The sequence below is a fragment of the Miscanthus floridulus genome, chromosome 5 (assembly GCF_019320115.1).
Source record: "Miscanthus floridulus cultivar M001 chromosome 5, ASM1932011v1, whole genome shotgun sequence".
Classification (NCBI taxonomy): Eukaryota; Viridiplantae; Streptophyta; class Magnoliopsida; order Poales; family Poaceae; genus Miscanthus; species Miscanthus floridulus.
This window is the reverse complement of record NC_089584.1, coordinates 112250840-112311787: the sequence shown is the minus strand read 5'-3', so window position 1 is coordinate 112311787 and position 60948 is coordinate 112250840. Positions and strand designations below refer to the sequence as shown.

The 60948-nt window shown below is 44.9% G+C and overlaps 4 protein-coding genes across 4 annotated transcripts; 2 read left to right on the top strand and 2 right to left on the bottom strand.

Annotated features, from left to right (window-relative positions):
• The first annotated feature begins 10894 nt into the window (after positions 1 to 10894).
• Positions 10895 to 16647, top strand: LOC136450493 (uncharacterized). The gene is made up of 9 exons (XM_066450947.1): positions 10895 to 11611; positions 11898 to 12036; positions 12135 to 12347; positions 12455 to 12599; positions 13318 to 13468; positions 13573 to 13682; positions 13776 to 13873; positions 16131 to 16200; positions 16331 to 16647. The coding sequence occupies exons 1-9, from the start codon at positions 11380 to 11382 to the stop codon at positions 16418 to 16420; spliced, it is 1248 nt and encodes a 415-aa protein (XP_066307044.1). The 5' UTR covers positions 10895 to 11379; the 3' UTR covers positions 16421 to 16647.
• Positions 16648 to 22243: 5596 nt separating this feature from the next.
• On the bottom strand, positions 22244 to 25606 carry LOC136453068 (uncharacterized). Its single transcript, XM_066453646.1, has 8 exons — positions 25333 to 25606; positions 25111 to 25227; positions 24721 to 24849; positions 24445 to 24621; positions 23889 to 24029; positions 23199 to 23384; positions 22938 to 23009; positions 22244 to 22853 (listed from the first exon to the last, which is right to left on the bottom strand). Exons 1-8 carry the CDS (start codon positions 25588 to 25590, stop codon positions 22641 to 22643), a joined length of 1293 nt encoding a protein of 430 aa, XP_066309743.1. The 5' UTR covers positions 25591 to 25606; the 3' UTR covers positions 22244 to 22640.
• Positions 25607 to 25800: 194 nt separating this feature from the next.
• On the top strand, positions 25801 to 29636 carry LOC136453067 (protein ABCI7, chloroplastic-like). The gene is made up of 3 exons (XM_066453645.1): positions 25801 to 26700; positions 27086 to 27345; positions 28809 to 29636. Exons 1-3 carry the CDS (start codon positions 25855 to 25857, stop codon positions 29143 to 29145), a joined length of 1443 nt encoding a protein of 480 aa, XP_066309742.1. The 5' UTR covers positions 25801 to 25854; the 3' UTR covers positions 29146 to 29636.
• Positions 29637 to 31715: 2079 nt separating this feature from the next.
• On the bottom strand, positions 31716 to 33504 carry LOC136453066 (uncharacterized). The gene is made up of 5 exons (XM_066453644.1): positions 33195 to 33504; positions 33019 to 33124; positions 32617 to 32931; positions 32018 to 32511; positions 31716 to 31926 (listed from the first exon to the last, which is right to left on the bottom strand). The coding sequence occupies exons 1-5, from the start codon at positions 33420 to 33422 to the stop codon at positions 31924 to 31926; spliced, it is 1146 nt and encodes a 381-aa protein (XP_066309741.1). The 5' UTR covers positions 33423 to 33504; the 3' UTR covers positions 31716 to 31923.
• Positions 33505 to 60948: the final 27444 nt, after the last annotated feature.

Here is a 60948-nt window from a genome sequence, read left to right as displayed (position 1 = left end):
AGGCCTATCAACTGATAACCTGGGATAACCCTGCAACCATGAAGAACGGAAAATTAATTAATATACAGCTTATACAAATAACGTCAGTAGACAATATTCAATATTATAAATAAAAATGGTTAACATCTAAAGATTAAACAGATTATAAGAATTTCTTGCTGCATTGGTACAGTTCCATTATTTCAGTAGACAAGTTTCTGTAGCGAATTCAAGTGTATGGAGTCAATAAAGCAAAAGAAATCTGTCTTCAGTCTTCACTAGTCAGTCAAGTTTATGGGTCAAGACAATCAATATGATAGCCATCAGCAAGTCCATTATCCAAGGTCCTCTAGCATTTATACTTCCCATGTAAAAGCCATGACAGAAGATCCATTTTATGTACTTTTATTAGGTATGCTAATTGAGTGTAGCGTATACCAGTTTCGTGTATCCCCATTTTCCTTTGTTTTGAAACCAGGATTCCTTGTATAATTTCACCCATCTCTTAGTTTTTTTCGAACCATTGACTACATTATTTGACATAGTCTAGCAGCTCATCTCTATTTGAGATACCCCACTCACTTATTGCAATTCATAATTAAATTGACTCTATTGTTGATATATTTGCAATGAACATATCCAAAAGTTTTTCTCTCCAGCCTCCCTCCTCCCTTTATTAGAGTAATCAAAATCATACCATAACACTTATATTCATTCCTTTTTCCTTCTAATCTGAATTAGAAATTTCATTTTCTATGATTTTATCTTCTCCTTTGTAAACTATTTATCATTTAAATTATTATCAAATAAAGAAAAAAATCATACTAGATAAATAATCAAACAGATATATAATCTTATGAACTATGCATCATGCACCTATATATATGTAAAACAAGATACAGCTAGCAGTGAGGTTAAATCATTCCACCGAACATTAACACTGCTACAACTTAGTGATACTCCAGTGATAGAGCAAATAATCGCTGTTAAACCATATGTGAAATGAGTGCATATTGGAACTACGAGCAATTTTATCCTGGAATGATAAGATTAACCTCACTCATAGGATGGTGACCACACAACAGATGAGTAGTAGTGTGCCTCTAGCTCCTTGAGGCTTGCTGCTGCCTCCTGCCCAATCCTCTCCAGCATTCTCTCAGTTCCCTCAGCTTGCTGATCCTCCTATCCACATTCTCATTCAATGAAGCAAGCCCAGAAAAGATAGCTGTCCTCTTAAGTTCCGACACTAATTTCAACAGAGAGTCTGCTGAATGTACCTAAACAGAATAAAGACACAAGGGAATATCAGAAATTTTTAAGTTCAAGAGTTGATACATGATTCTTCTTGCCATTTTCATCATATTCTAGAGTTGTGCTTTAGGTAAATAACTGACTGCGTATGTCAGAGACAATTAAGCAAAACATCACTTTCCTCTATAGCATATGGAAGAGGGGGGGCATGGTTATTCACCTGTCTTCAATGACCACTTTGTCTATAGTGACATAAGTAGGGTCAATTCTAAGGTAAACTTCTCCTCTTGTCATGTCCATAAGCTGTGTCTACTGTCTATCATGGAACATCGGCTCTAAATGCATGGCTTTAAATGAAATCCAGGTTCTCATGCCCCAACCTAGGTTTATCTTTCTGAGATAGTGCTATGTACATCTACACTTCTCCAGTTATACATAATCAGATCTTGCTTCTACCCAACCGGTCCCTGTTTCAATAATGGCTCCAGGGTGCGTCAATATTTTGATGCACCATGGGGGTGCTTTTTCAAAGGAAGGTGCGCTGACCTATGAAGGAGGTGAAGTCTCCCTTTTTCGAAACATTGAGAAGCAAGCAATGTCCTACTTCAATGTAGTACAACTGGCTGCTAGCTTAGGATTCAAGGATGGGGACAATCTGTTCTATGTCATTCCTGGTCGCACCCTTGATGAAGCTGGTATAGACCACCTGAAAGATGACACTTCCGTTTCTGAAATGTTGAAGTTCGCAAATCAAACCAACTTTCTAGAGGTCTACATTCAGCATAATGAACACAGTGGCAGCGGCTATCCAACAGCTGGTTACTGCATCCAACAAGACAACGTTGCCAAGGTAAATTTGCAACTTTATTCCTACGGAGTAAATTTGTATGTTTTCAAACTTATCAAATTTTATTCACACAGAATATTGGCTGGTCGCTTGCAAGGAGAAACATTCTAGTACTGAGCCAACACATGAGACACTGTAGGCTTAAACTATTAATGGCTGTTAATTTTGTTTTCCTTTACTATCTGCTTGTTCTTAGAAATCAGCGACAAAGGTTGATTAGAGAACCCTGTAGGTTTGACCCATCAAACCAACAAAGAATTTGAATGATATTATCTATGAAAGTGATATCTATTGTGTTGAGCAACTTCGGATGGATAGGCGTTGTTTTTGGAAGTTATGTTCATTGGTTAGAGACATTGGAGAGCTAAGGGGTACTAGGAACGTCAAAGTTGAGGAAATGGTTGCAATGTTTCTACATACCCATGGCTCGGCTGCCGCTGCCCCGCCTCGCGGAGCCACCGCAGCTGCTGCGCCTGCCCCGTCCCCCGCAGCGCTGCCGTCGCGTCCGGCACTGCTGCCTCGCATTGCGCCGCTGCCGCTGCCGTCGAGTCGCTCCAGTACACGCGCTGCATCACGCTGCCCCTCCCTAGCCTGGTTGGGTGTTGTCCGCACACGACCGTGCACGCCGCCATCGCTATGTCATTTATGACACTACGGCCGCGCGGGCCACGCCGATCGGACGCGCACACGCCCGTCGGCTAGCGCCGGCGTGGGCCTCCCGGTCCCTCTGCTCGCGTCCCGCCAAGGCAAGGACGAGCCGAGCCCACTGCCGCGCTCCATTTCTCTCTTTCCCTCTTCTCTCTTTGCTTTCTGTCGCCGTCGTGTCGCGTCACGGTGAAGCCAGAGAGCGAGCACCTCTCATCAATTCCTCGTGCTCGTGTCTCCTCCTTCACGTCCCCTCTCCAGCTGACCCCACCCCGCCTTGACTCGCGTCACGCCGAGCTCCAATTATGGAGCTTTGCCCATGGCCGTGCAGATAAGGCCCGCCACCGTCCGCGTCGTGGCCAGTCTCCACCACTTGATCATGTGCCAATTCCTCTGCACCACTAGCTCGCCTTGGCTCCCTCTTCGTCATGCGCATTCTAGTCGTAGCTCTAGTGCTGCCTCCTCGCCGTTGACGTGGCCGTGTCTTTACGGTCCGTCGTTCACCTCGCAGCGCGCACATGGATAGACTCGCTCGGGTCGTCTTCGGCCAAGCTGGCTTCTCGATAAGGTCACTGGTGAGCTGTCATTGCTCACCCGCTACCCTAAAAGCTCTAGTTTGGTTTTGGTGAATTGATGAAACCCTAAGTGCTAACCTAGTTTATCAAGTGATCATGATATAGGTAGCACACTCCAAGTGGTGAAGCAAATAAAGATCATAACATGATGACGGTGATGCCATGGTGATGATCAAGTGCTTAGACTTGAAAAGGAGAAAGAGAAAAATAAAAAGCTCAAGGTAAATGTATAATTTATAGGAGCTATTTTGTTTTGGTGATCAAGACACTTAGAGAGTGTGATCACATTTAGGTTTGATAGCCGTACTATTAAGAGGGGTGAAACTCGTATCGGAATGCGGTTATCAAAGTGCCACTAGATGCTCTAACTCATTGCATATGCATTTAGGATCTAGTGGAATGCTAACACCCTTGAAAATGTTTGTGAAAATATGCTAACACATGTGCACAAGGTGATACACTTAATGGTTGGCACATTTGATCAAGGGTGGTGAAGTTTAGATGCAAGGGTAAGAAACTCCACCGGCGGAGTGTCCGCCCGTAGAGTGCGGACAGTCCGACGGTGCTATCGGCACCCTAGACAGAAAAGACGGAGGTCACTATAAGTGACCGGACGCTGGCCTCGGTTGGACCGGAGCGTCCGGTCAGTGGCAGCAGAGGACGTGTGTTTCGGTCTCATGACCGGACGCTGGGTCGCTCAGCGACCGAACGCTGGCAGGGTGCGTCCGGTCAGTGCTGACGTACGCTGATGTAAGCGTACAGAGGAGACGTTGTGTGACCGGACGCTGTCTGTGTCCTGTCAAGCATGACCGGACGTGTCCGGTCGGGAAAAATCGGATTTGGACCCTTACTGGAAACAACCGGACGCTGAGGGTCCAGCGTCCGGTCAACTCTGTCGGAGCGTCCGGTCAACATTTTGACCGTTGGAATCTGACGAACACTGTTGAACACAGATGACACGTGGCCGCCATCGGGCGACCGGACACTGAGGAGCAGCGTCCGGTCAGTAGGACTGGAGCGTCTGGTCACCCCAATCAATGCCTAGTGAAGGGGTACAACGGCTCTATTTCATGGGGGCTTCTATTTAAGCCCTATGGCCGGTTCAAGCTCACCCTCTTGGCCATTTACACTGACACAGCAACCTTGTGAGCTTAGCCAAAGTTCTCCTAGCCATCTCCATCATTGATTCATCATCTTTATGAGATTGGGAGAGAATCCAAGTGCATTGCTTGAGTGTTAGTATCTAGAGGCACTTGGTGTTCGTGTTTCGCTGCGGATTTCGCTTGTTACTCTTGGTGGTTGCCGCCACCTAGACGGCTTAGAGCAGCGAGGATCATTGAGCGGAGGGTGGTGATTATCTCTGGCTCTGATCGTGGTGATTGTGAGGGGTTCTTGACCTTTCTCTGGCGGAGCGCCAAAAGGTACTCTAGTGGATTGCTCGTGGCTTATGTGATCCTCATCTTATGTTGGTTGTGCGACACCCTATTGAGGGTTTGGCGTGTGAAGCCAAATAGCGCGTGAACCTCCAAGTGAGTGAATCGCCATAATGAGGACTAGCTTGCCGGCAAGCAAGTGAACCTCGGTAAAAAATCATTGTGTTCATCATTGATTCCGAGGTGATTGGTCTTCATTGTTATTCATCTTTGTGATTGATTGGTTTCTTCATCTACATGGCGGTATAACCTTCTTGATCACTCTCTTTACTTTACCGCAAACTAGTTGACAAGCTCTTTAGTGTAGCTAGTTGTGAGAGCTTGCTTGCTTGCTTGGTGTGGCTCTTTAGTTAGCCGTTGAGAGCACACAAACATAAGGTAGTGTCATAGTTCTTGTGTGAATCGACATTATCTAAACTAGAATTATGGTAGGTGGCTTGTATTTTGAGTAGGCTAGCGTAACACTTGCTTTACCTCATAATTGTCTAACTATTTTGTTAAATGTTGTTGTAGAAATTTTATTAAGTTATTCACCCCTCTCTAGCCATTAGGACCTTTTATACCCCTATCGTCTTGTTGTTGCTGCGGCTCGCCTAAACGCCGTCACCATTGCCGCAGGGTGCCCGCCGTCGTGGAGAGGTCCTTCTACGGCATCCCGGCTCATGCAACAGCCGCCCATTGTCTTGCGTCGAACCATAGGTGAGCGTCGACCTCGTAAATAGATCAGCGTGGGTCCTGTGTGGTCAGCGTAAGCGCCAATGCCACCGCTCATCGCGCTGGAGCGCGCAGGGATGGTCTAGGGCCTTGCCTTTGTAAAGAGGAGAAGATACGAGGGTTCTGTTGCAAAGTCGTTGTCTATAGAAACAGTACGTGTATTGTTCGTGTTATTTTCTGATAACGCGAGGGCATTTTTGCAAGAGTGCCAGCGCTCGGGCTTCCTCGCCGTGGGCCACCTTCGCGCATGGGCCTCGCCTCGTTTGTGGGCCACCGCGCGCTCACGCGCGCGCGTTGCGCCGCGTGGGCCGCGTTGGGCCGAAATCAGTTTAGTTTTTTCATGGAGAATAGAAATAGCTTTTTATTTGTATTTCTGAGTTGAACTTTGGTAAATCATATAAAATCATGTATGTATCCAAAAATTGTGAAACCAATTTTGTTGAGTTTCTAAAATTGTGCTCTATCTGTTAGTGTATTTAGTTCATATATGTGCTTGTTGACACCAGTAGCTATTAAATCATTTGAGAGTGCTTAATATGATTAGGTTCAATATTGTAGGAATTTTTATGGTAAATTGGTGATTGCAAAAATTCTAAAATTTTTACATTAGGTTCATTGTATTATTATGTGCTCATTGTAATTTTTGTAGCTTTAGAATAGACTTAATATAAGGGTAGTTAAATGCTCTTTGTTTTAAATTTACATTAAATCATTAGTAGAAATAGAGATGCATCCTTCATTTGTAAAGCTAGGTGTTTATTAGTTGAACCCAATACTTTACTTGATAAAGATGATAGTTAGCTTAATATTTTAGTCAATAGAGCTAGTTTAGTAGTTTACTATGTTGAAAGGTCCTAATGGCTAGAGGGGGCGAATAGCCTATTAAAAATTTTTATAACAACACTTAATAAACTGATTAGACAATTATAAGGCGAAACAAGTGTTACGCTAGCCTACTAAAATAGCAAGTCATCTACCACAATTCTACTTTATATAGTTTCTATCCACACAATAGCTATGACACTACACTAAGTTAATATGCTCTCGAAAGCTAACTAAAGAGCCATACTAACCAAACTAACAAGCTCTTACAATTAGCTACACTAAAAAACTTGATAACTAGTTTACGGTAATGTAAAGAGAATGAGCAATTTGTTTATACCACCGTGTCAAAGAAAAAGCCAATTAATCACACGAATAAATACCAATGAAGACCAATCATCTCGGAATCAAATGATGAATATAATGATTTTTATCGAGGTTCACTTGCTTGTCGGCAAACTACTCCTCGCTGTGGCGATTCACTCATTTGGAGGTTCACGAGCTAATTGGCATCACATGCCAAACCCTCAATAGAGTGCCTCACAACCAACACAAGATGAGAATCACACAAGCCACGAGCAATCCACTAGGTCAAGAACCCCTCATAATCACCACGATTGGAGCTGGAGACAATCACCACCATCCGCGCGACGATCCTCGCTGCTCCAAGCCGTCTAGGTGGCGGCAATCACCAAGAGTAATAAACGAATCCTATAGCGAAATACGAACACCAAGTGCCTCTAGATGCAAACACTTAAGCAATGCACTTGAATTCTCTTCCAATCCCACAAAAATGATGAATCAATGATGGAGATGAGTGGGAGGGCTTTGGCTAAGCTTACAAGGTTGCTATGTCAATGCAAATAGCCAAGAGAGTGAGCTTGAGCCGGCCACGGGGCTTAAACAGAAGTCCCCACGAAATAGAGTCGTTGTACCCTTTCACTGGGCACAACATGGGGTGACCGGACGCTCCGGTCATATTGATCGGACGCTGGACCTCAGCGTCCGGTCACGCGATGCGTGCCACATGTCCCCTCTCTTCAAATGTTGATCGCTCGATCTCAACAGTCAAGTGATGACCAGACGCAGTAGCTCAAAGTGATCGGACGCTAAACCCCAGCGTCCGGTCGTTTTCAGTAAGCATCCAGAGATGACTTTTTACGACCGGATGCGTCCGATCATGCTTGATCGGACACACCCAGCATCCGGTCACACGATGACTCCCCTGTGTGCTACCACGTCAGTAGGACCGGACGCAGCCTGTCAGCATCCGGTCAGTTTGTGACCCAGCATCTGATCAGAGACCGACGCTGCGCGTCTTTATATCTTCTACTGACCGGACATGTCGGTCCAACTAAGGCCAGCGTCTGGTCACTGCATGACCAACTCCTTTTTAATTCTATCTCCTTCACCCTTGCTCAAATGTGCCAACCACCAAGTGCATCACCTTGTGCACATGTGTTAGCATATTTTCACAAATATTTTCAAGGGTGTTAGCACTCCACTAGATCCTAAATGCATAAGCAATGAGTTAGAGCATCTAGTGGCACTTTAATAACAGCATTTCAATACGAGTTTCACCCTTCTTAATAGTACGGCTATCAATCCTAAATATAATCACACTCGCTAAGTGTCTCGATCACCAAAACAAAATGGCTCCTACCATTTATACCTTTACCTTGAGCCTTTTATTTTTCTTTTTCTTCTTTTCAAGTCCAAGCACTTGATCATCACCATGGCATCGCCATCTTCATGTCATGATCTTCATTCGCTTCATCACTTGGAATGCGCTACCTATGTCATGATCACTTGATAAACTAGGTTAGCACTTAGGGTTTCATCAATTCACCAAAACCAAACTGGAGCTTTCACATGTGTATTCTTATTTTAAGAGTTACTGTTGCCGAAATGCTAAGTATTACATCATCATCACATGCTCTGTAGTTACGGGGTCTGGTTCCTGAATCCGTGGTGGCCTTTGGCACCTTGTACACAATCTCTCACTGTTCCACTTTTTGTCACGTAAGGAACAAGGTAGGGGCCGCAGATTGAGTGGTTGAATGCCAAATGATTCAACAGATAAGTTTTGGAGACCATCTGGATGTAACAAAAGTAAGCAAGACTTGTATTTTTCTTAGATAATTCTAGCTCGGTTGGCTCGCGGTCGTGATCATCTACTTCGGCTTAGTCAATAAGTTGGGCTCAGCCTTAGCCTAAATTGAGGGTAAGTTTTTTTAAAGACAGACGCATGCAAATGTTCATGCAGCGGCTCTCGTTTTCTTTCTCGTTTTGTTGAGTTCTAGTAGTGGTCATGGTCATACATAAAAGTTGTTCCAGCTATTGATAAACCAAGATACCGATCAAGAAAGAATGATATTGCCACAAATGTTCTTGGTGCTTGTACTCCAAACATGCAATTTAGCTATGTTCTAGCTGGTTGGGAAGGGTCTACAGCTGATGCTAGGGTACTTCGAGATGCTTTGTCAATGCAAAATGGTTTGCGGGTTCCTCATGATAAGAAATGTTAGCTAACAACGAGGTGTTATTTGCATACACAGATTTTATTATATAAAAATATAACGTGCTTTGTAAAACGTAGGTTGTTATTATCTTGTGGATGCTGGGTACAAGAACTGTGATGGATTTCTGTCTCCATTTAGAGGACAACAGTACCATCTAAAGTAATGGAGTAATCCACCAACAAGAAAGGAGGAACTATTTAACATGAAGCATTCGTCAACAAGAAATATAATAGAAAGGACATTTGGTTTATTGAAGCTACGTTGGGGTATAATTAGGAATGGATCTTATTACCCGATTGATACCCAAATTGCTATAATTCTAGCGTGCTGCTATATCCATAATCTCATTCGACAACAAATAAGTTTTGATCCACTTGAGCCACAACTGGATGCTTTTTTTGCAACATGATGCCAGCAACGTAGGTGTAATTAATCGTACCGAATCATCAACTGAGTGGACTGAATTTAGAGATGTTCTAGCAACCCATATGTGGAATGCTTGGAAAGAAGGAATCAACGGTAATGTAATGTACCTCGGCACTCATCCATGTGTGTTATGCTTTTTCATTATTTAGTGTGCAATTGCCGTGTTTATGATATAGTTATAGTTATTTTATTAGGGGCTTACATAATTATCTTTGACCATCTGGTTGACGTGATAATTTGTATGACAGGTTAGGAAGGGAACTAAAACTATAAAGCTAAATAAGATGAGAGACAAGAGGGTCTGGATTGTAGAAGATGAGAACATACTTGTTGATATTTTGTATGAAATGAATGACTCGGGTTGGAAAGTGGGCACTGGACATAAAAAGTGGTTACATGATATACATTGAGAAGGAGCTTTCTGAAAGACTTCCTAATACTCACATTAAAGCTGACCCTCATGTTCAATCTAAGGCGAAGACAATGAAGAAGTTGTTGACTTATGTCTTGGATGTTCAGCAGAATGGAAGTGGCTTTAGCTGGGATGATGAGAGGAAAATGGTTGTTGGGGACACAGACTGTTCGTGTGGTGGGCAAAGGTATATCGGCTGATGCACTGACACTTCAATTTGTTATGTGTGTTATCATTTTTTTCTCATTCATAAATAAATGTGCTGTAGAGTCGTCCAGGAGCTACGGCTTTGTATATAAAGCCTTGTGTGCACTATGATAAACTTTGTGAGATTTTATGTCAGTGATTTAGTGAAAGGAAGCAAGGCTAAAGGCCCAGGAGATAAATTCGAATTAAATGAAGATCACTCTTATGTAAATGTGAGACAAGCAACACACCAACCTGAAAATTCTATCAACTCTCATTCCGAACAGCCATGCCATTCTAACAAACTATCATCTAGAAGCTAATCTACAGCTGGCCGCAAGAGGATATTTGCTGATGATGATGTCGTTGCTTTGGTATTTGCTGCTGATGGTGTATTTTGCTGTGATGTGGGCTTTTGGCATGGACGAACTAGTTCCTAGTAATTTGTGGGCACATTGCTTATTTTGGTGTAAATATGGATCCATCTATATATTAATGTATGCCTTCATGAATCACTGGTTGTAAACATTGTTCTTTCGAACGCTTAACTTATTTCGAACATTGCATTGTCATATTAGATTTCCGGTAAGTAGCAATGTAGAATTTGTTTTTTTTTTCTGAGATTGCTTCATGAACAAGGGTATTTTTGTCAATGAAAGTTTGATTCCCTATCCCTATCCCTATCCCATTGTGTACCAAACAAGGGAATATGTGTGAAACCATATATATCCATATCCCATACCCACCTGTTCTTATTCCAATCTATTTCCTTTTCCCTATCCCCACCTGCATCCAAACGCCACCTTGGAGTATATATGGACATGCAGCCCGAGCCCATCAACCCAGCCCGATGGCCGGTTTTTTTGGCCTGGCCCAAGCACGTCTCACCCCGGTGGCCAGAGGGTCCGGGCTCGCATGGCCCGGAGAAGCAGGCCGTGTCTGGGCCTCACCCCAGACAAGTGGGCCGGCATGGCACGGCCCGCTAAATCGCTTAGGCCTGGTACCAGGCCCGACAACAAGTTAAAAGGGCTAAAATTCATACAGCCCAACGCCTAACCCTAAGTTCACTGACTCCATAGACTAGTCGGCCATCCTCGATTCTCCGTTCCCAGCCGCGCCGCCATTCGACATCTCGCGCACCCCGCGCCTTCACCCGCGTCGCCTCGGCGCCTCCCACTCTGCCCGCTCGCGCATCCCATCCTCCGTCCTCCTCGCGTCTCAGTCTTGCGGCCGCCGCGCCGCCGCCGCTGGGCGCTGGCTGCTCGTCATCTTCTCCTCGGCTCCCTGTCTGTCCGCCTCTTCGTCCGAGCGCCGCGAAAGCGGACGCCGCCGCCTCTCCATCCGAGCGCAGCTGAAGGCGGACGCCGCCACCTCTCCATCAACGCTCGCTGCGAGGCACTCGCCACTCGCCACTGCTTGGAGTTTGTAAGGGTTGCGGCACAAGGCGTCGTGCGCGGTGTTAAGCTGCATCTGCATCGGGTTTAGGGTTTTCTCCTCCCGCCGCCACTTCTGCCCCACGCGCCCAATCCCCTCCTCCCTTCAACATCTCCGGCGGCCGCGGCGCAAGATGGCGACCATAGTGAACACGACGGAGGAGGAGCCGATGCTGGCCGTGGTCCGCTTCACCGCCGAGCTCGCCTGGGCCGACGCGGGCCCGGAGGTCGCGGACCCCGAGGTTACCCGCCTTTGCCTCGAGGCGCAGGAGCACATCCTCGCGGGGCGCTGGCTCGACATGGCCTCCCTCATGCTCGCCTCCGCCGACCTGCTCCTCACCTCCCCGTCGCGCGTCGCGGACAAAGGTAACGTCGCTGTGATGGAGTCGATGTGAAGCATCTCAGTTGCTTGGGTTTTGTCAGCTCAGATTTCGTTCTTTTCGTCTTAGTTTTTTTACCCCTTTATCTCGGTTGCTCGTATGTGGTGTATGTTCCCCGACTCTGGCGTGTGCTGGGTGAGGTGGATTTCGTTTACAAACTCTGTGCTGTAATGGTTTGCATGGTCTTTTATATGCTAATAAAAGGCCGGGGCATCTGCCCTTGAACTCTAAAAAAATGTTATTTGCTTGAGCCTTTAACTCTGCTTCTGCAGATCTGGAGTGCGTTCTCTCCGTCATCTGCAGCCTCGTCACCAAGGCCGGATCCGAGGACCAGGCACTGCAGATCACCAACCACATCTGCGGCAAGCTCACCCAGCAGCCCGGCGACAAGCCAGCGTTGCGCCTCAAAGTGTAAGCAACAACCGTTAGCAGAGAATTCAATTGTTTGTTTGTGGCATCCAAGGGGGTTTGCTTACAGACCTGTTCCCAATGTCTGTGTATCTATGTAGTCTTTTCAGCTTGTACAATCTTCTTCCGAGCCCCTACGGCAAGGCATTTGTTTACAAGAAGGCTCTTGAGCTCGCCACGGCTGGAAAAGCTGCCGAGTACATCATTCCATCTTTCAAGAACATCGACAGCTTTGTCAGTGAGTGGGGTATTGGCAATTTGGAGCAGAGGGAGCTATACCTTGCTATCACCAGCATCCTCAAAGACCAAAAGGGGTGCGACATGCGTGACTTTTTAAGGCTTGTCATCAAGTTCCTGTCTTTTGCTACCTGGCTTGGTTTTGCACTGATACAATTCAACCATTTTCTCTTATGATTGACAGCATGGCTAAGGAGTACTTCAACTTTCTCAACAAGTACCTTGCCACATTCAAAGGGTCAGATGATGAATCAGCTACAATTGGTGATGCAAAGGAAGAGGCCATTGCGGCGATCATTGAGTTTGTCAAATCGTCTAATCTCTTTCAGGTGCTTGTTTACTCCTGTCCGTGCATCTGTAATATTGATTCTATGAGAAAAAAATTCATGATATATAATCCTCAGAAGGATAATTTTTCCCCTTAGCTGTTCATTAGTGCCTTCTTGCAATATAGGATGCTATTCTTACATCATTTATCCGAATGTGTTTACTGTTGTATGTTATTAATTCTAGCATTAGTTTCATGGACAAAAGATGCTCTAATGCCATCAGCTTACATGTAACCAGTGTTGGTGCTCTCAGTATCTTCTCGGGCCTGAGCTTGTGTGATTATAAGTTGGCAGAGTTGACATGGGGGTGTCCTTCTTAGTTCCATTTTTTTTTTCTTTTTATTGTCTTGCTTAGATAGATGTGACCGGAAGGTCCCGGGTTCGAGTCGTGGTCTCCTCGCATTGCACAGGCGAGGGTAAGGCTTGCCACTGACACCCTTCCCCAGACCCCGCACAGAGCGGGAGTTCTCTGCACTGGGTACGCGCTTAGATAGATGATCATGTATGTTTCCAACTCAACCAACTACTCTTCCATAATGTCAATCTCTTGTATGTATGCCAACAATAACTGTGAATAGTGAATATATTGAGTTGTTTCAAATTTTGATCTTGACAATCCATGAATGTGGTCTAGGCACATCGTAAAATCCTTTAGTAGCTTTTTAGTTTGTACTTCCAATCAGCATGCTTGATTGATGAAACTTTTTTGTAATTGCAGTGTGATTTGCTCAATATGCCAGCTGTTTCACAGCTTGAGAAGGACGAAAAGTATCAGTTGGTTTATGAGCTTCTAAAGATATTCCTTACTAAGAGGCTTGATTCCTACTTGGAGTTTCAGACTGCAAACTCTGCCTTGCTGAAAGATTATGGTATCTTCTCTGCCAGACCAGTGCCTATGTTTTTTCCCCTTGCGAACTCAAATATCTTGTACATCTTGGCTTCATTTCTTTGACTTTTGATGAACAATCGACAGGACTCGTCCATGAGGAGTGCGTAACCAAGATGCGCCTCATGTCTTTGCTCGATCTGAGCAGCCGTTGCTCTGGCGAAATCCCCTATTCTGCAATCACTGTTGAACTTAGGGTAAATTGTCCATTTTTACTTGCTGTTCATTCAATCAAATAGCTTTTATTAACCTTTCTGGAATTTTTATTAACTTTTGTAATGCCTTATTAGATCAATGATGACGAGGTGGAGCAATGGATTGTAAAGGCAATTGCATCCAAGATATTGGATTGCAAGGTTGACCAGCTTAACCAGACTGTCATTGTCAGGTATTCATGTCACTAAGACTTAGCAGACTATCTTTGTCTTCTAGCAGTGGATCAAGTTTCTTTGTTGCTTCGATGTTATGTTGTTATTTTGGTTAATTTATGTTGTGCCATGTAAATTTTAGTTGGCATACGGGAGCATCAACGGGTCCTTGACAGTTAAATAAAGCAGTAACAGAACCGGCCAACTGAACAGATTAAGTTGTGGTATCAGAGGTCAAATCATAAGAGGTCAAATCATAAAAGTTCAAACAGAAACATGGGGCATAGAGGTGTTGAAACACATTACATCATAACTAGGGCCATTCCAAATCATCGTGTACAGAAAAAAAGTAAGATCCTTAACTCACAATGATAATTTAAACTATCATTTTGCTTCATCCAGAGGCTAATTCTTTTCATGCTAAGAACCAAAGCAATATGCTGCACCCCCCCCCCCCCCCCCCCCCCCCCCCCCCCCCTCTCACTCTCTTTGAGGTGGATAATAGCAACTGTAGCTGTACAAATAAGTGAATTCAACCATCAATATCAACCCAAATGGGTTACCCAGTTAACTATTTGTCCATAGGATGGCGACCATACAAATAGAGAATATATCAACATCTTATCTTTACACGCTCTACTTGACATGTTGGGTGTTCAATTTAGCTAACTCCACATATGACTTTTTTAAAAGTAAATTCTCACACTGAATAAGGTAGTGCAAAACTAATTCGCAATATGATATTCCTTACTTACAAAACTAATCAATAATATCCTTGCCTTCTGTTTCTTAATTGATTCTAATATATTCAAATTTTATTTCCACCATACTATAGTTGAACCATCTATGACATTTCCATATATTACCAAGAAATTGAGTCAAAGGGATCAATCCAGATGCATGCAGAACTGGAATATGATATGGCTCCCTCCGTTTTACTATGTTTGTCCATAGCATTCGAGAGAAAAATATTCCATATTGTTTGTCATAGAAGATATCGTTATTAGAATGCTTCCACATGGTTTGGTCTATGGTATGGTGTGGTGTGCTATGGACAAATATAGCAAACATAGGGAGTACCAGAGAGAGAGAGGGAGAATGTCATACCGGGAACATAAGATGTTTAATTTTCATTGTCCTCATAAGTGCATTAACTTCAACGGATGGAACCTGAAAATAGAATAAAAGTTACCAAAAGATGTAAGCATTGCTGTTTAGGAAACTCTGTATATGAGATGACACCGTGTATGCAATTAGAACAGTTTATGGTACCTGGCACATTAGATGAAACTCTCCATCCTCAGGATTTAGTCCCAGATCTCCAGAAGCTTCAACTGGAGCGTCACCAAACCACCCACTTGCATTGTGCAGAAATACCCTTTGACCACGAAATGATAACTTTGCCACTATATCCTGAATATATTCAGGCTTATTATTAAAGGGTGGTAACTACACTCTTGCAATGTTTCCAGCACTAACATTTCCAAAGACTTTATTCCATCGAATACATGGGTTTAAATGTAAACGTACAGAAAATGATGATGGGGCATCCAATATCTGAAAAGACCTTTCACATCAAGCTGACCATGAGTGCTTGGAAAACTGTCACCCTTTGACATGCAAATATGCACCTGTAATAAGCATACCAAATGGTCAAGCCTGGTATAAGAAGGCTTCATGAGAGGTTGGTGTCTTGGCGTGGCTAACAGTAAACCCTATTAAGTTCAGCCACTCATCCAGAGCATGTGAGAAGTCACATCTCCACTTGTTTTAAAAAATAAGAACATGTAACAATGCAAGCAGTGGAAAAAGGACATGTAAGAGATCATGCTTAGCAAAGTACCCCACCAGTAGCTCTTCCTTTGTGCCAAACAATAGGTATTTCTAAAATTGTTTCAAACAGCTGCACATGAAAACTCCTTTTCAACACGGAAACTAAGCTTTCAATATCATTTGCTGTGAAGCAGAGATAATTCGATAATAAAACTATGGTAAAACAGAAATCATAAAAGCAGTATCATTCCCGGAGCAAATGCATCGACTACATTGAGATTAGCATGCCATGTTTCCTCAGCTATGTCAACAAATACATCTGTAGAAAGATACCCCCCTCCTTGAGAAGATTGGTCTTGCCTCCACTCCATGCAATTCCCAGTTACATGCACGTGTACACGATTATAATACATCTTTGTCTTTTAGCAGTGGATCAAGTTTCTTTGTTGATTCGATGTTATGTTGTCATTTTGGTTAATTTATGTTGTGCCATGTAAATTTTAGTCGGCATACGGAGAGGATCTTCGGGATGGCACAGTGGCATGGTCTGCGCACAAAGCTTGGAGTTTGGAGGGTAACCTCTTGATTCACATCGAGTTTGCTACTTGATTTAAGCACGTTATCTAGAGAGCCTACTATGGTGCTTTGGACTGTTAATGTTTACTGTGCTTCTGATTGAGATTTCTTGGAAAACTATGATCCAGGGAAACATTGCCAGTGCTATCAACACAATACAAGCTAACAAAGTCACTGAAGAGGGGACACAAGGGATGCAAGGCTTGGTGATCCGCTGATTTGAGGCGGGTCTGTGAATTGAGATTATAGCGTGAGATATTAGAAGAGCAATCTTTTTGTATGAGAAATTGTAATGATTTACTTAGATCCTGTGACCATGCTGGATTGATCCTAAGCATGCTAAGCAGTCGTGCAGTCGTGCAGTGCAAGGCACATACCAAGTTTTTCCACATGATGCAGTCTGCCCTGATAAATTTCCTAAACTGATATTTTTGGTACTTCACAATTTTTGATCATTCATGTGTGATATCCCTATATCCTCAGATGGTTGGACTTGTGCACGAACAGTATTGTTCTACCTTCGGATTGCAAAATTTACATCATTACCATCTCACTGGAAGAAAATTTCGGCACTTCCCCATGAAAAGAAAGTCCATGGTTTTATTGAATTTTATAACGAGTCCATGGTTTTATTGAATTTTATAATCTAATATGCAGAAGGGTTACATTTTTTTTAAATACACATTTTGGTTTACGAACTAAAATATGAATGCAAAATACATTTCTGTTCCTCCGAAATACTACACCTAATTATCACCTACAATAATTACTTCACAGATAATACATGAACAGAAATTCAGCACTTTGAAGTAGAGCAACAAATTTAGCACTTGAAGAGACTGGCCAATGCTTTTACTTTTACTGAAACTCCTGAAATAATATGTAACTACGCAGGAGATTTAAAACTTTTTATATATCGCCGTTTGGCTTGTGACTCAATGAATAATGTCTAAGCATCTATCTTTTGGAGGTTCTTTGATTCTCTTTGAGGTTTTCCGTTATCTTCTGTTTGTATGTCATTCAGACGTCAGAGAGATATATGGAAAGTACAAAGGTCATCAATTGCACATTTATAATTGCTGTTGTGTAAATTTGTTAAAGAAAATGGAACAAAATTTTCTTCATCAAAGAACCGAGCAAAAACCTCCATAGTTCCATATGCTAGTCGGCCTCGCAAAAACGTCAAGTACGTCCATTTTTGTCAGTCAAAGCATCAGAGAGTTGCTCTTCTTGATCCCGCGGTGCCGGCCCAAACGGGTTCCCCTGCGGATGCCGAGACCGTGGGCTCCGCGCAGCCTCGCCAGGGGTCTCGATCCGGCGTCACCCCACCGACTCCGCCCCCTTCGATGCCGCTGGAGGCTGCTGCTGCCGTGGCCATCACCGCCGCGGCCGACAAACGCGCTGAGGCCGCTGGGCCGGGTGCGGGCACCTCGGCCGTTCGCGGGGAGGCCGCGCCGCTGCCAACGTCGCCTGTGGAGCCCGCTCCTTCCTCTACAGAGCTGACGGCGCCACCCATTCCCCCTCTGCCGCCGGGGGCGGTCACCGTCGACATGAGCTCTCTGTAGCCCTGCGGGGAGCCTTCTCTGGCGTGCCCCCCCAACCGCCGTCGGGCGCAGCCGACGCCCAGCCCGAATCGCGGCTGGTGGAGGACGAGTCGCCGGTTCTTGTCGAGGACATCTCGGATGACGAGAACGCCTCGGCGCCCAGTTCACCACAGCGGCCTCATCCAGCGTCGTGGCTCGACATCTTCCTCGTGCACCCCTCTACACCCGGCCCGTCGTCCTCTCTGTCCCCTCTCGCCTCCGCCTTCCACCCTGGGGACGGATCGATGGGGCGTTCCAAGGCTCGTCGTTGGGCGGATGAGGACCTTGACAACTCTGACGCGGAGAGGTCACCGGTCACCTCCCCAACCTCCTACCTTGACGCAGCCCGCCAGGGGTCGTAGCTCCGGACGTCGCCTTTGCTGGAGCGTGCCAAGCCACGCCTCACTTGCGGCAACGCTGCTGCTGAGCGGGGCAAGCGCCCCCTGGCTGAGGGGGCCCGACCAGCGACCAGCCAACGTCGCAGGAGGTGCGCACAACAGTGCTGCTGGTGTTGGTGTTGTGCATGGGCGGCGCAACCGCAGGACTCGGTGGCCACGACCGCGCCCCCAGCTGGTGCACAACCTGCCTACACGGACCGTGGATGGCCGTGTCCTCACCCGACAGTGCCTCGGACGGGGCTCCGTCCGCCAGCGCATCTCCGCTCCGGACGCCGACGGCTGGCGTGAGGTCTTGTCGCCGGGGTCGTTAAGCGGTGCCGGAGGGGCACGCCCCGCCCGCACTGCTTCGACGAACCAACGGCCCCCTACCCGCTATCCGACGGATCTACGCGGGAAGTGCTTCAACTGTCTCTCCACCGCGCACAGGGTGGCAACCTGCAAGCTACCTCCATGCTACCTCCGATGCAAGGGGTTCCAACACCTCACGCGAGACTGTAAGCAGTGGCGGAAGGTGCCTCCTTTTGGCTCCGGCACAGTTGGTGCCCCAGAAGGCCGGCAACGACCCCCTGTCCAGGAGCGTATCTTGGGCAACCGGCCGCGTACTCAGGGCGACACGTCGAGCGCGGCTGGGGCCATGCCGGGTGCAGCAGTTGCTGTGCCAGGTGTGACCACGCGAGGCAGCGGTGGGCGCAGACGACGGAGGCATCGAAGACTCCGACGCCGACTGAAGGGGGACGACACTGCTGCGGCAACGAGTGTCGCCACCGACAGTCACGGGCGGTCGACAGGGGCCGCCCAAACGGCACCGGACTTCACCTCGGTCGCTGCTGATACTGAGGCAAGGCACGGTGGGCTAACCAACGCGACTGGCATGGTTGAACCCGACCCGTTGACGCTCATGTTGTACCCAGGCGCCACGCAGGATCACGACATCTCGGAGGACCCGATGGTTGAGGAGTTGGCAGCCTCGCTCGTCGGCAGTCAGATCATCGCGTGGCCTTCCCTTGAGCACCTCCCGTCAACTTCGGCGACCCCTAGCTTCCGGATGAGGCACCGGCGGTGGCGCCCTCTAGCTGGAGGATGCGGTAGCCTCCTATGTGCTACGGACACCACCCCCATGCCCCATTCATTGGGCAGTGGACTCGCCGAAGACACACACGGTCGACCTCACGGTGGATGGCCCTTCCAGTTCACCACCAGAGGTTACCCACCATGATGTGGACAACGACGACCCTGCCAAACGACGCCTCGACAACTTCATCAATAATGTCACGCGTAAGAGGGACTCTTCGCTGATTCGCGAGCCTCTTAGGCAGCCTCCTGCTAAGCCGGTACTGCCGTGGCGGAGCAGGTTGTTGGCGGCTCAGGGCCTCTCCTGAGTGTCAACTTCCAAGCGAGGTGAGGTGTTGATCATGCAGCATATGGGCTACACCAGGGGTCCATCTACGCCATCCGCTTCGGAGTTGGAGGCCTTTGACAGGTTCTTCGACGGCAACCTGACTGCGTCCGTAGCCGAAGCGCTGGATTAGCTCTTCCCGGCCGTTGGAAAGACACCGTCCAGGCAGTCGCGAAGACGCAAGGCCACCTAGGCCACAAAGCTACGTCGATATTGATTGTTTCCTTTTATGTAATATCGAAACATAAGGTCTTTTGCTAGGATGGTCAAGCTTCGGCTATGTTAGGTCGACCTCCTTCGGCGCTCGATAGAAGCGCATTGTATGTTTCTTTAAACTCTTCTTCTTAATACAATGATACGCAAATCTTTTGCGTATTCGAGAAAAAAAAAGCAATGCAAGAGGAGCACTCAACTGGAATATTGAAAAGTCGCACCGAAAACTACTGCTCATCCTAGCCTATACACACGGGTGAGAACGAGGTCGAGAACTCAGCAATGATTTTTGGTGAAATCGATGGAGGAGCTGCTACTTCTGTAACAGAGGCTCTTCATCTTTTGTGAATGTGACGTGTCGTGAAAATGCGCAGCACATCATAGTTGCTGCCTCGTGGACACGCTCAATTATTCTTCCATACGTGCCTTCCTTCGCTTTTCTGCAACGCTGGACCATATCAATGGACTGCGAATTATTGTGCGCTGCAACTGTAATGCAGTGCATGCATGCAAAATGATTTGGCCTTGCATCGATCGATGTCAGTGGCAACATTTTGCAGTCAGAAAGAATGTCGTCTCACTGGTGGTGGTGGCTGGTGTAGTGTAAACTCAGGTGACCGATATGTCAGTCAGTGTTGCCCAGTTAGAGTGACACACCTGGTAGGCTGGTACATCCATCATCTTGGTATGTTAGCATCCTGAATTGCCCATGAAGACAAGCTCGGCTAGCTAAGCTAGGGCACCAAGCGGTAGCGGCGGTCCAGGAGTAGTAGGGGGCATCTGGAGCAGCGCCGTCCCTGAATTCCGGTTACTAGCTAGGGGGAGCATCATGCCATCAGCTAGCCCATCATGCATGATCTGAAGAGATCAGCAAATGGTTGGTCGTGTGGTGCAGTCGTTAGGCTCGTAGACAGACAGACTGTTCCTCCTCATTGTTGCTCACTGTTCTACCTGGCCGGCGTATCTCTTCTGATTGTGCTTGCGTGCTTTGTAGTTATGGGGTCCGGTTCCTGAATCCGTGGTGGCCTTTGGCACCTTGTACACAATCTCTCACTGTTCCACTTTTTGTCACGCAAGGAACAAGGTAGGGGCCGCGGATTGAGTGGTTGAATGCCAAATGATTCAACAGATAAGTTTTGGAGACCATCTGGACGTAGCAAAAGTAAGCAAGACTTGTATTTTTCTTAGATAATTCTAGCTCGGTTGGCTCGTGATCATCTACTTCGGCTTAGTCAATAAGTTGGGCTAGGTCTTAGCCTAAATTGAGGGTAAGTTTTTTTTTTTAAAGACAGACGCATGCAAATGTTCATGCAGCGGCTCTCCTTTTCTTTCTCGTTTTGTTGAGTTCTAGTAGTGGTCATGGAGTGTGCCATGCTCTCGGTCATGGAACGGCGCGATCGATCAGCTCATGGGGTGCGGCCCGCGTGGCGTTGTGTTGCCTCCCTACGGTGTGACCGATGCCTCATGATCAGTCGACACTGTCATGAACTCGACATGGAATGGCTCCGAGCCTATGGAGCTTGAGCTCACCTCCGGCTCGTTCCAATCTCATGCCGCCTTGCCTCTTTCAAACACCACGTCCGACGATATGTGGATGCGCTTGGTGTTCGGGCTGTAGAACCTGTATGTCTTGGAGCTCGACTCGTACCCGATGAACACCATCGGTGTGTATTGTAATCACTGAGGTCCTGCTGATACCCGTCGGTGACCTTGACATGCAAAACACAGCCAAGCATGCAAAAAAGAGTGCATGGGTGGCTTGTAACCGTACCAGGCGAGTCATCCCCTCGACTAAGTCCTTACCCTCGACGCTCCTTGTCGGCGCACGGCTAAAGATGAAGACGGTTGCCGTGACCGCCTCCCCTGAAAACCAGTTGGGCATGCGCATTGCCTCGAGCATGCTCCGCGCCATGTCCAATATGGTCTGGTTGTCTGGTTGCGCCGCTCCACTACATTGTTCTAACGACAGCCCTCGCACCAGCTTCCCCTTAGAGAGCACCTTGAGCCCATGGAGCTCAAGGTGTCCGAACCTGACATGTCATTGCCAGGCCACCTCACAGCTTCAGCGACGGGGCAGCGGTGAGGATAAAAGAATTGGAGGTATTAATAGCATTGGAACCATATAGTACAGATTTTAGTAACAGTGTTTGAGACAAACAAATTGAACCAACATTTCTTTTGCTGATGCTCCTATTTTTTAAATTAAATTGTTTTAGTTTTGTCCTAAATCAAACTTGTCTAAACTTTGATCAAGTTTATAGAAAATATATAAACATAAAAGTAAATGCACTATCAAATATATTTCATGTTGTATCTAATCAATCTTGTTTTATGTTGTAGATAAGTTAGCGTTGTTTGGAACAAAGGAAGTATAAGCCAGGCCATCCCAATGCAATTCTGATGGACAATATGTCTAAAGTAGATGCAAATGCGCAGTCGGACAACAGCATAGCAGCCAAATGAGCTGAGACCATTCATGTGATAAACCAGGCCATAACAGCTTGGCATTTCAGCATAAACTTTCATGTTCAGCGGGAAACAAAACAGTACTACTGCTTCTACCCAACTTACTAAAATATTGTCGGAGAAAAATGATTACAAGCGCTGTGTTTTCCTTGGCAAAATAATGATGTAAATGATTGACAAACCGACTGGAGATTGGAGAAATGTAAGGCAGTGGATGCCGCCAGCCAAGTCCAGACTGGATGACACGACAAAATTCGGTGTAGATGCTATGTGTAGGATCCACTGCAGCACGGTCTGGAAAATATGTACCTGGGCTTCAAAATTTTGGAAGCTCCTAATGGTGACCTATCTAAAGTGATTTCTACTACTACTGGTGCTCTTTTTAGTACTGAATTTGTCTAACTAGCTGCTGTATATGTACTTTATCGTGCACTGGAGGACGGGCAGATGGCTTAGGACTTGAAGAGTGAGCAGAATATAATCGTCTTGAACTCTTAAGATGATCAATCCCTTGTCTTCTAAGAGCATTTGGATTGACACCTGCCTTGTGAGCAGCAATGACTCCAATTGCTTCCCAGTAGTTCCGGACATTCAGCTGAGAAAACATTCAAAGTTACCAACAATTGCCAGAAAGAGTCAAAGAGAATGCAAAAGAAGATTATAGACATATGTTGTGTACCGCTTCTATGCCGAACTTGTCTGGAGTATCATCATGCACTGTCTCATTTTCCTGTACAGTAATGATTAAGGGCTGCAAAAAAGAAGAAGAAATGAGTAACTTAGCTGACCTAGTTAATTATGACTAACACTTTTTGCAATTAGCTCCAATCATGATGCTAACATAACTTGCATTGATGAACTTATCTAACACACTGTGTGTGTGTGGTCAAAGTGGATATATACTTCCATCTTTCATCACAAATTATTATGGACATAATACCTTGTCCTTTCTTGCAGCCCGAGCAAAAGCAAGTGTACCATCTCCTCCACAAGAGTCTTTGGGAAGAATAACACTGTCAACATCACCAGCAACTATGCAACCATTGTCTAAGCTTCCTCTCCTCATGACATACTGTGGAGCATTGCTTAACCCAGCAAGCACACAAGGCAGAAATGTATATCCAATCTATTTGATAGACATATTATGAATAAACAAACAACATACAGAAGTAATAAGAAATCAGATTAAAAAGAAAAGAAAAAAGTATTGAGTTTGACATACAGAAGTAAATGGAGGTGGCTACAGAATAACTTATTTTGTAGCTGGCTACTGAATATACTCTCCCTATATATAACATTATGGTAAATATCACCGTGAGTTGTAGTAACACGAGTATGGTAAATGTATATTCATGTTATCGTAAATTGGTACAAACATTATCGTAAATCAAGGTGGCTATAGAATAAGTTATTCTATGGCCAGCTGCAGAATAGCCTTACCCTATATATATATATATATATATATATGATCAAAGAGGCAAAAAGGCAGCTGAAAACGTTGTAACTAAAAACTGAACACATAGCACTAGTCTAATATAAGCCTTGCAATGGTAGTGTGATTGTGAAGCATATCACTAGTAAATTGACAATTACTTTACTAAGTTATGCACGAGTACACATGGACATTTACCTCTTCAGCAGCAGATCTAGGGCATACTAATGGGCTGAGTGGTGGGGGTAACACTGCAGGAGCATGTGCAGAAGGGATTTTGAATTCTTTCACAATTAGATGACTGATAATTGATTCAACTCCTGCCAATAGATCAACACCCTGTCACCCTGCAATGAAATATCAATCAGGAACATAAATGATGAAAAATACAAAAACATTCACTACCTAGAAAATGAAGAAAATGAAAGATACGCTTGCCAACAAATGATAACCTCAGCGCACTGTTACTTGGCATCAACTCAATAGAACTCAGACCCGTCAATATACAGATCCAGTGCCATAAAGGGGCAATGACCTCCATATTCTAGGGGAATGATGGCACTAGCTCTCTATTCACTAAACTTCAGACCAGAGTCTGTGTAACTATCAGACTTCGATAATTGAATGTCTTGAAACTTGAGAAGACACATTTTTGACTCAATTCTCTATAAAAATGCTTTGATGCAAATGTCAATGGTACAAGACATCATACAAATAAAAATAAAACAAACTACTTGAGCAGACAAGAGTTTACCTTTCCTTCCCGGTAACAATCTGAATCTTCTGGGTCATCGTCTGGAAAGCGTGCAACAATTGCCACAGCATTCACGTCTGAATGTGTCACTAGTGCGTCCACTGCTCTCAGAAGAGAATCAGAGTTACCAACACTCCCCGTCGACTTCCCACACCTGGGATCAAACCATGTCTTGATCTACACCAAAAATGGGCATGCCCAAAGTAAGATTATGCAAGCAGTTTATTATACTTACAATTACAACTACCAGTACTAGTATCAGAACAGAGTGTGCACTTCCAGAGGAGCATCTGTGACAATGTACTCCACTACAGGCAAGCCAAGAGAAGCCCTCGTGGCATCTGCAACCTGCAAGTGGCGCAGCCAGAGGTCTTCCTCGATTCCAGAATCCAACACCAAGCCTACCTAGGTGTGATCAGTTATACTGTGTCATTGGCTATCTCTTTCGGTAACAATAGTGCATAGCAGCGCTATAGCCCGGCTCTGTTCGAAGCACTTATTGCTGCTGCGGCTGATTTGTAGGGCTAATTTGTTGTGAGAGAAAAACGCTATTCCATGGCTGAAAGAGTAGAGCTGATTCTAGCTTATAAGCTCAAGCGAACAGAGCCGTGGATGTTGGTGGGAGTAATCCCCACAGGCCACAGCGCGAGTCAATACAACACTAACCTTGTTCTGGTGAACAGGTTGGAGTGCCCAGGATCCTTCTGCGAATCTGTCAAGGGCGTACCCTTCCACGTAGAGTGTATTGGGCATCGGCCAGTACAGCATCGCCGCGTTCAGCACCTGCGACATGAAATTTCCATCTCCAAGTGAGCAACCAAATTCAAATGGAGCAACAGCAACAGAAGTACAGCAGCATAATGTTTATGACGGGCTCCATGACGTTACGTTTGGGTGGGATATGAGACAGTCAGCGACGCCGGCGACGGCTCGCGCAACCGGAAGGGCGTCGCCGGCGAAGCCCCCGACGGCCGCGCCGACACCCGTGGGGACAATCAGAACGGACGTGTAGGGTCTCCTGAAGCACGCTGCCCGTGCATCGGCGGACGGAGAGAAAGAGCGGGCCCGGGTGCGCCTGCGCGGGGCCGACGCCTGCGACGGCGTAAAGCGCGAGGTGAGGAACGGAGCAGAGAGACGGAGCGCCATTGCTTTGCCGGGGCAAGGCAAAGCGAACGACGGCTGCGGGAACGAAAGCGGATAAGGCTACGCGCAGCGCCACAGCATCAGGGCTAGGCCCACATGAGCCGGCCCAACACGGTCCATATTTTTCCTTGAGTGGGCTGGGCTGTCAGTTCTCATTCCTGGTCCCACCTGTCAGGATCTCGGATTTGCCAACCCCCACGGCCACGAGGGCCCTCCGCAGTCCGCACCGCAGCCACTGGCCAGACGAGGAGAAACTTCGCGGACGCCATGTCCTCGCCGTCGCCGGTGTGCGCCGCCTCCTGCTCCACCGCTCTCCGCACGCCGCCGCCTCTCCTTCGCTTCCGCCGCTCTTCCGCTCCGGTATCCGCCTCCGTGGCGCGCGCGGCGCCCGCCGTCTCTGACGACCTCGTCCTCCGCATCGCCGAGCTGCTCGAGGACTCGGTGACCTCCACCTCCCCGCTCCTCGACCCCCTCCGCTCCGCCTCCGCGCTCTCCCTCCTCTCCACGCCCTGGCCCACACGCCGCTCCAGCGAGGCGTTCCGCTTCACTGACATCTCCTACCTCCGCTCCCTCCCCATCTCCCTCCCTTCCCGGGAGCCCGACCTCGCGCTGCCGTCCTCCCCTTTCTCTTCCCACGTCCTCTTCTCGGATGGAATCCTCCTATCCTCCTCTGGTGCCCATGTCAGCACCCTCGCCGATCTTCCCCCTGGCCGCGCCCGCGACCGCGCCGCCGCCGCGCTTTCCGCCTCCGCTGAATTCGCCCACAAGGACCTCTTCTTCGACTTCAACGCCGTTGGGGCGAGTGACGTCGTTGTTGTGCACGTGCCTGAGGGGGTCAAGGTGGCCGACGACCCAATCCACATCATGTTCGCCTATACCGGTAGCGGTGCTGAGAGTATGCAGATGTCCAATCCAAGGGTTCTGGTCGTGGCCGAGAAGGCAGCAGAGGTGGCCATAGTGGAGGAGCACTTTGGGGTTGGAGAAGAAGGTGGTTGCTATTGGGCCAATCCAGTGGCAGAGATTATCATCGATGAGGGCGCAAGAGTGGTTCATTCGTATGTGCAACATCAATCATTTGCTGCAGCACATACTAAATGGACAGTTGTCATGCAGGTCAGTTTGGATTTTAGATAAATAAATGTTCTAGGATACTTGTAATTGTAGTTGTGAATGAGTGTTATATGCTCTTGAAATGGGATAGGATAGTGATGATAAGAGAACCCAACTCTGATCAAATTATGGAAGAGAGATTGTTGGCGTTACTCAGATTGATTCTGAGCTGGGGACATTTGTCATTCCAGGGTGTCATTGTTTGATCTAGCTCATGAGTCATGACTCAAGACAGTTGCCTCCAATTTGCTAGTGTTAATAATCATTGTGGGTGTTAGGGGAGTTGTGCTTGCTCTAGTGTGTTTGGGCTGGGATTGATCAATGAATCTTAGTTGAACAGGGGAAATCAGTCTTATTTGTTGTGAAACTTTCTTTTTTCTTTTTGCAGGATACAACTAGTAAATATGAGTTTGTTGAGGTCAGCACTGGAGCAAAATTGAACAGACACAATCTCCATATCGAGCAGTTAGGTCCTGAGACAGAGACAGAACTCTCAACACTTCACTTAACATCTCAGAATAAGCAGATACATGATCTGCACAGCAGACTGATACTTGATCACCCTAGAGGTTTTTCACGACAGCTCCACAAATGCATTGCTTGTGGCACAGGAAATAGCATATTTGATGGCAATATTAAAGTCAACAGGTATATTTATCATCTTTTTTTTTTCTTCTTTTTGTTGTTTTGTTCTTCCTGGAGAAATGTTATCTATTCCGGTCATTTACCTGACCAGCATTGCATAGATTTCTAGTTTCATGTCTGTGCCATACACTTTTTTTTTTGCTCAATATTTCACAGTAGGTGAATATATGGCATCCTGATGTTACATATTTGTTCAGAATAGATTTAAGTTTTAACTGAAATCTGGAATATAATATATAGTTGCATAACACGTTTGATGTGTTCGTGGCATAAATTTTTTTTCTAGTTTCATGCCTGTGCCAGAAACCTTTTTATTGCTCACATTTCACAGTAACTGAATATATCGCATCCGAAGATTAAATATTTGCTTAGGATAGATTTAAGTTAACTTGAAGTCTATAATATGGTATGAGTAGTTGTATAAGGTGTTTGGTGTGTTTCTTGACACAAAATAATTGAAATAAAGTTAGCAGAAAGCCGCACAAACATTACTTATTACCTTGTACAAAGCTGTTTTATCATCCTTCTGTACTTACGACCTATTGATTGTTGAATTTTGTTTCAACTATAGTTATATTGTTATGCAGTTCTATGTATTACTGATTTGCCAGGGAGGCGCCATACCTGTATCTGTATGGCGATATGGCGTGATACACATATCACCAAGTATCAGAAAACTAGGTAAAAAATCGTCTGGTTTAGCTGGCGATACGGTGAGATACACTGTGCCCATACGTGCCAGCCGAATAGTACCTCATTTTACAGCTCAACGCAAGCCCAACAGCATGAGCCCATCCATTCTCAAGCCTCACCCCAGAACACCGGGTGTCTCATCTCCGCCTCCCATCTCTTGCTTCTCGGTGCCGCCACGGACAGGGAGTAAGCATTGCTGCATTGCCACCTCGCACGGAGCACGTGCCGCTAGGATCTAGCGCGCCGCCTCACTAGGAGTGCATGCTGTCAGAAGCTAGCACCTCCACCTTGCTGGGAGCCACATCGCCACTGGGTGTGCTCGTGTCCCCGTGAGTGAGTACCACCGCTTTGGATCTGAAGCTCTGGGACTTGGGAAATCGTCTTGCGCAGCTTCTGAAGGTTCAGAGATAGGTGCTCTCTGGCTATGGTGTCCAGTCAGTTCCTGCCTGCTTGTTCATATAGATCCTCTCTTTCCTTCGTATGTCTTGTTGAAATGGATTCAATCATTTAGATTCTCTCCTTGAGGGCATGTAAATGCAATTATTTTAATTATAAATTTTATATATTGGACGTATCGGCTTATCCTTGTTTTTGGACAAACGCTGTATTCCCGTACTCGTACCCGTATCGTGTATCGGTGATACATAGATGCAGTTATATAATTCCTAGGACGCCCACCATCTTTGTTTTACTCATGAGTCATGACACACAGCTATGTCTGAAGCTGCAATCCGAGAATTGCATCCTAATATTGTGATGGTCTTGATTCACAGGTATGCACAACAAACTGATGCGGGGCAAGAAACCAAGTGTCTTATCCTATCACCAAAGGCGCTTGTTAATGTCAAACCGAACCTTCAGATTATTGCTGATGATGTGAAGTGTACTCATGGTGCCGCCATCAGTGGTGAGCTTGATCCAAATGAGCTCTTCTACTTCCAGGCAAGAGGTATCAACACGGAAACTGCAACAGATGCCCTGTTATACTTCTTTGGAGCCCATGTGATAAAGCGCATACCGTTTAAGCCCATAAGTGAGAAGGCATTAGCACAGTTCAAAGAGTTGCTTGCTTCATCCAGACAAACAACGGATGAGGCCTTTCATTCGTAATATTGTTTCAGTTAGTTTGACACATTTTGGTGAGATGAGAAAAATAGCAAAGGTTAGGAGTATTTCTGCCAAACAAGGGGAGGCTCTATAACCACATTTTGAAATGCTGTAAGCAATACTACTCTAGCTTGCAAATGCAGTTTGTTTGCAAACGGCTTGTTCGTCTCTAGCAAGGGAAGATGCTGTGAACACCAGAGTAGATTATTGTTATTGCGCATGTTACATTATACTTGAGTCGAATATGTACTTTTGAAAAAAAAAATCTGTAAAGAAATACCACAAAGTGATGCAGCTCAGCAGAACAAATAAAGCTTTTTTTTTTTTCTCTAGACGAGATTTTGTAAGTAAAGACATGGCAGGTACATTTTTTGCGAGTTTCCAGTTGTTCCGTCTTATTAATTTTTCTGTAATTTTTTTCTGGGTTGAACATGACGTTTAATTGTATTTGTGCTTCTGTGTGCGCCGACTCCTCGACTAGCAAGCAAGCAGAACAGCAGATTTAGCTTGTTATTGTTGTACTTTGACCTAGGGACATGAACAGTCAAGATTTAAAACATACAACAGAGTTGCTTTCGTAGCTCAGTTGGAGTCTCAACAAAAGCATTTTTTTATTTTCTTTTTACAAATTCATTCTGTAGCTGACTTTTTAAATCTCTATTTTTTTATTTTCTTTTTACAAATTCCTTCTGTAGCTGAGTTTTTAAATCTCTTCACTCATCGAACCAATTTTGATCTCTAGCCTGACTCTCAATGAAAGCACGTAGCTGACTTTTTAAATCTCTTCACTCATCGAACCAATTTTGATCTGTAGCCTATTTTCTTTTTGCAAATTCATTCTGTAGCTAGACTTTTTAAATCTCTTCACTCATAGCTAGACTTTTTAAATCTCTTCACTCATCGAACCAATTTTGATCTCTAGCCAACCTTTTTAAATGCCACGTGTTCGCCTTTTTTTCTATTTGCGAATTTGTAGCGACTTTTTTCTCCTTTTGCGATTCATTTCTCTTTGCAAATTCATTCTGTAGCCAAACTTTTTAAATCTCTTCACTCATTGAACCAATATTTTATTGATTTTTTATCCATAGCCAGCCTTATTAAATGTCACATGTTTGCCCTTTTTTCTTTTTTTTTCGAATTTGTAGCTATTTTTTCTCTTTCTGCGAATTCATTTTGTCGCTAGTCTTTTTTTCAAAGGTCCGAGTTATCAACTTTCATTTATAAGAGAAGAGTTATCGGCTTTCATTTATAAGAGAAGAACATAAATTACAAAGCCTTTAATTTGTAGCCATTTTTTTTCTTTTTTGCAAATTCATTATGTAGCCAGACTTTTTAAATCTCTTCAGTCATTGAACCAATATTTTATTGACTTTTTATCTGTAGCCCGCCTATTTAAATGTCACGCGTTCGCCCTTTTTTGTGAATTTGTAGCTATTGTTTCCTCTTTTGCGAATTCATTCTGTAGCTAGTCTTTTTTTTTTCTCAAAAGATCCGAGTTATTGGCTTTCATTTATAAGATAAGAGCATAAATTACAAAGCCTATAAGCGGCGCAAGCTACGCCAACCCATTTTTTGGGTGGGGTTCGACTTTCTGAGTCCCATGCCACCTTAGTTTTACAAGAAGGCGATTTACAAGAAAACAACTAGCGACTTGACCTACTAGACGTACACAACTCTAGCTTGAAGCTCTGGAGTCGACAGTAGAAGTCCTAGCCCCTTGTTGCAAGTATTGTTTTCTAGGCATACACAACTCCACAACCTTCGTCTTGTATTGAGTGCACCACTTGCTAGGTAGTCATGCATTGTTTTCTAAATACACGGTTATTTCTTTCTCTCTAGATGTCTCATGTTGTCAACATGATCATAGATTTTATCCTAGGTCTCGTCTGTTGTGTTGCACCAGCCGCCAGATCAAGGAACCAGTCGTCAGTCTTTTTAAATCTCTTCACTCATTTTGAACCAATATTTTATTGGTTTTTAATATGTGACCAGCATTTTTAAATCTCACACGTTCACTCTTTTTTTATTTTTGCGAATTTTCTAGCCAGTCTTTTATATCTCACACGTTTACAATAAACCCTTATATTTCAGGATGGAGAGAGGAGCATGACGATTGACACAAACAGCTCGGGTAGTTAGTACTTTTTATACTACGTTGGTCGATCTTTTCTCAAATTCAATAATTTGGATAAAAGTTTCAGGTACATCCAATTGAACACAAGTATATATACACTCAATGTTGCCTTTCTTTGTAAAAACAATAGGACTCAATGGTGCAGTGGCGAGAGGAGTAAGATGAACAATGCATAATCTTTAGTCGTTAGATCATCATCCAATGGCTCCGCCTGAGAAAAAGAAAAAGAAAATACAAGCCCGTGAAGAATTGCTAATCCCAAAGTCTAACAGTGTATATTTTCATCTTTTAACACTATTGTATAGATAGACTAATGGATATAAGAATTCGGAAACTGCAAAGCTGGGAGTTCAAACACACAAAAAAGAAAATCACCTTCCTGTCATTCTGAAAAGCAGATGTACAGAACTATATAGTGAACAGCAATAACTCGGTTTCATTCCCCACAACAGTAAACTTTCCAGACAAAAACCACTTCCACTTATTACAGATTTGCAACTAAGGATTTCACATTTCACTACTTGGCAACAACACATGAAATGAAGGACCTTAGCTATGGTTTGCAGCCTTTGCTGAACGCTGAAGCCGGACCATTCAGATCGCTCGCTGAAGAACAACTGAAGCTGAAGTTGAACCATTCAGATCGCTCACTGAAGAACAGACATGCACGTCAGAACCCAGAAGAAGAAGCAGACCAGCAATCGGTCATCACTCATCTGAACTCAGAAGTAAGACGCTTACCTTCTTCTGGTGCGTGTCTGGCAGCCCAGAGGCAGTTCTCTGACCGACGATGTACAAGAGCACGCACGAGACCAAGCTGAGCGCCAGGGAAGCACCGAGAATGGCAACAATGGCGAGGATACTTGGGCTCCCGTCAGGCGGCCCTTCTGGACTGTCCTCTGACACCGTCCTCGAGACATTGTTGTCGCGCTGCCCCTGTACTCCGACATCGTCTGCCGTGATGTTCCTCACCCACTCCGGCCTCTGTTCTGGCGAGGTGCGGACCAGGTAGGTGAGGAACCTGTCGAGGACAAGGTTACCCCGACGAGCCTTTGCACGGGCTGCGGCTGCGGCCCTAGCGTCTTCCTCGGGGTCGGAGATGCAGCGATCAGGGCGGCGCTGCTTCCTGCTGCGAGAAGGATGGCGGCATGACGAGGATGCCCGCGCCGCTTCCACATCCTTCGACTCGGTGTTGTGATCGTCGGAGCACGACTTGTCAACCGCAACGTCAATCTCTGGCAGACGCGTTCGATCAGATGCATCGCGAAGACATCAAAGAACGAATGCATTGAATCAAAAAAAAGAACGAATGCATTTGGGCTATGTACACTACACCTTACCAGAGCGTCTCATCGCCATCGAGACCATCACTTCGTTCTTGGCGCCATGCCCGGCATTGACCACTGAAGAGACACCGGCGGATCGCGACGTCGCCGACGTTGAGCCGAGGCTGGCGGTGGGCAGTGGGCCGCTTGCTGCTTCTGACGTGCCAGTGCTAGGATCATGAGCATTGGCGATGTCCGACGCTGCGTCTCCCGCGAAGATGAAGCGGGTCGGGCTGTACTGCTTCCCGCTTCGGAGCGGCAGGCGGCGGTAGGACGACGGCGGCATCGCGTGCGCGACCGCTCGCCTGGTCGGTCGAAACCCTCGAAGCTCTGAGAAATCCATGGTCAGTTAGAAACTCAGAATCAAGAAGACAAACAAGAACAGGGGAGCACTTCGGGATGCGGCGGAAGCCTTACCGAAGCGAATCGTCGCAGGGTCTTCGTTCCGGTCGCTCCCCGGCGCATCGCCACGACCAGCATTGCTCGCCGGAGCGACCCCTCCCAACTCCTCCGTCGAAGCTTCCTGTTACAACGAACCAAGAACGAAATCAAGAACGGGGCATTCCGGATTTCAGAATCAATACTCGCCTTACCGAAGCAAAGATCGCCTCAATATCCTCCTCTCCTTCGCTCTCCGACTCAACCGCGGCACAACAACCGTCATTGCCGGCCCCCGAGACGCCCTCCTGCTCCGATGAAGCGGCCCCGCGGGCCAGGCCGCCCTCGGCACCGGCCACCCCGCCCGGCACCGGAGCACCGCCTCCCTGCTCGTGCTCCTTCCCCTTGGGTAGGTCAGGGACCTCACGCTCGTCTTGCTCCATGGCGATCGCGTTCTCGGATCGTGGGTTGGGTGAGACATTGAGACGTGGAGAGAAGCGAGGAGTTCGAACGAAGCAGAGCAGGGGTGGAGGGAGAAGTGGTGGTGATGGAGGGACAGGGCGCGACGCGAGCGGTTTTGAACTCTGGAGTCTGATGCGGTTGGTTGCTTCAGAGCGAAATTCATCAGGGGCAGGCGGTTCCGCAGTTGCTGCTGACTGCTGCGACGTACGGGGACCGGTAGGGCCCAGCTGGCAGGATGAGATGGTGGGACCCCAGGTTTGATATGCTCCGAGATTCGTATAAAATACATATTTGTGAGATTCAAGTATAAAGTGCATGTGCACATGAAACCTGCTTGGATTTCTTGAAGAGGGAGGGGTAAGGCATTTACAGCCTGTTCGCTTGGTCGTATTGGTTTATAAGCCATGACTTATCAGCCAACGAATAATATTTTTCTCTCACACCAAACCAATCAACAGTACTTTCAGCCATGACTTATAAGCTAAACTAGCCTAAACGAACAGGGTGTTGATCGATTCTGGATTTGAAGTTCATATAAGGGGAAAAAATCGTTGTGGTGGGTGTAGGATCGAGTAGTAGCATCCTACAAAATTCATAGATTGGTAAGAACCTTAATCATGAGAAACAGACTTCGGCCTGTTTAGCTACGTTGAAGCCAAATAGCCACAGCTAAAACTAGCAAAAGACTTATTATCTAATGGGAACCACATTATCCCATTACAGCAACTCCAACAACTGGGTTATTCTTGTTTTGGGGGCTATTTTAGAATTTATATAGCAAAAAGTAGACTCCAACAGGACCATATAAAGGCAATCATGGGTGCTAGCTATCAGATGAGAAATAGCATGATGTTGCAAACCTCTTTTTTTTTTTGAGAAATTTTCTATTTTACAAAATGGCTAAAGTATAAAATTTGGCTAGTAATTTTAGCCAAATAGAGTTGCTCTTAGTTGTTCCAACCCACCTAAAACCAGCTAAAAGTGGTGAATCACCAAATTGCCCTCGTTTGTTTTCCGCATTCGTGCGCTCAGGCCGTTCCCCACCGTGACCTTTCTTCCTCGACGCGCGGGCCTGGGCGTTTCCACTGGTGACCTCGACGGCGGTAGGACGCTCGCGCCCCACCGGTGAGGACTGCAAAGGTTGAAAGATCCACTCGAGGTGTCGAGAAGGGCCTGCTGTCGACGCCATTGGTCGTAGAGGTTGGAGATAAGGACAAGGGTGGGTTGGGGTCATTGAGAGCGAGGAAGAGGACACCGTGCCCGCAGGTCGAGCAGTGCCACCGTCGGGGGTGCTATCCGTGCGGGTCTGCCTTCGAGGAGAGAACGGGAGGCGTGCGTGGCACTCCACCGTCGGCCGCTCGCGCGACGAGGAGAGAGCAAGGCGTGCATCACGCTCGGCCGGTGGGCACAGCGTGGGGGAGAGAGCAGGGATGTGAGCGGATTGGCAGAAGGTCGTAAGAGGCGGATCATGCACCGGAGATGGAGGGATGAAGAAAGGGCAAAATGGTAAATAAACATCAATTAGTTAGATCTAAACAGTCCCAACTAAACTTTAGCTGGTCAAACTAGCTAGCTAAATTTTAGCTGGTCAAAAACTAGCTAAATTTTAGCTGGTCAAACTAGCTAGCTAAAGTTTAGCTATGATTGTTCCAAATATGCCTTTGTCATGTTGGCAGGTCATGGTTATCTAAATTACACGGCCGGCCTCGAACCATCTATAGATTCATTACATCTGCCGATATAATGTTTGATTGAACATGAACATGCGTTTGCAATGTGATTCTAAAAAAAAGGTCGATCAGTTATAGCCAACCTAGCGAAGGACACAAATCGAGCCTTGCTATTCCACGTTGCTCGTTGATGCTGAGGGATCCGTCGCGTGCAAGGCATCCACAAGCGCACTGCACACAGAACAACGCAAGCACGCAACACGGCAGCACAACGATAGAAATCCGTTTCCTCCAAACTCCTGAAAAGTGTGCTACCTAAAAAAAAAAAAAATTCCTCATCACATCAAACTTACGGTACATATATGGAGTACTAAATATAGACAAAACCAAAAACTAATTGCACAGTTTGCGTTAACTTTACGAGATGAATCTTTTAAGCCTAATTAGTCAATGTTTGGACAATAATTCACAAATACAAACGAAATGCTACAGTAGAGAATCTTCATTATGCAAAATTTACCTGCGCAAACTTTGCCTAACTATCGGTTTGTCGCATCACAACACGTCCAAGGTCCAAGCAGACAAGCACACGCTGGTTGAACAGTCCTGACCACGAACGAATCTACAGGCACGCAGGTGAGCAGGCCAGAAGAATCAACAGTCGCATCGCGAAAGCCCCCCGTGGTCTGCATCGCATGAGGTGGGGACTGCCGTGCCCGGGCCCCCACATGGCACGCTGTCGCGAGCGGCCTCAACAACGACTCGCCCGGCGGCGAGCGGGTCACTCACGTGAACGCCCGCCGCAGCCCGCAGCGGACATTCGAACCCGAGACACTGGCTGCCTGGCTGGATGGCTGAGACGTCCAGAGTCCACAGGCCAGCGTGGCACCATGCATCATACATACTGACACGAGGGCCCAGAAGCAAAGGGCCCCACGTGTCAGTGGCATCACCCCCGCGACGCGTTCCCGTCCCCCAAACCCGTTGCAAAGTGCTACTGGTACAGGCCTAAAGCGACAGAAGCGGTACGGGGCGCTGCGTACAAGCCAAACCAGCATGTGGGGCCAGGCAAAGCGGTTGTTTCCTTGGTCCCACATGTCAGCCAGTTGGTTGGGCATCCCGTCCGGAAGTGACGGCGTTATTAATAAACATGCAGGTGGTTGTGCTTGTGCGGGGCGCGCGCTCGCAGATGGATCCGCAGCTCGCGACTCGCGTTGCGTGTGCCAGGCAGCCAACTCAGCCACGAGCGCCACACCGCGCCGGCCAGCCGGCCACTCAACCAGAGGCCAGAGTGTTGTAAAAAAAAAAAAAACAGAGGCCAGAGCATGATAATAAGGAAAAAATCCGCATTACCTTTCTCAGCTTTTGCAAATATCCGTTTTTCCTCTCTGAACTCCAAAAGCGGGCAAAACATCTCCCTCAACTTTTAAAACCATTCACCTTAACTCCCTATATCTGTTATAAGTTTTGAAGACGGTTTTGTCTTTTTTATTTTTTATTTATTTTGGCTGAATTTTAGAAAAATTATAGTAAATCATAGAAAATTTATAAAATGAAAAATCAAATTTTGTTGGACTCCACATGAGTAGATCTACACAGCGAACATATAATATAGTATGCTTTAGTATAAAGTTTTTGCTGTGGCTTTAGATCTATGCTTTTATGTAATTAATTAGAATAATTCATAGCTATAGTTTCTATGGTCCAATTGTGATAATTTTTTTATGGTGGACTGATTAATGTATGATTGAACTGTAGTAAAAATGTCATACTTATTTGATCATGTATAGCTTAATTATAGATTTATTTATATTTAACAAGCATAAACCTAAATAAAATATATAACTAAGCTATATATGATCCGATGAGTATGAAATTTTTACTATAGTTCAATCATACTGTAATTAGCCCACCATAAAAATTTTACCACAATTGGACCAAAGAAACTGCAACTACGAATTATTCCAATTAATTACAGAAAAGCATAGATCTAAAACCACAGCAAAAACTTTGTACTAAAGCATACCATATTTTATGTTCGTTGTGTAGATCTACTCATATGGAGTCAAACAAAATTGAATTTATCATTTTATGATTTTTTCTGTGATTTACTATGATTTTTTTCAAAAATTTAGCCAAAATAAATAAAAAAAGAAAAAGACAAACCCGCATTCACAAATGCTTATAATAGGGCTAGGGAGGTAAGATGAAAGGTTTTAAAAGTTGAGGGAGGTGTTTTGCCCGGTTTTGAAGTTCAGGGAGGAAAAGCGGACTTTCGTAAAAATTGATGGAGGTAATATGAATTTTTTCCAAATAATAATCTCCTTACCCCTTTTGCCCCTCTCAGACAGGGCTTCTTTGCGTACAAGACCACGGTACTTTGCCAATAATCATCAAGGAATCTCCTAGGGAGCACATCGCTTTCCGTGATCATACCAAGCACGCTCTCTATTTGTTGCGTCCTCTATTCATTCAGGGCTGGTGTTACAAAAACAAGCGGCCGTGGCTCCAAATTCTTGCACCTTACACATGGGCAAACCAGTACTACTATGAGTAATGCATGTAGTTATTAGCACATTCTCCCTTCCATTTTTTTTTTCATTTTTTGATGTGCTATGCTACGCTTGTGCACAGTAATAAGTAATGATAAGAGACATGATCTGCTAAACTTTACGCCCGACGATGGTACAAGAAAACAACTTCACGTGTACACCAAAAACCACTTCTTGTTTGTGAGTTGTGACCAATAAATGAGCAACAAAGTCCCTCTTCTGTGACTAAGTCCCTGTTTAGTTGCACCTCAAAATACCAAATTTTTCAAGATTCCCCGTCACATCGAATCTTTGGACGCATGCATGAAGCATTAAATATAAAAAAAATAAAACTAATTACACAGTTTAGACGAAATCCACGAGACAAATCTTTTAAGCCTAATTAGACTATGATTGGACACTATTTGCCAAATAACAACGAAAATGCTACAGTAGCATTTCGCCAAAAAATTCGGCATCCAAACGATGCCTAAATAAACTTAGTTGCAATTTCTTAGAAAAAAGATTTAACATAAGCAAGGAAAAAAAAAGATAAACATATAGACTTCTAAAAAGAGTAAATGTTACGATGTAACAAAGCCAAAGCATCGTAATGTGATTCTAGCTCTTACTTCGACATGTATTCCAACCTGCTCATCATCTTGTATCTCATGACCATCTAATGATGTCGTGTTGCTTCCCTTGTATCTGTCTACTCTTATTATCAAATTCGCTATTACTTGTTTCCCACGCTAATAATATGCCACCAACGACGCGTGACACCTTAATGTGCCACACTACCCTTTGCTAGTATTGCCGTCGAGCAGCGGCGGACCTAGAAAATATTTCAGGAGGCTGAACAACACTATGTTCGATCTTAAGTCTCAGCCCCCTACGCTATAGAACTTTGCCTAACAATTCATAGGGGCTCCACAGGGAGTCCATTGTTGCGATATGGGTAGGGGGGCTTGAGCCCCCCTCGTCCCACCGCTGTGTCCGCCCCTACCGTCGAGTAAACCGACTCCTTAGACGAATTTCCTTATTTTGAAAAGCTTCTGTAACAAAGCCTATTCGTAAACGTCAAAATAAAAATCAGGCCTAGCACGAAACTTAGACTATAATATTTTTAAAAAATACTGTAAAGTCTAATAGACAGAGTAGAAAAACAAAGAGAAACGGTCTCTGTAGAAACGAACACCATACCACGGGGCGTTCCATGCCACTGCCCACCAGAACCCAGCACTCCTTCGGTCCCTTCCGTTGGAACTCACCGTCCATCCAACGATCTACGTCAACATCACTCCATCGGCAGAGCCAGAGCACGCACCTGGCTGTAAACCTTAATAGCTGAGCTACTCCTTGGGGGTGTGTTTACTTCGCGGAATTTGAGAAGTTGGCTACTGTAGTGTTTTTGTTTTTATTTAACAATTAGTGTTCAATTATAGACTAATTAGGCTTAAAACATTCGTCTCACGATTTCCAACAAAATCGTACAATTAGTTTTTTAGTTTACATTTAATGCGCCATACACATATCGTAAGATTCAATGTGATTTTAACTATAGCACTTTTTAGAACTAAACACTGCCTGCTAGCTCTCTTCATCTCATCTCATAACTTCTCGCAACTCAACTAATAAAAAAACTAAAAAGTGGACACGTTTTGGCACGATCGTGGGTCGATTCCACGCGCGGCATGTTCCCCGCTCCCTTCCATTCACCCAGAGATGGGCCCACCCGGCATTGGCCGCCTGAATAAGAAACCTCCCGTCCACGTTACCTCGCGAGTCGCGTCAATCACCCGCTCCACCCGGCGATTCCGCGCCCCTGCCTACTCTCTTCTCGGGAAAAAACCCTAGCCAAGCTTGAGCCTCAACGCGCTGCCGCATGGATCCTCGACGCGGGGGCAAGAATAGCGGTTGTGGCGTCACTGCACGGCCAACCGGAGCGCTCGGTCCCCTCCCGGCCAGCAGTGGCGCACGCACCCCTTCCATCCCGGCCGGCGGCGCTCAAATCCTTGGAGATGGTGCCCCTCCGGCGTGGCTGCACCTCGACGACACCAACGCCGACGACGAGGCCACATCGGGCCGTCACTCCCTCCCTACCCTCAGAGGTCTGGGGCTCTCGCACGGAGGATCTCCATTCGAGCAGGAGCAGCGAGGAGCACCACCGCGGAGGATCTACATTCGAGCACTAGGAGCAGCGAGGGCTACCGCGCTGGCACCGGCGAGCGGAGGACGACTCCACCACCCTTGTCCCTTGTCCAGGTACTACCTCGCAATTCTGTAGATGAACTCTTCATCCTGTAGATTAGTTTCAGTACTGATTTTTTTGTTGTTGAAGCAGTTCGATTCAGCTGCCCCATTTAATATATAGGAAGACGTAGTATAACTATGCGACCTATTAAATATGAAAAAAATGCAGACAGTCAACTGGAATTCCTTTGCTTCTATAAAACGAGAAATTATGCCCTCTGACATATCTAAGTACTCCTAGATGAGGTCTTAGGAGCGCACACTGAGATTAATCACTTAACTTATTTTATTACCGAGTTTCTTGGTTATGTATGCCAGTACAATTTCTGAAAAAGCCTGAAAGAGCTGCCCAAGTCCTTGGTTGATTCCATTATATTCGTTTCCAAATTCCAACATGTATAAGTATGACATTTTGCGAAAACTGCTGATCTTTTGGATAGCGTGTTCTCTCATTTTTCCTGGATAGACTTACACTTATTTCTAGAGGCAGTAGTTGCTTAAGAGCTTTTTTGTTTAATGATTTTATCATCGTATATGTATATGTTCTTGTGGCACAGGGTGTGCTGACAGGTACATGTTAGGATCGATGTGTGTACCTCTGTGACCGTAGGATCGGGAAAGCTCCTTTGCGTTTCTTCTTGCGGCACAACAACGTAGACGCCGGTGCCGCGGTGTAGTAGGAGTCGTCCAGCGCGGTGGAGAGAAGTCCAGTGGCGCCGGCGGTGACCCTGCAGACGCGACGGTGGTGGTGGCGGGCACATCTCGTCACTGGCAGCACAGTCTTTAGATCGGTTTAGGGTTTCTGTAGGTGGGTGTGGCGGCTCACGGCCAACCTCGTAGTCCGAGCCCTCACCCCCACCTTCCTTTTATGTGTGCTGTGCGACAGGGGCCCTCCAACCGAATTAGGGTTGGGCTCCCCCGATCAGGGAGTAGAGATAGGGCCCAATAGGCCGTTGGGCCTATTGGTGGAGATCAACTAACATTCTCCTCCTTGATCTCATTCCATCTTTCACTTTTATATCATTTGCTTTTGTTCATTCCATTACAGATTAGCTCATAGAGCATGTCTCATCGTCACGGTCCATTGCCGATAGACTTAACAGCTACAACTCACTACTCTGTTCTGACATAGATACTTATCTTTGGGCCTTCTTTTGTCCAGGAATATTTTAGGCTTTTCATTAAACCCAAGCTAGCTACATGTTCTCTGAATACCATGTCCTCTGAACATGTTGGGTGGTAAGCCTTTTGTAAGCGGATCCGCGAGCATCCTTTCTGTTCTTATATACTCAATACTTATGACTTGATCCCGGACTTTATCTTTCACAACATAATACTCTATGTCAATGTATTTGGCAGCACCACTTGACTTATGTTGTGAGCATACTGTACTGCCAGATTATCATCGCAATATTACTTTAAGTGGTCTATAGATGTCGTTAACCACCTTTAAACCGGGTATAAACTTCGTTAGTTAGTTCACCTGCCCGTTGCCTCATAACACGCTACAAACTGTCATACATTGTGGACGATGTAGTGACAATTTGCTTTGAGCTTTTCCATGAAATAACTCCCCTTTGCGAGATGATAGAAAATCCACGTCTGGATATGTATTCACTATCGTATAATCAGAATCTGAATATCCCACCATGTGGAGTGAATCAGATCTTCCATATGTCATCATGAGGCCTTTCGTTCCTTGCAAATAATGCAAGACTTTCTTTACTAATTTCAGTGTTATATTCTAGAATTGCTCTGGAATCTGCCAAGTAAAACCCGGTAACAAATGCAAAGTCAGGGCGCGTACATACTTGAGCATGTTGCAAGCTTCCGACAGCTAAAGCATATGGAACCACTTTCACTTTATCGATTGAGCTCATATTGGTTCCTGGGGCATTCAAAATCCCCATATCTGTCGCCTTTGACTATAGGAGCAGGTGAGGGACTACATTTGTGCATACTGAATTTCTTTAAGATCTTTTCCATGTATGCCTTTTGTGACAGTTCTTATACCCTTTTTCTTCTATCTCGATGAATCTCAATTCCTAGAACGAACGAGGCTTCATCAAGATCTTTCATATCAAATTTCTTTGTCTCCAGTAGTAGACTGACATCACTACTAGCAAGTAAGATATCATCTACATACAGGACAAGGAAGATAAACTTCCCATTCTTAAACTTTGTATTGATACAATTGTCCTCTACATTCTCTTTACTTTGTATAGACACAATTGTCCTCTACATTCTCTTTAAAACCCAAAATTCTTTATTGTCTGATCAAACTTCAAGTACTACTGTCTTGAAGCTTGTTTTAATCCATAAATGGATTTCTTTAGGCGGCATCCCATTCGTTCTTTTCCTTCCATGACAAAACCTTTCAGTTGTGCCATGTAAACATTTTTCTCTAAGTCGCTGTTGAGAAATGCCGTCTTTACATCCATGTGATGTAATTCTTAATCGTAATGTGCCACTAGTGCCATTATGATTCTGAAGAAAACTTTACATGGGACTAGAGAAAAAGTCTCATTGTAATCAATCCCTTCTATTTGCACAAAGCCTTTTGCCACAAGTCGGGCTTTATATCTCTTTATATTTCCTTGAGAGTCAAGTTTTGTCTTGTAGACCCATTCACAGCCTACTATTTTGGCTTCTTTAGGAATTATTTTCAAACCCCAAACTTTATTGGCATTCAATGATTTCATTTCATCTTCCATGGCCTCAAGCCACTTTGATGACTGATCACTACTCATGGCTTCTTCAAACGAGGCTTTGATAGTCCTCCATTTGAAATTCTTTAGTGTTGTACACTTCATAATCAGCAGGAATAGCTGATTTTCTAACTCTTTGAGATCTTTTAGGGGCCTCCACATCTGGCACATCTTCTGTTTGAGGCTGTTGTTGCTCCCCCTCATGTGTGGCAATTGGTTCTATTGGATCCTGAAGAACAGGTTCCTCATTTTCATTCATTGTTGCCACAGGTGGGATAACAACTGGTGCTGGCACCACAGTATCTAGCACTGTCGGTGCAGCTACAACAGGTAGTGAGAAAATTGGCTCATGAATCATTGGAGTGGGCGCTTACACCCGCTTCACTTCAAGGTCAATTTCTCGAGCTACCATGCTCTCCCTCATCAATTCGTCCTCTAGGAAGACAGCATGTCTCGTTTCCACAAACTTTGTATATCTCTCTAGACAGTAGAAACGAAAACCTTTTGACTTTTCTGTATAGCCAAATAAATGATAACTTACTGTTTTGGGATATAACTTCCCAATGTTTGGGTTAAACACTTTAGCCTCAGTAGGGCTCCCCCCCCCACACACGCAAGTGGTTAAGTGAGGGTGTTCTTTCTGTCCACAACTCATACGGTGTTTTGAGCACTGACTTTCTTGATACTCTATTGAGAATATGAATGGAGGTTTTAACGCCTCCATCCACAAGCTCAACTATAAGGTGGAGTAAATTATTATACTACCTACCATATCCATCAGGGTACGATTGATTCTTTTAGCTACTTTATTCTGCTGAGGTTCGCCCGGTATAGAATACTGGGCTACTATATCATTCTTTTAGGGTATGCCGACCGTAGTACTCCACCACGGTCAGACCTGACTGTCTTTAATCTTTAATATCTTAAATTTATCCAATACATCTTTTCTTTCTTTGATTGGATAAATATAGTCATAATGGGAGTAATCATCTGTGAATGGATCATAACCATCCACACTCTTTATAGGAAACTGACCACAGATGTCTGTGTGAATAATCTATAAAATTCCTACGCTTCATTTATCATCTTTCTTTACATACTTTTCTTTTATACATTCTCTATATTGTTCTTAATCTGAGAGCTCTAATGGAGGAAGAACATCATTCTTAACTTGTCTTTCTATTCTCCCCCTCGAAATATGGTCTGAACGATAGTGCCATAATTTCGACAACGCATCGTGAGCTCTCTTATGCCACCATTTCTAGAGTTACACTCTGTCACCAGCTGCTTTATCAGCTGAGTAGCATATGTCTTTGAAGTGTTAGTGAACTGACTCTTTATTCTATCGAGGTACTCGGTGACCGTGTCACATTCTAGGATTAAGCCCACAATTACAGGTTCAATCATGTTCTTTATCATAGCCAAATATTTCTTGTTGGCAATGACCCACTTTCTATGCTCAAAAGCCATAGGATATCTTTTGGGATTCAAAATCCCTTTCTTTAGTTGCCCAAGTGGCATCATTCTCTTTTGTCTTCCTCATCGGTGCCACAATCTCAGTGGAACACGGTGAGGTGACTACCCAGTCTACCTTAGACAGGATGAAAACCAGATCATAACTTTTCTTAACATAAAATTAACACCATTTGCATGCCTTGATTCCAACGTTGGTCAAAATTAAAACATGCAACTATTCTTATACACTAATTCTACATCACCGTTGGGCAGAAATAGAATTAATGCATAAATCATTAACTTTCACAATTGTTCTTACACACTAATTCTACATCACCGTTGGGCAGAAGTAGAATTAATGCATAAATCATTAAAATTAACATCTGTTCTTATACACTAATTCTACATCACCATTGGGCAGAAGTAAAATCAATGCATAAATCATTAAAATTACGATATTGTTATTAACAACGTTGGTCAGAAAATAACAACATCATAATCCATGACAAATCTCTTTTTCTCCAATTAAATACCATATTGGTTCAAAATAACTAGAGAATCAACAATTTCTTTAGCAGTGGAAAACTTTTCTTTTTCTCCAATTAAATACCACGTTGGTACAAATTAACTGGAGAATAAATAATTTCTCTAGCTGTGGAAAAACTTCTCCTTTTCTTGAATTTTACCCACAGGGAAAATTGCTTTTTATATTTTCTTTAATCCATTAATCAATTTCCAGGAAATAAACATTTACTGGAAAAACTTTCCTTTTCTCCAGTTAAATATCACGTCTGTTCAAAATCACCGGAGAATATACCTTTTCTTTAACAGCGGAAAAACTTTACATCAATTTCTTGAATTTTACCCACAGGATAAAATTACTTTTTCTATTTTTCTTTTGAGCCATTTTACATTTTCAATTTTCCAAAAAAAGGAAAAAAGAAAATTGGGCTCTTGCTCTTTACTGTTTCGGCCTAAAACAGCCCACGGCCCACAGCCCACACGCCCTTCCCGCGCGCTCCCCTGCGCCCAGGCCGCAACCTGGGCCTGGGCCGGGAATTCGGCCTGGCGCGTGCACCCGTTTGGGCTGAAAGCCGTCCCGATCAATCGGTGCCATTGATTCCAATCGGACGGCCGAGCGGGCGTTTCGGCCGGTCAAAACCCCAGCACCGCTCGGCTCATCGCAACCCTAGCTTCATTCGCCCCTTGCCCTTCTCTCTCTTCGCTCGCCGCTCTCTCTTCTCTCTACCTCAGCGCAGCCGCAGCCACTGAGAGGACACCGAGCGGGAGTGAGCAGCGAGCCACGGCGCCGTCGCCGGCCCCCTCACCGGCGCGCGTGCTCCCCGACGGGTGAGCACGCCACCGTCGAGTGGCCTGGCCACGACGCCCCTTGACCGAGCCCGGCGAGCAACTGCCCCCGCTCGGCACTTCTTCTCCCGCGCCGGCGAAGGGACGGTTCGCCCGGTGATTAGGGTTTGGATTTTTCTCTTCTTTTCTCTGATTTGCTGTTCTTCCTTTTCTTTTCTTTGACATCCGAATGGATCTAGGGTTAGGTTCTCCTTTCTTTTCTTTGACATCCGAATGGATCTAGGGTTAGGTTCTTCTCTTCTTTGAATTTTTCTTTTCTTTTCCTTTTCGGAGTTCATCCGAATGGTTTTCATCTTTTTCTTTCTCCATGCGAGTTAGGGTTAGGTTCGGTTGAACCCATCTTTTTTTCTTTGTTCTTTTTCTTTTCGCTTGAATTTCCCGAACAGATTATCCCCGTTCTAGGGTTAGGGTTTCGGCTCTGTGAGCCTAGGGCCCTATTTCTTCTCTGATCCGAATGGATCTGTTCTTTTCTTTACTTTTGCCGTGCGCCGTCGAACGGTGCGGCTCCTTTCCCCCACGCGTGCTGGCGGTGATGACCGGTAGACCGTGAGCCGGTCTCTCTTTCTTTTTGCTTTTACCCGGTTAGGGTTAGGGTTACACACTTGTAACCTGGCTCTGGTACCAATGTTAGAATCGATGTGTGTACCTCTATGACCGTAGGATCGGGAAAGCTCCTTTACGTTTCTCCTTGCGGCACAGCAACGTAGACGCCGGTGCCGCGGTGTAGTAGGAGTCGTCCAGCGCGGTGGAGAGAAGTCCAGTGGCGCCGGCGGTGACCCTGCAGACGCGACGGTGGTGGTGGCGGGCACATCCCGTCACTGGCAGCACGGTCTTTAGATCGATTTAGGGTTACTGTAGGTGGGTGTGGTGGCTCACGGCAAACCTCGTAGTCCGAGCCCTCACCCCTACCTTCCTTTTATGTGTGCTGTGCGACAGGGACCCTCCAACCGAATTAGGGTTGGGCTCCCCCGATCAAGGAGTAGAGATAGGGCCCAATAGGCCGTTGGGCCTATTGGTGGAGATCAACTAACAGTACTTTGTTTGCAGAGCGTGATGCTCTCAGAAAAGATATTGAGCAATTATGTATGCAACAAGCCGGGCCTGGTTATGTTTCTGTTGCAACTCGAATGCTTAGTCAGAGGTGCTTCCATATCTAATTAATCTTCCATTTTATTCACTGCTTAGTCAGGACAACAGCTTTGGAACAGGATATTGAGAACCTCCAGACAAAGTTAGGCGGTTGCTTAAGAGAGAATCAAAATTTGCAAGAGGAAGTGAGGAACTTGCTGCAGCTTACTGAATTAAGGCGTGCTACTTTTTTGTCCCTACTGTTATTTATAGCAGCTATATTTTTCTGTTTTCTCATTCTTTCATTTACTTAAATTTCAGAGCCAACTTGCTGAGTTACATGGTGCTGCACTATCATACGTCAAAGAAGCGGTTGTCTGAGCGAGCCCGGGTTTGAGTCACGGCACCAGCTTCTTAAGATGAAAATCAGGGGGACATCTCTCCCCCTGGTCAAATCTTTTTTTATTTTATTTAATAAACTGTAGCTTTTAGCAGTAATGAACATTGCTAAGGGATGTGTGCTGATTTTGTTCTTCTCCTCTATCTTTATATAGAGGAAAGAGTAATAGGGCATGAGCATGTGGTTATTAGATGAAATTTGGTTTAGTGAGTAGGCCATCCCAGCAGAGAGCCATTTTCCATCTTAATCTTGGGCAGTACTCCTTACTGGACATTGCTTGCTGAGCACAAACTCAATTTCTTCATCGCTGGTGCGGCAAGAGGCAGAGGCAACAAGTGATACTCTGTATTAGATGTATTCAATGTAAAAAATGCAACTGTAATGAGTCTGGACTACTATAGGATATGCTTATGCTTGAACCTGCCTGTGGTTGCAAGGCCTTAAAAGTGCAGCCAGGGCGATGGATTAGAAGTTAGAACTTAGCGCGTGTTTAGTTCCCACCCCAAATTCTAAAAAAGTGCTACAGTAGCCATTACATCGAATCTTGCGATACATGTATGGAGCATTAAATGTTGAAAGTGCATCTAGCCCTTTTGTGGGTTTTGGATGATTGAATGACAACGTGATTAAAGGACTAACCCGTTTGCTAAGTGTGAACAGGTAATAGGTTATCTCACAAGGTACTTAATGAAAGCCAAAATGATGTATTGTTGTATAAACAATCTAGTTCAAGCACAAGACAACAATGCAAATGGAAATCATGTGAAGGCTTATTTTTTTTGGGATTTCCATGTACTATGTGAAAGCAAGCTCATGATTATTAGTTAATGAGACATAAGGGATTGCATATGGAATGGTCTTATATTTGAAGCTTGCTAAATTTAAATGAAAAAGATAACAATACATATGAATGGATGATTCAACACAAGATGTGACTTGATGGCTTGAGATGGTGAAGATAGCAAGGAAAGGCTTCGAGGTACTAAGCAAGGGTGAAGGGCAAGCGACGGCTTGGCGGCCGAAGAACCTAGCTAGGGTGAAGAAGAAAGTACTTGCATTTAGTTGAGGTACTAATCAAGCTAAGATGGTCATATTTATGTGAAGGATAAAATCTATAATGAAGTATTTGATGGAAGTGACTTGATACATCTGGGATTATTCAAACTTGATGAATGGAATCAAGTCACATGCTCAAGATGGCTATGCTCAAGTGAAAAGATCAACATCAACATGTTAGCACCCTTGATGAAGATTGGAAAGGACGGCATCAATTCAAAAGAACAACTCAAGTGGTACAAATTCATATTTCCATTTATCTTGAGTTTAATAGGTATGCCGTACTATGAAGAGGGATGCATCATGTTGATAGATAATGTTTCATAAGTGCTCAAGTCAACCCATGTGAGTTTTGAGTATTTGAGCGACAAAAGTGCTAACTGATCACTTGCTGGTCTGGCAATACCGGACGTGTCCGGTATTCATACCAGACGTGTCCGGTATTTGTCCAGCAGCTGTAAACCTGTTGTTCTCGGGTTGGTTCGTCGGGAGTTCCGACGCAGGTCGGGAGTTCCGACGGTCGGGAGTCCCGGCATGGGTCGGGAGTTCCGACGTGTCGCACTTCAACTGACTTGGAAGGTTCACTGTCCTGGTCATACCGGACGTGTCCGGTATTCATACCGGACGTGTCCGGTATGGATGACCAGAGGCCAACGGCTAGTTTTCAAAAGCCGTGAGAGTCGGGAGTTCCGACGTAAGTCGGGAGTTCTGACGGTCGGGAGTTCCGACATGTGTCGGGAGTTCCGACACCTCACTAACTTTAACTCAGTTACATGTTTTTCAAAATTACTGAGGGTCGGGAGTTCCGACGGTCGGAAGTCCCGGCATTCTTCGGGAGTTCCGACACCTCACAACTTCACTGTAACTTAGTTACCGTTGGCGCAGTGTGAGTCATACCGGACGTGTCCGGTATGCATACCGGACATGTCCGGTATTGCAACGGCTATAAAACGGCTAGTTTTTCAAGGGGGCTATAAATACCCCCAAGCCTCCACCTTTGGAGGCTGCTGATTCTGCTGCGATAGACACACGTTTTTGAGCCTTGCCAACTCTCCTAAACCCTCTCTTAGTGAGTGTGTGATCCAAATTGCAAAATCAATTTGTGGGTTGAGAAAGAATTTGAAAAAGAGAGCAAGCCACCACTTGAGCACTTGTGCATATTGTCAATCTCATGATTCGTATTTGTTACTCTTGGACTCTTCGGTCCTAGACGGCTAGGCGTCGCCGGAGAGCAACCGAGAGATTGTGGTTGCTTCGGAAAGTTTGTAACGGTCGATTCCGCCGCCTCGGAATCATTTAGTGGAAGGAGGAAAAGGAGTTGGAAAAGACTCCGGCTAGAGTGACCTTCGTGGTACCCTCTAGGGCTGACCTTCGCTGGGTCGCCCGTAGCCCCCTCAACGGAGAGTAGGACTCGAACGAGTCCAAACTTTGGTAAAACAAATATCGTGTCTTAATTTGCATTTCATTTGATATTTGTGTTGCTCTAGCTGTACTGCATGTTCTCTGTGTATATTGTCATCTCCATTAGGTGCCTGCAGTTTGGTTTGAAGATAGAAATCGAAAGGAGCAAGTTCAGGGCTGATCTGCAGAAATCGTGTATACCGGACACGTCCGGTATTCATACCGGACACGTCCGGTATTTCCTGCCTGCACTGAAAATATTTATTCTCTGTTCTAACTTGGTGTTGCAGGGTTGTAGCTTCTATATATATTCTTTATACCTTGTTTACTTTGTGGCTAACTTGTGAGGGGTGGTAGTACTCTTGATTTGGAGTTTCTATTTTGGAAACTCCCCTTTCTAATTGTTTCCGCATTTAAAGGTGTTAATTTTCAGAAACGCCTATTCACCCCCCTCTAGGCGGCATCCTAGGTCCTTTCAATTGGTATCAGAGCGAGGTTCTCACCTAAAGCTTCACCGCCGTGAGAAAAGGATGTCGACGCCTATCGAGTTGGAGCCGGTGCTTCTCCAAAATGATGGTTCAAACTTTCTACCTTAGTCAATTAATGTACTCAATGCTTTTAGAGATATTAGTCCTCTTGTTGAGCATATTGTGGATGCAAGCATACCTCTTCCTATAGTTGATTGGAGCAACTACAAAAATTTGTCTAAAGAGGAAGAGATATGCGTGCAACTCAATGCTCAAGCTATTAATGTCATTTTGAGTACATTAAGTGTAGAGGTTCAAGATGAGGCAATATTCAATGGACAACCACCTCCGGAGAGTGCTCATCTCATTTGGACTAGACTTTTTGATTTATATGGAAAATCCAAATGTGATGATGTACTTGAGATCGAGTCAATGGAAAGTGTGTCCATTGTGTCTTCATTCAGCGAAGAAGCCTCACAAGACCTCAAGAGTACTGAGCCAGAGCAAGAGGTGCAAGCAGCACATGACGTGATGTCTGCCTACACATACCGAACGTGTCCGGTATGCATACCAGACGTGTCCGGTATGGCCGAGGCAGCAGACCAGCAAGCAGCTGTTTGCAGCGATGCTCAAGCCCGATGGCGACCAAGTGATGAGTCAACCTCAGTATCTCATGATACTCATCACTTGTGTCTCATGGCTAAGAAAAGCAAGAAGAAGAATAACAAGAAAGATCAAGAAAAGGAGAAAGCACAAGTAGATGATCAAGATAAGAGTGATGTTGAAGTTGAAGACAACTACAACCTTGATCATCTCAACCATAAAGATAAGTTCATCATCATGAAGATAGTTGAAAAGAATGATGAGCTTGAAGAAGAGATTGAGAAGCAAGAGCAATCGCTTCAAAATCAAGAAAAGTTTCTCATCTCCAAATTGCAAGAGCTAAAGGCAATTAATGAGAGGTATGAGAAATTGTCAATTGAGCATGCTTTAGTTACTAACTCCTCTTCTAGTGTTTCACAACTAGAGAAGGAAAACTTTGAGCTCAAGGCAAGGCTAGATGAACTATCAAGCAAGTATAATGAGCTACAAGCAAATTATGTTCATCTAAAGTGCTCTCATAAGGAAGTAGTAGAATCAAGCATCATGCTTGAGGTGGCTCATGAGGTTGTGATTACATCGGTAAAATTCTCTCAACCTCTCACACATCCGCTCACTAGTACACCATCTCAATTAAATATTTCTTGTACTAATGAATGTGCTACTCAAGCAAGTCAATCTTCGATTGAGCTAAATCTTATAGAAAACATAGAGCTCAAAGAAGAAGTGCAAAGATTAAAGAAAGATGTGATTCGATTGAAGGGTAAGGAGAAAGCACAACCTTCTCAAGATAACCGTGATAACATGGTGAAGAAGCTTGAGAAGGGTTCAAACCTTGCTTCCTCCAAAGCCCAACAAAAGAATCACATCTCAAGCAAGGCCAACACAACCAAGAGCAAGAAACATGGAAAAAGGATGTGCTATGGTTGTGGATTGTATGGACATGAGTGGGCTATGTGTCCACACAAGAGTTGGGCCGACAAAGTTGAAGCCGCCAATCAAAAGGCTTCTACCAAGAAATGCCCAATGTACAAAGAAGCAAGAAAGGAAGCCCAAGTTGCAACTAGAAGATGCTATGGGTGCAATGAGATGGGCCACAAGGTTGATAGATGTCCATACAAGCAAATCAAGCATAGAGCACACAAAGGCCGCATATGCTATGCTTGTAGAAGAAAGGGGTATCTAAGCTATGAATGCCCAAATGGTAAAACTCCTAAGCCAAACATATTTGTTTATAATGATATGCTTAGGAAGACCACAAATGGAGTTAGCACTAGTAAGGTGATGTGTTCACCACAAACTAATGCTAAAGCCATTTGGGTGCCTAAGCACTTATTGACTAACTCAAAAGGACCCAACAAGAGTTGGGTACCAAAGTGTGCTTAGGTTAATGATGTAGGTACTTGGTGATGAGATGAAGCCTTCGGGGTGGTTGAGCAAGCAATTTGACTGTATTCACTCAATCTATCAACCAATTCTTATCTTAATCCCTTATATGGTTGACCCGAAGATAATTCAATGAACATCTCATATATTTCATCCTCACCATTGGTAACAAGTACCTAAACCTTTTAGGATAGCCATCTTGTTCATTTCATGTTCTATAGTTCACAAATAAGTACATTTGTGAAATAATGAAAGTGGCCAATTAATTTCACTTGAGATTCATCATGTTTGCCATATGATGCTTTTATTAGCTCTCTAGTAGAGTAATTTATTTGTTGAGATGCAAGTATACAATAAATAAATATTACAGTTAAAACGAAGAAGCACAAGCAGCAACTTAATTGGTTCTGTCTTTCACCTATCGGACGTGTCCGGTATTACTATCGGACGTGTCCGGTATGGCCAGGGACAGAAAGTCAGTGTTTCTGTTCTGTGTATTCTGGACGTGTCCGGTATACTACCGGACATGTCCGGTATTGCATGGACCAGAACACTAATTGTGTTCCAACTGAGTATTCGATCCATACATTTTTTTTATATATCCCTAACTTACTCAGAAGCTTGTGTTTTATCAAATCTAAGTGGATTGTGAGCATCTCTTAAACTCACTTTTAACTATGGCAATCTTATTTGGTTTATGGTCAAAATGAAAAATTGGCTCTCAATTTCTTATTAGAATAAAAGTGCTTGTTAAAAGTCATTCAAAATACGTGAAGCACTTATTTAGGGGGAGCTAAACTTCCATTTTGCACCATTGTGGACTAACAAATTTATCTAGCATTCTTTGTAGTTCTTTGGATGAAAATGTATCTAGCATGATTATTTGGCAATTGAGGTCAACATAAAGATCATCATGCTGCTTGTCTTCTTAGTGATATTCTTGCGGGCTCAAGGCAAAGGTATGTGTTTACATACATACATTGTAAGTGCATCTAAGGCCCTGTATATGTTAGAATGTGCATTTGTGTGACATAGGAGAGATGTTTTTCAAAAATCCCTAACTAGCATGAGTAGGAAGTGTGAATTTGAGAAACTATTTGAATCTTGGTCTTTGTGACCTAGCCTTGCCATGTGATGATTATAGCTCTCCTTGATTGTTTGATTGGCTAATCACACATGACATGGCTCTCTTAAGTCCAATCTACTTTGTCTCACTTTATCTCTCTCAAGCAAGCAAATTATTGTTTATGCCATTTATTTGGAAAAGAGAAAATAAATTGATGGCATTTGATAAGAAAAGTGATAGTACTCGGTTTGGATCAAGATCATACACCTTTTTGGACTGAGCAACAACAGAGAAAGGGTTTGGAAGAGTGAGAAAACATTTTGGAATTATTTGGGCCAGCCCGTGTATACCGGACGTGTCCGGTATGCTACCGGACGTGTCCGGTATGAGCGGGATTATAAAAACAGAGCTTACCCCTTCGGCCCAAACAGACTTGCCTCCTCCAAACCAACCAGCCGACGCCCTTCTTCTCCCCTAGGGTGACCAAGGATCTCATCAAGGAAAAGAGAGAGAGGGAGATTGCATTGGAGAAGACTTGGATCAAGAATTGAAGGCCCGTGGATTTGGATTTCACATCGCTCTATCTTCTCTCCTCTCAAGGTACCCTAATCACGGACCTCGTCCGATCTACATGGTCAATGCAAGATTTTAAAATTCCTTCGGTCAATATGCTACATTGGTGATATAGAAGCAATGCCCAAAGTTTGGAATTGATCCGTGGTGGCTTGAATCGAGAAACCCCGGTTAGGGTTGTTGGTCGCCCATACCGGACGTGTCCGATATGCTACCGGACGTGTCCGGTATGGCCCAGCAGAGCAGACTCCCTGCTGTTCTCTGACTCAATCCTATCTGAATGGTTTGTTAGGCTTAGTTTCTTTTGTATCTATGTTTTGCAAACCTTGTGACAACGGTGTGTCGAGGTGATTGTAAAACCTTGGATAAAAGAATCTATGTCTAACTACAATTCAAGAATAAGCTATGGGCATGTATCTAAAATTATTTGGAAATATTTGGATACAGGACAGCAGCCATGAGTGGACGACAGGAGCCGAGGTCCAAGCACAGGCATGATCCAGCACTTGAGAAGTACAAGAAGGCGAGACAGGATATGCATCCTGGATTTCAGCCAACCAGCAGGAGGTCCACCAGGGCTGCCTCTAGTGCAGCAGCTCAGTATGCAGAGGGGTCCGGGAGCTCTTCTTCTGACACAGACACTGATGAGTTCAGAGTGGAGTCTAGAGATGAAAGAAAGAGGAAGAGCACTGACAGAGGATCAGATGGTGACAGCTCAGATGAGGAGCAGGAGATTGAGGAGGAGGAGTCCGTTCCTCCAGTTCAGCACCAGCCTGGTCAGGGGATGCATTATGGTCTTCTTGAGACACGTCTGCCCAATGTGCCCTCCTATGTTCCCAGAGTTGACTACAGGGGAAAGGGTATGACCAGGAAGGCTAGAGATGAGCGAAGGGTTGATCCGAGGAGCTTACCTAAGGTTCAGTACGATCACCGCTTCCAGACAGCCTTTCACTTGGACTTCTACTCCAGTGTGATTCTTACCAGGAACCTAGTAATTGCCAGGTCTCAGTGGATTGACTGGCAATATATTAGAGAGTTGTAGAAGGCCTCAGTTGATCATGCTATTGCCATCTGCCAGAGCACAGGAGTTTATGAGATCATGGAGTTCCAGCATGACTGGAACACAGAGGTAGTAGCTCAGTTCTATGCTACTTTGTTCGTTGAGGAGGATGAGAGGCGGATGCACTGGATGCTTGAGGGCCAGTGGTACAGTGTTGACTATGATGTTTTTGCCGCCCAGCTTGGCTTCTCTGAGGATGATCTCCAGAGGGACAGGATCCACACCGAGCAGGTGTTACCTCCTGAGCAGCTCGCATATATGTATCCTCCTGGTGGTCAGAGAGGAGCTGTGGGGAAGGTTCTAGGTCTTCACCCTACCTACAGGTACCTGGACAGGATGTTCAGGAAGACTATTGACTGCAAGGGTAGAGACAAGGGCACCATTGCTGATTACTCCAGGAACCTACTCCACAGGATGGCACCTGATGCTCGGCCCTTCAGCGTGTTTGACTTTATTTGGTCCGAAATCAGGAGTGTTGGAGAGAGGCCCCTCAAGGGCTGTGGTATTGCTCCTTATATCATGCATATGATTGAGCAGGTGACAGGGCACACATTTGAGTATGATAAGATTCACAAGGCCCTAAAGATTATTGCAGATCTGCCTGAGACCGGGTTACCTCCAGCAGGACCAGGAGGAGCAGTAGCAGCACCAGAGGCAGATGCACCTGGGAGTGGTGCACCAGCAGGAGCTTCACCTTCACCACGTGCTCCTTCACGTTCTACTTCACGCCGTGGCAGTCCTCCTTCGCCTATCCGCAGGCTTTTCAGCTCCATATTTGGGATGTGCCGTGACATCCAGACCAGGCAGCAGAAGGAGAGGGAGGCTAGGAGGAAGGACACTCGGACTTTGAAGCAAATTGCTTCTAATCTTGAGCTTGATCCTCCTAGGTCTTCTCTATCAGATGAGGCAGCTAGTGAGCCTGAGACTGAGGAGCAGCAGCAGGCTAGATATGATAGAGAGTATGTTGAGTTCATACAGCGACAGCAGCAGCAGTAGGCACCTGAGCACCCTGACACTCTACCACTTCAGGCTCGTGTGCCTACTCACTCTCAGCCACGTCCCAGCACTGCAGACGATTATGCTATAGATTGGTGGAGTGACCTGACAGGTGGTGGTGGCTTCTACGGGTCTGGTGGCTATGACGCGTCTGGTGCGGGTGGTTCTCGTCCAGCCGGTGTTGCACGCTCAGATGATGATGATGCTGGTCGAGATGATGATGATGATGAGTGATCTCAGCTTTCTGTGACAGCTTGTAGCCCCTTTGTCCTTAGTATGTTATTGTTGGACCTTTGTGGTGATAGATGACAAAGGGGGAGAGAGACTGATTAAAGCTTCAGGATAGTTTTATTTGCTTATCTTTGTACCTGAAGATATGTACTGCAGGCTGTAGTTTGTTTCTGAGCTTCATTGATGTATCTTGGATTTGAGATAGATTGTATCATGAGAGAGATGAGACTTACTTATGCTTTATCTATGTATCTCTTGAGACATGATCTTTATCTATATATATCAATGGTTTCTGGACTTGAGAAAATTTGTAATGAGTGCTATGTGTGAATTACATGTGTCATATTTATTTTCATAAGGACTATGCATGCTAGAATGAAAATATTTGATGTGATGCCTTTATATTTATTCTTGTATGATATATCATGTCATATGCATCACGGTTCCTCTTTGTCACACACACATGCACCCCACGGATGCAATGATTTAGGGGGAGTCTCCTATTTGTTTTAGTATGTGCAATTGACATTTGAGGTCATTTTGTGGATTCTAATCATAAGCACATATTAAGGGGGAGCCTCTCATAAATCATTGAACCCAAAAGTTTAAATGTTTATATCATTTTGTAAGCTTTAATCAAGTTGTCATCAATCACTAAAAAGGGGGAGATTGAAAGTGCATCTAGCCCTTTTGTGGGTTTTGGATGATTGAATGACAACGTGATTAAAGGACTAACCCGTTTGCTAAGTGTGAACAGGTAATAGGTTATCTCACAAGGTACTTAATGAAAGCCAAAATGATGTATTGTTGTATAAACAATCTAGTTCAAGCACAAGACAACAATGCAAATGGAAATCATGTGAAGGCTTATTTTTTTGTGGGATTTTCATGTACTATGTGAAAGCAAGCTCATGATTATTAGTTAATGAGACATAAGGGATTGCATATGGAATGGTCTCATATTTGAAGCTTGCTAAATTTAAATGAAAAAGATAACAATATATATGAATGGATGATTCAACACAAGATGTGACTTGATGGCTTGAGATGGTGAAGATAGCAAGGAAAGGCTTCGAGGTACTAAGCAAGGGTGAAGGGCAAGCGACGGCTTGGCGGCCGAAGAACCTAGCTAGGGTGAAGAAGAAAGTACTTGCATTTAGTTGAGGTACTAATCAAGCTAAGATGGTCATATTTATGTGAAGGATAAAATCTATAATGAAGTATTTGATGGAAGTGACTTGATACATCTGGGATTATTCAAACTTGATGAATGGAATCAAGTCACATGCTCAAGATGGCTATGCTCAAGTGAAAAGATCAACATCAACATGTTAGCACCCTTACTTGATGAAGATTGGAAAGGACGGCATCAATTCAAAAGAACAACTCAAGTGGTACAAATTCATATTTCCATTTATCTTGAGTTTAATAGGTATGCCGTACTATGAAGAGGGATGCATCATGTTGATAGATAATGTTTCATAAGTGCTCAAGCCAACCCATGTGAGTTTTGAGTATTTGAGCGACAAAAGTGCTAACTGATCACTTGCTGGTCTGGCAATACCGGACGTGTTCGGTATTCATACCGGACATGTCCGGTATTTGTCCAGCAGCTGTAAACCTGTTGTTCTCGGGTTGGTTCGTCGGGAGTTCCGACGCAGGTCGGGAGTTCCGACGGTCGGGAGTCCCGGCATGGGTCGGGAGTTCCGACGTGTCGCACTTCAACTGACTTGGAAGGTTCACTGTCCTGGTCATACCGGACGTGTCCGGTATTTATACCGGACGTGTCCGGTATGGATGACCAGAGGCCAACAGCTAGTTTTCAAAAGCCGTGAGAGTCGGGAGTTCCGACGTAAGTCGGGAGTTCCGACAGTCGGGAGTTCCGACATGTGTCGGGAGTTCCGACACCTCACTAACTTTAACTCAGTTACATGTTTTTTAAAATTACTGAGGGTCGGGAGTTCCGACGGTCGGAAGTCCCGGCATTCTTCGGGAGTTCTGACACCTCACAACTTCACTGTAACTTAGTTACCGTTGGCGCAGTGTGAGTCATACCGGACGTGTCCGGTATTGCAACGGCTATAAAACGGCTAGTTTTTCAAGGGGGCTATAAATACCCCCAAGCCTCCACCTTTGGAGGCTGCTGATTCTGCTGCGATAGACACACGTTTTTGAGCCTTGCCAACTCTCCTAAACCCTCTCTTAGTGAGTGTGTGATCCAAATTGCAAAATCAATTTGTGGGTTGAGAAAGAATTTGAAAAAGAGAGCAAGCCACCACTTGAGCACTTGTGCATATTATCAATCTCGTGATTCGCATTTGTTACTCTTGGACTCTTCGGTCCTAGACGGCTAGGCGTCGCCGGAGAGCAACCGAGAGATTGTGGTTGCTTCGGAAAGTTTGTAACGGTCGATTCCGCCGCCTCGGAATCATTTAGTGGAAGGAGGAAAAGGAGTTGGAAAAGACTCCGGCTAGAGTGACCTTCGTGGTACCCTCTAGGGCTGACCTTCGCTGGGTCGCCCGCAGCCCCCTCAACGGAGAGTAGGACTCGAACGAGTCCGAACTTCGGTAAAACAAATATCGTATCTTAATTTGCATTTCATTTGATATTTGTGTTGCTCTAGCTGTACTGCAGGTTCTCTGTGTATATTGTCATCTCCATTAGGTGCCTGCAGTTTGGTTTGAAGATAGAAATCGAAAGGAGCAAGTTCAGGGCTGATCTGCAGAAATCGTGTATACCGGACACGTCCGGTATTCATACCGGACACGTCCGGTATTTCCTGCCTGCACTGAAAATATTTATTCTCTGTTCTAACTTGGTGTTGCAGGGTTGTAGCTTCTATATATATTCTTTATACCTTGTTTACTTTGTGGCTAACTTGTGAGGGGTGGTAGTACTCTTGATTTGGAGTTTCCATTTTGGAAACTCCCATTTCTAATTGTTTCCGCATTTAAAGGTGTTAATTTTCAGAAACGCCTATTCACCCCCCTCTAGGCGGCATCCTAGGTCCTTTCAAATGTAGAAAAAAAAACTAATTGCACAGTTTGGTTGGAAATTGCGAGACGAACGTTTTGAGCCTAATTAGTCCATGATTGAACATTATTTACCAAATAAAAACGAAAATACTACAGTAGCCAAATTTTCAATTTCCAACCAACTAAACACGCGCTTAGAACTGTTTGATTTCAGGGAATGAAGCCAACTAATAGTATATATATTGAGTTAGAGATGTTCGGACCTCTTTCAAACATACATCTCAGATTTCCAGTGACGTCGAGAACAACCTTACTACCATGATTACAGGTAGGTGAAACCAGAATGTGTTTGAATCATAGGGAGAGGTAGTGTTTGGTGGTGAAGATGAAGACTGCCTTGGAGCGGCCGATGTAGAGGGTTTTATGTAACCCTGTGCAGCTTTTGAAGGGAGTGAAGTGCAACCATGTGAGCTATTAAGAAATAAGGTTTAGCGAACCAAAGGGGCAAAATTGTCCCTTAGATTCCCTGCAGAGTTCCATATTCTTAAGACAGTATTATGAGTTTGTGCTGAAATGTGAATGATTTAACTGCCAATTATGAGTTCGGGAGGGGTCGTTCACCCTGCCGCCGCCACTGTCCCTGGATCCAGAGCGTTCGTGGAGGTGGAGGACGGATTCATGGGTGGCCACCGAATCGTGCGCTAGTATATTTGCAGATGCCGAATCAGTGGAAGCTTCCTTTCAAGTCCTCTCAGATCTCACTTCTGGAAGCTTCCGCGCCGACACAGTGATAACTATGAACCCCCGCTCCGGCGTAAAACGGCACCGCGGCCGGCACCAGCGTTGGCATGAAGCAGCGGGCGGCCGCCGGATGCCCTCCTCGTGGCGCTCCTCGACGTAGCCATGAGCTACCGCAGCTTCTCGAGCATCCCCTCCGTCATAATCTCTCTGTTGGTTTTGCGATTTGCCTGCCTATTTTTCTTTTGGTGGTGGTGGCGGTGGGGAGGGGATGATTTGGTTGACGTGGTTCTGACTTCTGAGGTTGTGGTGTGATCCGTTTCAGGCTGCGAGGAAGTACACAGGTATGGTGGAGGACTGCTGCTGCGGCTATGAGACGATGGATGCCATCAACAAGGGGGTCCTGCATCCAATCCTGTAGGAACTTGTTAAGTTGCCCTTCTTCATGTACTTCAAGGTGAGCACTTTTAGAAAATTTCCCCAATGTCCTGGACTGTGATTTTGGCACATTAGTGAAAATGTATGACATTGTGTTCCAACGGAGAGATAGAATGGTTAGAATTTGGAGTCATGCGTGCTTGATTGGAGAATATGTGGAAGATTGTCATGACAATTGTGTATTTTTTATCAGAATTTTTTTACTAGAGCAGTTGAGGGTGATTTTTCAGTTTTATACTACGCCGTAACACTTTGGGTAAAGATTCCATTGCAATGGTGAACCCATTTTATAACCCAATGGTGGACTCCCCATGAGGTTAGATTTCTTGCACTTGCAATATAATACAAGTTAATATGATATGTTTTGCATATTACATGAAATTAGTACACAACATATATCATATAAGATTCTACATGTTTGTGTCTTTGCATCAATGATTAAATTGTAAACCATCCGTGTTATAAATACATGAAAAAACGAGTATCCATATGTGTGCTTAACTGCTTATTCACAGTCTCTGAATATGTTCAGTTGCTTTCCATTTGTGTGCTTATTTGGAGTTCTCTGAATATATACTGATCTGTCAGACAGGCCATTTTCATGTACTGTACACCATCTAGATTGCTTCACTTTGCATGTCCTGCACAAAACACAAAGAAGTAAGCACTTGTGACCTCTGTTTTACCACATAAGCAATATAGGCCAGATTGCTTCAGATTTGCATGTACTGTACACCATCTGCTGGTCTGCCTACATGCACAATAGGGAGTGTGTCTTTATTAATTAAGATTCCTGTAACTTAGACATTTAATATAATAAACTAGCAAAAAGATATTATAATATTTGCACATAAGGGAATTCTTTTGGTTATTTGTTGAAAATCCAGTGATCAGTAGGTTCATGAATTTCTTGATCTTATCAGTTTTGGCAGTTAAAGAATTTGACTTATGAATATAGACATCCAGAAATTTTCCTGATGCAACTTCAGCAATGTTTGTTATAGGCTTGTTCTCTTACATACTTTTTTTCATTATTGCATATCAACGGCCACTAAAAAACCATATAG

Excerpts from the sequence above, each read along its gene's own strand:
- LOC136453066 (XM_066453644.1), bottom strand. The coding sequence starts at position 33,422 with ATGGAGCAAGACGAGCGTGAGGTCCCTGACCTACCCAAGGGGAAGGAG. Across the intron at positions 33,125-33,194 it reads TTGAGGCGATCTTTGCTTCG|GAAGCTTCGACGGAGGAGTT; the intron begins GTAAGGCGAGTA and ends TCGTTGTAACAG. Across the intron at positions 32,932-33,018 it reads CCCTGCGACGATTCGCTTCG|AGCTTCGAGGGTTTCGACCG; the intron begins GTAAGGCTTCCG and ends TGGATTTCTCAG.
- LOC136453067 (XM_066453645.1), top strand. The coding sequence starts at position 25,855 with ATGTCCTCGCCGTCGCCGGTGTGCGCCGCCTCCTGCTCCACCGCTCTC. Across the intron at positions 26,701-27,085 it reads AATGGACAGTTGTCATGCAG|GATACAACTAGTAAATATGA; the intron begins GTCAGTTTGGAT and ends TTCTTTTTGCAG. Across the intron at positions 27,346-28,808 it reads GGCAATATTAAAGTCAACAG|GTATGCACAACAAACTGATG; the intron begins GTATATTTATCA and ends CTTGATTCACAG.
- LOC136453068 (XM_066453646.1), bottom strand. The coding sequence starts at position 25,590 with ATGGCGCTCCGTCTCTCTGCTCCGTTCCTCACCTCGCGCTTTACGCCG. Across the intron at positions 24,850-25,110 it reads AACCTGTTCACCAGAACAAG|GTAGGCTTGGTGTTGGATTC; the intron begins GTTAGTGTTGTA and ends GATCACACCTAG. Across the intron at positions 23,010-23,198 it reads GGGCTGCAAGAAAGGACAAG|CCCTTAATCATTACTGTACA; the intron begins GTATTATGTCCA and ends TCTTTTTTGCAG.
- LOC136450493 (XM_066450947.1), top strand. The coding sequence starts at position 11,380 with ATGGCGACCATAGTGAACACGACGGAGGAGGAGCCGATGCTGGCCGTG. Across the intron at positions 11,612-11,897 it reads GTCGCGCGTCGCGGACAAAG|ATCTGGAGTGCGTTCTCTCC; the intron begins GTAACGTCGCTG and ends CTGCTTCTGCAG. Across the intron at positions 13,469-13,572 it reads TGCCTTGCTGAAAGATTATG|GACTCGTCCATGAGGAGTGC; the intron begins GTATCTTCTCTG and ends AACAATCGACAG.